Source organism: Vitis riparia, chromosome 4, assembly GCF_004353265.1.
Source record: "Vitis riparia cultivar Riparia Gloire de Montpellier isolate 1030 chromosome 4, EGFV_Vit.rip_1.0, whole genome shotgun sequence".
NCBI classification, from domain to species: Eukaryota; Viridiplantae; Streptophyta; class Magnoliopsida; order Vitales; family Vitaceae; genus Vitis; species Vitis riparia.
Genome location: NC_048434.1, coordinates 5,995,095 through 6,050,396, shown reverse-complemented (window position 1 = coordinate 6,050,396; position 55,302 = coordinate 5,995,095). Strand labels below are relative to the sequence as shown.

At 33.4% G+C, this 55,302-nt stretch overlaps 4 protein-coding genes and 1 long non-coding RNA gene across 7 annotated transcripts; 3 read left to right on the top strand and 2 right to left on the bottom strand.

The window, feature by feature from the left end:
* The first annotated feature begins 2,233 nt into the window (after window positions 1-2,233).
* LOC117912430 (extensin-1-like) lies at window positions 2,234-6,247 on the top strand. 3 transcript variants are annotated; one of them, XM_034827006.1, is made up of 3 exons: window positions 2,234-3,565; window positions 4,528-4,627; window positions 6,058-6,247. In XM_034827006.1, the coding sequence occupies exon 1, from the start codon at window positions 2,285-2,287 to the stop codon at window positions 3,440-3,442; it is 1,158 nt and encodes a 385-aa protein (XP_034682897.1). In that variant the 5' UTR covers window positions 2,234-2,284; the 3' UTR covers window positions 3,443-3,565; window positions 4,528-4,627; window positions 6,058-6,247. The 3 variants fall into 3 exon arrangements, with proteins under 3 accessions (XP_034682897.1, XP_034682896.1, XP_034682898.1); XM_034827005.1 differs by lacking the exon at window positions 6,058-6,247 and having other exon boundaries at window positions 4,528-4,837; XM_034827007.1 differs by lacking the exon at window positions 6,058-6,247 and having other exon boundaries at window positions 2,234-3,569; window positions 4,528-4,837.
* Window positions 5,843-7,457, bottom strand: LOC117912431. Its single transcript, XR_004651011.1, has 2 exons — window positions 6,778-7,457; window positions 5,843-6,064 (listed from the first exon to the last, which is right to left on the bottom strand). It is a non-coding gene; the product is annotated as an uncharacterized LOC117912431 (long non-coding RNA).
* Window positions 7,458-21,180: 13,723 nt separating this feature from the next.
* LOC117912082 (probable receptor-like protein kinase At1g80640) lies at window positions 21,181-25,155 on the top strand. The gene is made up of 10 exons (XM_034826544.1): window positions 21,181-21,612; window positions 21,956-22,123; window positions 22,404-22,654; window positions 22,755-22,887; window positions 22,980-23,043; window positions 23,123-23,219; window positions 23,350-23,452; window positions 23,965-24,083; window positions 24,187-24,276; window positions 24,594-25,155. Exons 1-10 carry the CDS (start codon window positions 21,441-21,443, stop codon window positions 24,762-24,764), a joined length of 1,368 nt encoding a protein of 455 aa, XP_034682435.1. The 5' UTR covers window positions 21,181-21,440; the 3' UTR covers window positions 24,765-25,155.
* A 539-nt stretch (window positions 25,156-25,694) lies between these two features.
* LOC117913594 (aspartate aminotransferase, chloroplastic) lies at window positions 25,695-32,870 on the bottom strand. The gene is made up of 12 exons (XM_034828600.1): window positions 32,751-32,870; window positions 32,529-32,588; window positions 32,009-32,086; window positions 30,955-31,149; window positions 30,776-30,814; window positions 30,601-30,690; window positions 30,376-30,484; window positions 30,192-30,301; window positions 29,160-29,303; window positions 28,760-28,926; window positions 27,339-27,603; window positions 25,695-26,055 (listed from the first exon to the last, which is right to left on the bottom strand). The coding sequence occupies exons 2-12, from the start codon at window positions 32,586-32,588 to the stop codon at window positions 25,924-25,926; spliced, it is 1,389 nt and encodes a 462-aa protein (XP_034684491.1). The 5' UTR covers window positions 32,751-32,870; the 3' UTR covers window positions 25,695-25,923.
* Window positions 32,871-51,361: 18,491 nt separating this feature from the next.
* Window positions 51,362-52,065, top strand: LOC117912277 (60S ribosomal protein L39-like). The gene is made up of 3 exons (XM_034826807.1): window positions 51,362-51,469; window positions 51,549-51,652; window positions 51,743-52,065. The coding sequence occupies exons 1-3, from the start codon at window positions 51,467-51,469 to the stop codon at window positions 51,789-51,791; spliced, it is 156 nt and encodes a 51-aa protein (XP_034682698.1). The 5' UTR covers window positions 51,362-51,466; the 3' UTR covers window positions 51,792-52,065.
* The last annotated feature ends 3,237 nt before the right edge of the window (window positions 52,066-55,302 follow it).

Sequence of the window (55,302 nt, the reverse complement as noted above, 5' to 3'; positions counted from 1 at the left end):
CCCACAAAAAGGTACATAATTTTCCCAAACATCAATCAAGAACCAACACATTACATTAGGTTATAGGGTGTGTTTGGTATAGTGTTCAACTTTTATATCTAATAATAGAAGAGATAAATGTAGAAGAATGTTATGTTATTTTATTTTTGAGAACTATATATTATAAATTTTTCATTAACAATAAGAATATTTTTAATATTTTTTAAATTTTATTTAAATAAAAACATTCTTCAATATTGCTTTTGAAGAAAGCATTTATTTCCTTACGTCTCTTAAACGCAAATAAGTTAGGTTAGGAAGTGAGAGACCCACAATTGACATTTCAACCCAAAGACCCTTCAAAATTGCATTTATTGCCTTTTGGCATTGAATGAGCAAATTAAATATAAACGTGTGCATCCATGTGTATAGCGTTTTTGTCTTTTAAGATTGATTTTACGACAACATTCATTAGTAATATTCTTCGACAAGTTTCTATTGTCACAAAAGGACAAAAATAAAGTTTTAGAAAAAATTATTAGACTATTTGGTAATTGTTTTCAAAAATATTTTTTAAAAATAAAATTTTAAAACAATTATTTAAAATTATTCTATGATTTTTGAAGAATAAAAGTCTTTTTAAAAATCTAAAATATTTTTAAATATATTTTAAAATAATTTTTATATCTAGTATATTATTTTTAATTATTTTATATGTTTGTATGGTTATTTCTTAAAATAACATTAGAAAATAAGTAAAAACAATAAAAAATATTTATCCAAAAAGATTTTATTTTCTATTTTCTATTTTCTATTTTTTTAGTTTTTTATTTCAAAAAAATCTAAATACAAACAATTTCCAAACATGCCCTGGTTTCTATTTTTAAGAAACTATTTTTAAAAAGCAAGATTCAAAAGGAAAAAGAAAAAAATCTAAACATTTTAATATATTAATATATTTATAATGAAATTTTTTTAATGATATTTTACCAAACTAATGATTGTTTAGAACTAAAATGTTTTTAAACCTAATTTTTATATTTTAAATATATTAATATTTTTAAAATAATTTTTATATGTAATACTTTATTTTTAATTATTTTTTCTATTTGTATAATTATTTTTTTTATAAAATAAGTGAAAATAACTAAAAGATGTTTTTTAACAAAAAAAAATATTTTTTATTTCTAATTGTCAAATATGTTCTCTTATTTTTTTTTCTTTTTATTTTGAAGAAAAAAAATATTATTTTTTAAAATAGTTACCAAACAGACTCTATAATTTTAAACAAATCGAGAATAAGGAGAAAATTGAGAAAGAAAATCTTTGCGTGTATGAGTTGCTAAGGTTGTAGTGTTTAGGCATAGCCTTTGGATAAAAAGAATACGAAAGTCTCACAACAACTAAACATAGGAAAGGTATTTGAAAGGGAATCCCTTATGCTGAGAGGAACTTTAAATAGAAAATGATATATGGGAGGGACTTTCAAAGATAAAAAGTCCACATGAAGCAAAATTCAGTCTTTTATGTTTGTCAAAAATGATAAATCATGAACTGTTCTTCGGGTTTGATCCTATTTCAATCGACTTCTCAGTAGTAAAAAACTCCTTTTTTATATCCACCAAATATATAATATCAATATTATTCTTTAAAAATTATGACTCAAATTTAATTTAATTTTCTAGCTAAAATCAAAATTAGGAAGCTATCCCAAATAAGACCTCTATTTGTGAGTAAACCCGGTTCTATTGCTCTGTACTTGGGTTAGTCTCTATTGTTACAACTATGCCACTTCTTTCTGATTTGCTTGTGGATAGGTTGAGGTCTGTTTCAAGTTTGAAAAATGCACTCCACCAACATAATTGATGATACCAAGTATCTCCTCTGAGAAAATTTCAAGATACCCAAGTATTTGATTGAGATCCATTACACTATCATATTGCTAGATGCTCACATAGATAATGGATTCAAGGTAAGCCTACAAAATTGGGCTCTAAGAACTGGATGGTGAGATTTGTGCCCCACAAACCAAAACACACTGCTGCGGATTTAAGGATTAGGGTTGCTTTGGGCTCAGTTGGGCCTCTTCCTTTGAATTTGGCCTTGCCTTCTGTCTGCCTTCAAGGCTACTGCTGCTGCAGCCAGTCAGGCGCGGCTTCTTTTATGTTACAGTCAATAGATCTTCTGAAGATCTGTAAAGAGACTTTACTCCCATCAACTTCTCTTTCTCTCTCTCCCTTTCTCTATCTCTCTCACATAGAATATAACAAATCAAGGCCTATTTCAAGTCACCAATAAACAAACCATGGCAAAGCTCCACCACCTCTTCTATGCAACTCTCCTCTACAACCTCCTCAAAACCACACCAGCACTAACCCAAAATCCTTCAGATCCCAATCAGAGCCCCTTCTGCCACCCCTTCTACTCATTCATCTTCAAAAGCTGCGCCTTCACTGGTATTAGCCGGCCACCCTTTGTGGTCCTCCCACCACCCTCTGCTCCTTACCAATCTTCTGTGAATCCACCAACAGATTCTTCTCCGGCTACCATTGTCTATGTCTACCCTTTTCTCCCATCTCCACTCCCTATTGTTGTCTCCACCACGCCCCCTCCACCATTATTACCAGGCCTCCCTACTGTAATACCATCATCACCTAACGATCCTTATTCTCTCTTGCCACCACCGCCACCACCATCACTGACTTATGTCTTCCCTTACTTACCACCACCGCCGCCACCACCGGTAGCAACGTTTCCTTATGTGTATCCAACTATTGGCCCACCACAGGCCGGAGTGCAACCTACAATTCCTATTACGTATCCAGGTACGCCAGCACCACCACAGCAAGTGACACTACCGCCTTTTTTACCGGTGGTTTATCCTCCACCACCACCACAGCCAACGACTCTCCCTTCTCCTTTCCCTTACTATCCTTACGTTACAGCCCCACCACCACCACTTTTCCCAGGTGGATATCCCTATGTCTATCCACCACCTCCGGCTCTACCAGTGTTTACACCTGGGCTTCCTCAGCAACCACCGATTTTTCCTCTACAGCCACCAGTTATTCCTCAACAACCACCTGTGTTTCCACTACAGCCACCGGTTACTTACCAACAGCCACCAGTCGTTTATCAACAACCTCCCGTGATCCCACAACAGCCGCCGGTAATACCACAGCAACCACCGGTGGTGTTCCCCCAGAACCCACCTTACATCACACAGCAGCCACCAGTCATTCCACAGCAACCACCAGTCGTGTACCCGCAAAATCCACCTTACATCACACAGCAGCCGCCTATCATTCCACAAACACTTCCGCCTCCGGTGGTGTTTCCACAAAACCCACCTTACATCACACAACAACCACCAGTAATTCCACAGATGCTTTCCCCACCGGCTGCAGTTACTTATGTATGGCCACTACTAGCAGCACCACCCCCACCAGTCACCTTTCCTTGATGCAGTTTAATATGGTCACGGTCACAGATGCTTAAAAGAGAGCATGAGGCATAAACTAGCCATCAGATTGGTCCAAAGTGAGATGTGGTAGCTGAAGTGCTTCTCTCTCCGGCACAGCTGGCAGTAAGTAATAATCTATACTTTAAACCAGCTTCTGCTTGTTTATGTTTGAAAATCACCGCAAGTATTTGTAAGTCATTAACCTTTTCTCCAAAATTTAAACCCCAACCCAGTTTGTAACAACATTTTTTAAAAACTACTCTTTAATCTTTTGTACAATAAAAATCAGTTCGGATATTCGAAATATTTTTTAAAATAATTTTTGTGTTTAATACTTTATTTTTAATCATCCTATATATTTATATAATTATTTTTTAAAATAGTTTTTAGAAAACAAGAGAAAAGAATTGAAAACATTTTAAAATAATATTGTTTTAAAAAATAATTGTCACACAGACACTAGACTTCTCTTTTTGCTAAAAGATATTAAAATCCAAATTCTATGAAAGAAAACCATTGTCAAACAATTAAGTTGGCTCTCCTGTTTTTTAAAATAGTTTTTTAAGAATAGTTTTTTAAACTATTTTTTTATATTTTGTAAAATAAAAGTCTATTTAAAAATTTAAAATGTTTTTACCTTATTTTTAAAACAATTTTTATTTTTAATATTTTATTTTTTTAATCATTTTACATGATATAATTATTTTTTAAAACAATCCTAAAAAACAAGTAAAAACAATATAAAATAATTAAAAAAATATTATATGAAAACATTCTATTTTCTGTTCTTAAAAATAAAAAATCAAAAATCGTTAAACCTTGTGTTTTTTTTGTTCTGGAAAACATATTATTAAAAACAGTTACTAAATAAGTTCTAAGTTTTTCTTTTTGGTTAAAGATATTAATATCCAAACTTTATGAGAAGAAACTATTCTCGAAAACAGTTTTCGAACAAGCATTAAACTAAGTTGCTTAAAGATATTAAAATCGAGACTCTGAGGAACATTACCCTCCATTTAAAAGCACTTAGATATAATTAAATTTCAAGACAAATAATGTAGTCTAATTGATTGCTACATTTACAGGAGGAAGACCAGGGCCAAGAAAAGACAGACAGCTACACCCTTATTAATTGCACGGGGGTCTGAACCAGCCAAAGACTGCAAACTGCTTGCATGCAGCACGGTGAGTCAATGGACTGGATGATATTTATTTCAATATTAAAGAGGGAAACTTCACATCCACTCCTTAGGATTTCATTTTTAAGCCATTTTACAGTCTTGAGATATGTGTCCATTAAATAGTCATAAACTGCATTCAAGAAAAATTTTGTACTTGTGTACATACTTTTTTATCTGAATCAATAATCGACATATCTCATGACCCATTTGATGCTTTTCTTCTGAAGTCTTTTAAGATTCAAGAGGTGTGAGTTGTAGAATTTTTCTATCAACCCATCAGCCATTTCATCTCAAAACTTTTCACATAAATGGCAAAATAATTAGATTGCACCTAGTACTACGTATTTCAAATTAATATAAAAAGAACATACCAATTAAATTGATTAGGCTTATAGAAAGATTAATTATTACGATACCTTAGAAGACAAGTGACATACCAAGTATTGACGTTGAGAATTTATATAAATCTTGTTTGGTAACTGTTTTTTAAAACAGTTTTTAAAAACTATTCAATGATATTTTGTAGAATAAAAGATTATTTGAAAACCTGAAATATTTTTAACATATTTTAATATTTTTATATTTAATGCTTTATTTTTAATATTTTTTATATAATTATTTTTTAAAATAACTCTTAAAAAACAATTAAAAGTTGTTCTTTGAAAACACCTTACTTTCTATTTTTAATAATAGAAAACGGAAAACAATTTTTTTTTTTTTTTTATTCTGAAATATGTTTGTTTCTTTTTTAGAGAATAAAAAATTGTTTTTAAAAATAATTTTGTACTTGGTTACATACTTTTCACATAAATGGCAAAATAATTAGATTGCACCTAGTAGGCTAGTACTACGTGTTTCAAATTAATATAAAAAGAACATACCAATTAAATTGATCATGCTTATAGAAAGATTAATTATTACGATATTTTTTAAAAACAGTCCAAGTCCAATCTTTTGTAGAATAAAAGTTTGTTTGAAAACCTGAAATGTTTTTAACATATTTTAATATTTTTAAATATGCTTTCAAAATACTTTTTATATTTAGTGCTTTATTTTTAATATTTTTTTAAATAACTCTTAAAAAACAATTAAAATATGTTCTTTCAAAACACCTTCCTTTCTATTTTTAATAATAGAAAATAGAAAACAATTTTTTGATTCTCAAATAAGTTTTCTTGTTTTTGTGTTTTAGATAATAGAAAAATGTTCTTGAAAATAATTGCCAAATAAACCCATAACCTTATCTTATTACTCAATTAGCTCTATGAAATTGACGATCAACAATATTGGACTAAATAAACTATATCTAACAAGGAATAAATACAGCTTTGTATGCACACCTTGCTTAGCTAAATTCATACCAAACATGGTCTGTGCTTCTTGCTGACATGTAACCAAGGCAAATCAGTAACCTCAGTATTCCGCCCTGCTCAGCTAGCACCTGCAAAGAGAAAGATGCCCCTTAGAGTCATACAAACTGGAAAAATACAAGTGGAAGAGATATACATCCAAGCTTGCTGAAGTACTAATCCCTCTCAATCCTCCATAACCGACCTGGCAAGAAACCCTGGCTCACATGAGTACCCAATCCTTTGGACTAGAATGGCCAACAGAGAGTCTGCAATGTGAATCTTATTTCATCCCCTCATAAGGAAGGAAGCAGCCTTCTGTTGGGGGCATCTGCAAGACTGCAACTGCCCCAGAAATAATGCAATTCACTAGGGGGCATCAAGCTAGAGCCTGAGTGTTGAAGAAAAAAACATCTGCCCAGAACCCAACTAGCTCACCCTACATTCAACTCATTGTTTCCTCAAGTAACAATACTTCAAATTTATATACTTCACTATATGCTACCTATTCTGCCAATTGGAAATATCAAAGGCCCTGCAAATCTCAAACAACATATGGGTAATGTCTTCTTAAGGGCTAGCTCTCTGTCTGCTTATGCACATGAGATTCAATGAGAGACATTTCAAGTCAAGTTACTAAAGGCAGAAGCCACCAAACACAACTAAATTTTGGTAATTGTATGCCAGGATTATGTAGATTATAAAAATCTATCAATTTTCATTAAGACTAAAAATACAACTGACATATATTAATAAAAATTAAGAACCAGTACAATTGCATAATGGCAACCACATCTTCGCTTACTTGTATGGTTGCAGTCTGAACTAAGCTTCAAGATTCGGTTTTTCCCCATGAAAAAACGAGGAGAAGTACCAAATCAGAGAAACCGAACTTCAATTCAAATCAACACTCCCTTTCTCAATCCATCTGCAAATCCGGCGGCAGCCTTAGTTTTATTTTACTCGTGGCACCAAGAAATTCGGCAAAGGAACTGAACTTGGATGCGGTGAATCAACAACAGTCAATCCAGAAAAAAATTCACTAAAATTTGAATTCGAATATCGAATCTGCTCGGACGAACGATCCGTTTGGTGGTACACCTTCTTCTCACTCTCATTAAAATCAACTCCAGTCCTTTCGTCGAGCACCTCGCCCCGTTTTAGAATCCTAATCGGAGCCAAAACCATGGTTTGCCTTTGTTTTCCATGGTAAGTTTTGTTATCATACTTAGCGTTCCGTTGAAACCTTCTGGTGCTTCGTTTTCTGCGAGGAGAACGATCGGGGTTAGGGTTTTGGTGGCGTTCCATAGAGGAAAGAATAAGGGTTCCGAAATCTTAAGTACTGAGAATTCCTACTGCGATTAACGAAAGAGAATCCAACAGAGGAAAATCTGATGATGTTATGCAGAAAACAGGCACTGAGAAGAATTTATAGAGAAATCGATGATTGAGAGAGAGGAGTCGGAAAGTGTAAGAGGGAACTACTCTCGTTGCATTCGCTCTTGGGCGTTTTAACCACGTCAAAAATACTATCTTTTTGGAACTTGACTTTAACTACACAATCTAGTTTTATTCAAATTCTTGCTTATACGCTCGAGTCAGTCACCTCACCAAGACAGGCGATCCGAACTATTGAAATATCGGTAAATACGGAATATATTATGGATATATAAAAAATATTGGACAAATATTGATAAATATTTTGATAAAAATATCAATGAGATGAAAATTATTCAAAATTTACAAGCTCAAAAAAATCTCAAAAAAAAAAAAATGATAAAATAAGTAAATAATGCTAATTTTTTATAAAAAGAACTAATGAATATTATCTTTAATAGTATATATAATATTTATCAATTTTTTATTATAAAAAATTAGCATAAATTCCTTTAATATATTTACATTCATTTATTTTAAAAATTAAAATAATTTTATTAAAACATATTTTATTATATTTTAAATAAAAAATTAAATTAATTTATATAAAATATTTTATTTGAGATTTGATTTCTAAAAATTTATTACAAGTAACAATTTTTCTATTAATATTAATTTATTTAAATAATTAAAATTATTACTAATTTATCTTATCAAATTAATTTTAATTTATAGAATATTAGGACTTCATTAATTTTTTATATGTAACAATTAGTAAAATTATATTTTTAATATTTTAAAATAAAATATTTAAAATTGAATAAAATTAAATGGATAAAAAAAAAAGAATGAAGTGATAGTAATTTTTTAAAATAGCATTAATGAGATAAATATAAAAAGTAGTTAAAAATAAAATGATAATATAGATTTAAAATAAAAAATAAATTAAAAATGAATAATTAAAAAATAAAAAATGATAAATATTTAAGAAAAAAAACTTTCAAAAAAATCTCAGATATATCCAATATATTCGCCCATATATCCAATATATTCGGGTGTCGGATATATTCAGGGATATATTCGATATATTCGCTATCCCATATATTACCATATGCTTCGCACTTCACACTTTATTTTTTTGTCGATTTATCGTTCTAAACCGATCGATCACCGATATTTTGATAATTTTCCCCATATTCCTCCCGTTGGATAATTGGTGCTCAATATCCTTTTAAGGTTGTCCGATATCCGATATATCAGTGAAATATCGCCACTAAAAACCGATTTTTCAATCCATGAATGGAAGTACAATTATAATGGGAATATGGATTCCTATTACTTCAATTGCAATCTCATTTCGAATCCAACTCTTATAAATGCTCGTCTTCCTTGGGCTGGCCCATTGTCAAGACGAGTTATTGTTTACATGATTGAAACCCACTACATTGGGAAATATTTTACTACTCAATTTTGTTTATGGATTATTTTTTTGTGAAGTTTGCAACCAAAGTTGTTGATTACGAATAAATATTGTATTACTCTTGAAAAAAAGGTTAAATACAACCTTTCTAGCTCTATTTCCCCTCTTCTTTTATTGTTATTATTTTTAAAAATTTTTTTAACCTTTCCTTTCTATTTTTTATCTTTTATTTTTTTAATATCCAAATAATAAAAAAGAATTTTAATTAAAATGACATTTTTAATCGAATAAAACATATGAGAATTTAAAAAGAAAAATCTTTCCAAATAATAGAATTAATTTGGAAAAGAATTTAAATTTTAAAAGAAATATCTTTCCAAATATTTGTGAATTTAAAATATAAAATCTTTCATTTTTTTTTTTTTTAAATTCTTAGGTTTCCAAATTATTATTTTGGTAAAATATTATTTCTAAATTCATTCCAAATCCATTAGATTTTTTCTTATATATATGTATCGGAAGTGTTTTTCATGTTTAACCCAAAACTCTTAAAAAGTTCATGATTCTTAGATTGCGTTTGATAGTAATTTTAAAAAGTGTTCTTATCTTTCCAATATTTGAAAAATAAAAAATTTCAAGTATTAGAAATAGTATAAACACTTCCTAAAATCATTGTCAAACACAGTCTTATTATTAGATTCGTGAAAGAGATTCACATCCCCTCAAGGGATTAAGGAGTCCACTAAGGAGCACAATGGTGCTACATTATAGATGTGAGATTAGATATAAATTCTAGGGTTTAAGTCTTTCGAAATAGCAACCTTCAAATAAAGTTGTATTACTATTCTTCATATTTAATGGATTATAACTTTGCAATACTCTATGTTCTTTTGGTTTTTTTATCTCCATACAATTAATTTATCTTCCATGCCTTGATATTTCATTGATCATCTTTAATATACCAGGATTCAATTGATTAAAAAGGAATAGATCTTTCTCATAGGTTTAACTGAATTAAAATCTTTGAAATACACCCATTTACCCTTTTCATGTTACTTAGAGCATAAACTGAAACATTCTGGAACTACAAATATAGTTATTAAATCGTTAGCACCGCATAAAAACATTCCTCCTAGAGTAGCTGTTAATACGAATAAGAGAAACTCTGTTATAGCCATTTCTGTACATTCAATGTACTCTACGGATAGAGGAATACATAGAGTTGAACATAGTAAAATAAGAAATTGAAAGATTTCGTTGAAATTGTTCGTTTGGAAATTTCCCGAAAAGCTAATCATAGGTTTTTCTCTCCATAGAAAAATAGGATTGTTATGCTCATTACTAAACTTGTTGAAGAGATGAAATATAACCAAGGTATATCTTTTTGATCAGAGGTTGAATCGATCATCAGAAGAAGAATTAGGCCAAAAATTAGGATACATTCTGGGAAAATAAAACTTCCATCGAAGAGAAGCAAATGAAAGGCTTTCATAAAAATTCTCGTAGAATCGAGAATGAAGTTTTCATTCTGTATATGCCAGATCATGAATTAGTAACTGCATCCAATCTCCAAAAAAATCCCAATTGTTTCTATTTTTGGAATGGAATATTTACGGAATCGCCATGAATAGGATCAAACCTTATTCCATGGTATTTACATGAGATTCCTCTTTCTTATTCTTAAGCAAGTCCCCGAGAGGACTTAGTGGATCCATGATTTATGTTTCATCTTTCGTTTCCTTTTCGTTTGTTTCGAGAAATATATCGATCAATTCCGATTCTTTCTTTTTCTATTGATTCTTTTCCGATCGAGATGTATGGATTGGATCCATGGATCTATGTGTCTATATAGATCTTATTCATGGATTAACGAAAATGTGCAAAAGCTCAATTTGCCTCCGCCATGTCAAATGACAGTTTTGCTGTCCACACTTCTTTCCTTATTTTAGCCCAGAATTGTTTCCTTATTTATCCATTTATTATTCTATACAATTATCATACATTGTTTGACAGATTATAGTTTCCATGTATAAGGCTAGAATCATGCAGGAATTTATTTGTTTTCCATGTATAACATCCTTGTAAAGTCTATATATAATATACAAAACTCAAGGCAAAGGTATTCGATCATTCACACAATATTTTGACATGGTATCAGAGCAAGGTTGCTAATTTTTCTTCCCTCAAATTCTTTTCTATCTTCTTGGTTTCAGAGGTGCCTCTTGTGTCTTTCGGTCAAGTTTGTGTTGATCTGTGTTGTACCCAACCACAACCATTTTTCTTTGTATTTCTGTGGCTGTCGTGGGTCGGTTTTCTTCTGGGATTTTTTTTTGGTCCATCATTTTGTCTTAGGTTCTATTTATTTTCTATGGATTCTGCACCTGTGTGTGTTAAGTTTACAGGCACAAATTATTCTACCTGGGCCTTTTAGTTTGAACTTTTTCTCAAGAGAAAAAACTTTTGGGGTCATATTGATGGCACGGATGTTGAAAAACCATCCACTTTTGACAAATCTCAGGATATTGGGTCTTCTCCTTCATGGGTTGTGCTTGATGCACGCATCATGTCTTGGTTTCTTAGTTCAGTGGAGCCTCATATTGTCACCCACTTGCGACCCCATCGCTCCGCTCAATCTATGTGGGGTTACTTCAAGAAAGTTTATCATCAGGATAACGATGCTCGTCGCTTTCAGTTAAAAGATGCGATTGCCATGTTTCAACATGGTAGTCTTTCCATCCAAGACTACTACTCGGCATTTCTGACTCTTTGGCATGAATATGCTGATTTGGTTACAACGGATGTTCCTATTGCCGTTCTCTCAACTATTCAGATTTTTCACGCGACTACCCGGCGTGATCAATTTCTTATGAAACTACGTCCGAAATATGAATTTGTCCGCTCCTATTTACTGAACAGATCTCATGTTCCCTCTCTTGATATTTGTTTTGGTGAGTTACTTCGCGAAGAACAACACCTTAGTACTCAAGCTATTCTGGAGCAATCTCATGGCAATTCCGGGATGACAACTGTAGCTTATGTTGCCCAAGGACGTGGACCACCTATGGATTCTAAAAACTTGCAGTGTTTCTGCTGCAAGAAATATGGGCATATTGCTGGCACTTGTTCTAAGAAGTTTTGTTCTTATTGCAAGAAAAAGGGTCACATTATCAAAGAATGTCATATTGACCCCCAGAATCGTCAGACCCAAGCATTTCAGATTTCGGTTATTGTCCCTCCTATAGCAACTTTTACAGCACACAACTTTCCTTCAGTTGCGTGCTCTATTCCTGTACCTCCTACACCAGATTACTGCACCCTAGAAATAGTGCAACAGATGTTAATTTCAGCATTATCAGCAATAAGATTCCGAGGTAACAATTCTACTAAACTCTGATACGTGGACTCGGGGACCTCTAATCACATGATTAATAATCCCATCGCTTTATGTCATGTTCGGCCCTACGCTGGTCAATCTTCCATTCAGACTGCCAATAGCAACTATTTGCCCATAGCTACTATCAGCGATGCCTCTTCTAAGTTCATTGATGTGTTTCTTGCTCCTCAGCTTTCCATAAATCTTATTTATGTTGGCCAATTAGTTGATAACAATTATGGTATTAATTTTTATGAGAATGGTTGTGTTGTGCAGGACCAGGTAACGAGGGAGTCGATCGCGAAGGGACTTAAAGTGGGGCGCTTGTTTCCACTATTTTTACCTGTTCCAGATTTTTCTCCACTTTCTTCTATTAAGTCTTTTGCTTGTAATGATGTTTCAGATCTTAGTATGGTGTGGCATCGTTGTTTAGGCCATCCCAATACTCAGATCTTATCTCATGTATTGAACTCTGATTTACCTGGTAATAAGGATCGTTCTTCTTTATCTCTTGAGTGTGATTCTTGCAAACTTGGTAAAAGTAAAACTCTTCCCTTCCCTTTACATGCAAGCAGAGCATCTCATTGCTTTGATCTTATCCATAGTGATGTTTGGGGACCTTCCCCGGTTAGTTCACATGAGAAATTTAAATATTATGTGACTTTCATTGATGAACATAGCAGATTTACTTGGGTCTACTTTCTTCACTCTAAATTTGAGGTTTTTCTTACTTTCATTGAGTTTTTAGCGTATGTTGACAATCAATTTTCTACTTCTATTAAGACATTAGGCACAGATTCCGGTGGTGAGTATTTGTCTACTGAGTTTCAAGAATTCTTGGCTTCTAAGGGTATTATTCATCAACGTTCATGTCCCTTTACTCCTCAACAAAATGGAATTGTCGAACGCAAAAATCGTCATCTCCTAGATGTGGTACGTACTCTCTTGTTAGAATCTTCTGTTCCATCCATGTTCTGGGTAGAAGCTCTGAAAACTACTACTCACTTGATTAATTGTTTACCTTCTCAAGTCCTACATATGGAGTCTCCCTATTTCTGCTTATTTGCTAAGCAACCTAGTTATGATCACCTTCGTATTTTTTGTTGTGTATTTGTTCATTTAACTCCTCATGAGTGACATATATTATCTGCTCAATCTGTTCGATGTGCTTTCTTGGGATATAATATGTGTCAAAAGGGATTTGTTTGCTATGATCTTACATTACATCGTACACGTATTTCTATGAATGTTATTTTCTTTGAAAATCAACATTTCTTTCATGTATCCTCTTCTATTGTGTCATCCTTTTCTACTGTGGTCCTCCTCTCCTTTGAGCAGTAGTTCTCAGATCTTCATCCAGTCAGTTCTCGCTTTCAACCAGGTATTGTGTATACAAGACGCTCCCGTCCACAGTCTCTTTCGATGGCTCTCCCGATATCTGATCCTACCACACTCCAGATTCAGTCAGTTGCAGCACCTCCAGCACATTTAGTACGTCGCTCTCCTCGAGTGTCTATACCTCCGAATAGGTATGGATTTCCCTCTTCTAGTTCTGGTAATTCTATTTCAGCCCTTATTGCTACATTGTCCAATTTTGATATTCCCACATGCTACTCATGTGCTGCCAAGCATGATTGTTGGTGACAAACTATGCAGGAAGAAATTGCCGCTCTAGAGGCCAATCACACTTGGGACATTGAGCCCTGTCCTCCCACTATTGTTCCTCTGGGTTTCAAATGGGTTTACTCAGTCAAGGTCCGATCTGATGGAAGTTTGGATTGTTACAAAGCTCGGCTTGTTGCACTTGGGAATAATCAAGAATATGGTGTCAATTATGAAGAGACCTTTGCCCCTGTGGCTAAAATGACTACTGTTCGTGCGATTCTAGCTCTTGCTGCTTCTAGTGATTGGCCACTACATCAGATGGATGTAAAAAATGATTTTCTTCATAGGGATCTTAAAGAGTGTATTTATATGAAGCCACCATCGGGATTGTTTCCTTCTCCGACTTCACATGTGTGTAAGCTTCATCGTTTTCTTTATGGTCTCAAATAGGCTTCGAGGGCTTGGTTTGATAAATTCTGCACCATTTTATTACAATTTTCATTTAGGCAGAGCAAGTATGACACTTCCTTGTTTCTTCGGAAATCAGACATGTGTATTGTTGTTCTTTTGGTTTATGTTGATGATATTGTGATGACTGGTTCCGATTCTACTTTACTTGGTCAGCTCAAAACTCATCTCTCTGAGTCCTTTCATATGAAAGATCTTGGGTCTCTCACATATTTTCTTAGTCTTAAGGTGCATCATAGTCCCTCTGGTATTTCCCTCAATCCATAAGTATGCGAGTGACTTGGTGGCTACAGCTGGTCTACAAGGGGCTACTTCTGTTGATACTCCCATGGAATTAAGTGTCAAGCTTCACAAAGAGGAGGGTGACTTACTTGTTAAGCCTAGTTTATACAGGAAATTGGTGGGTAGCCTTGTTTATCTCACCATTACTAGACCGGACATTTCTTTGCTGTACAGCAAGTTAGCCAGTTCCTTTAGATTCCTCATCATCTTCATTTGGCTGTTGTCTGTAGGATCATACACTATGTTCAAGGCACTTCTACTCGTGGCTTGTTTTTCCCTACAGGCAATTCTACTCGCCTTGCTGCTTATAGTGATGCTGATTGGGCTGGTTGTGCGGATACCCATTGCTCCATCACTGGTTGGTGTGTGTTCTTAGGTGATGCATTGATCTCTTGGAAAAGTAAGAAGCAAGACAGAGTCTCTAAGTCATCTACAAAATCTGAGTACCGGGCGATGTCTCTTGCTTGTTCTGAAATCATTTGGCTTTGAGGTTTGTTTGCGGAGTTAAATTTTTCTGAGACCGATCCTACACCTCTACATGCTGATAATACAAGTGCTATTCAAATCATGGTCAATCATGTCTATCATGAGCGCACAGAGCATATTGAAGTGGACTGTCACTCTATCCGTGAAGCATTTGAAGCTCATGTTATCACTCTTCCACATATTTCCACTAACTTATAAATTGTCGATATCTTCACCAAGGCTTTCCCTCGTCATCGACATTACTTGCTAAGTAGCAAATTGATGCTTGTTGATCAACCTGCATCAATTTGAGGGGGGCTGTCAAAGGACAGTTTTGCTGTCCACACTTCTTTCCTTATTTTAGCCCACACTTATTTCCTTATTTTATCCCACAATTGTTTCCTTATTTCTCCATTTATTATTTTGTACGGTTAGCATACATTATTTGACATATTATAGTTTATATGTATAGGGCTAGAATCATGCGGGAATTTATTTGCTTTCCATGTAAAGTTTATATATAATATACAAAACTCAAGGCCAAGGTATTCGGTCATTCACACAATATTTTGACACGCCATTCTATAAGTCTCTTCCTTTTTGCGTATGGCATCGCCACTCTCTTTGGCAACATCCACTAATTCGAAACTTAATTTGAAAGCCATATTTCGACTCGGACGTTTTTGGGATGCCCTTAATAACCAACGAATAACAAGTGTTTTTCCTTGTGTGGATCCTATTTCAATGGGAACTTGATGAGTTGATCCGCCTACACGTTTTTCTTTTACTGCTACATCGGGAGTTACTCCATGTATTGCTTGACATAAAACATATAGTGGATTTGGTTCTGTCTTTTGCTGAATCTTTTTCACGGATCGATAGATAATTTGATAAGCCAATGATTTTTTTCCGTGTTTCAGAATACGGTTAACCAACATGTTAACTAATCCATTACGTTAAATTGGATCGGATTTTGCAGTTTTTTCTTCTGCAATACCTCGATGTGACATGAGTGTGAAAGGGGTTCAAAAATCAGTTTTCTTTTTATAAGGTCTAAAATAATTTATTTTGGCTTTTTAACCCCATATTGTAGGGTGGATCTTAAAAGATATGAAAGATATCCCTCCAAGCCGTACATACGACTTTCATCGAATACGACTTTCCACAAAATTCTATATGTATCCATGAGATCGAGTATGGAATTTTGTTTACTCATTTTACATTGAGTATCCGTTTCCCTCATTTTCCTGCTAGGATTGGAAATCATGTATTTTACATACCCATACGATTGAGTCCTTGGGTTTCTGAAATATTGTAAAAAGAAGTGCTTCGAATAATTGGATTATAATTTAGAATTAAGATAATTAAATAAATAAAAATATTTATTTATTGGTTAAAAGATTCAAACACCTTTTCATCATCATAAAATCTTAATTTTAAGATACAATTTTTAACAAGATATATAACAAAAAATAATTATTTTGAACACTCTAAAAGTCACCCAAACTCAACAAAAAATAAAAGAGAAGGATGAGTCGATCCCTTAACCAATGACAATATATACGACAATAATTATCAATGGCTACTACACTTTTAGGTTAAAAAACAAAAAGTTGAAAAGCATATTTATCAACTATTTATCAACCAGAAAAGATAGGACATTCTATTCTCAAAAACAAATATATATATATATATATATATATATATATATATATATATATATATATATATATATATATATATATTCAACAAAAAAAAAAACAAAGTGTTTTTGAAAATCAATTATTTTCATACAATGTTTTTTTTTTAACTCATTTTTTAATTTTTTTAAAAAAAATTAAGTATGTAAATATAAAGAATGATTAAAAATAAAAGTATTATACATAAAAGTTATTTTTAAAATATATTTAAAAATAAAAAATATTTCAAATTTCTAATAAAAAAGCTTTTATTTTCACAAAACATCCAAAAATAATTTTCAAAACATAGCTTTTAGAATTACTTTAAGAAGCATTTCATAAACATGGTCTTAACAGTTTCTTTTATCTTTTTCATATTTGAATTTTATTTTTAAAAATAAATTAATAGAGTTTCAATCTATTTTTTATTTTCCTTTTATTTTTTCTTTGCATTTTTTTTACTTATATTTTCTTTCAAAATTTTCAAGAATCAAACATAATATAGTATTTTTGGAATCAAACATAATCTAAAAGACGCATTTATGTTTAGAATATATTTGCGTGTGAATAAAGGGTTTTTAGACCACTGTAAATATGATGGCTTGTGACGTATAGCCGTATAGGCTATTGCATGAAGTTGGGCCTAAGCGTGCAGCCCAACTAGCCAGGCCTGTAGATGAACCGTAGGTAGCACAGGACCGAATTGGGGCCAGGCATAGGTGAGCTCCAACCCAATTCATAAGCAGGCCCAGTTTGAACATGGGCCTCTGCAACTAAATTTTAAAAGCAGGTCTATTACTCAAGAATATCAATCGGTCAAATTCCAAATTTAACTACACTTACAAATAGTTGTAAATTGATCTTCAATTTAATAATAACAACATATCATATTTTTTTTTCAATGCAACAGCTTGAGCGTTTCTATAACCAGGAAAAAAACCATGGTCCATGTCGGTCGAAAATGACACTTTATGGGAAAGTTATTTTACAAATGAAACTTCAATTTCTTCCACAATAATTTCCAAAGGAATACATATGACGAAAATGATGGTCCCAATGTCGGTGGGACATTGACATCCACAACCCCACTAACACAATTAGTTTTCCTTTTCTTTTTCTTTTTTTTTTTTCTCAAGAAAAGAAAAAGGAAAATAATTTTAATTTTAAAATTAAAATTAAAAAGAATAAACGTCCACCATGAATATATTTTATAACAAAAATGAAATAAAATAAAATAGACAGAGACTTGTCCACCACTCATATCCACGTGACGCACGTGCTGAGTGGTTAATGGGCCTGTACATGTTCCCCAATGGAAGGATGGCCATGCAATAATGGAAGCGGGCATGCATGCATGCACTCACGCCCTACCATTAATTATAATTATGAGATTGGGCCTACTACTTGATCCGTTATGGTTTCATTATTAAGACCCATTAAGCATCTTTTGCTGACAGCCTATTTATAAGAATCATCCTATGATTTTAGTTTTCATTAATTAATTTGAATCAGTAAATAAAACATGAAAGATAAGAAAATGAAGTGGGGACACGAGAATAATACGAAAATGTTAACATATGTAGAGTCTAATTATCTCTATATAAAGATTGCACGTGGATTGATCTTCATGGTAAAGTTGATGTGAGGGTTGAAAAGGGGTGGTGAACCCGGAATTAAAGGGGCGAAATCTTTTGTACGAAATTTTGTAAGAATATTTTAAATTGGGGTATTTTGAATATTTTATTTATATAATTTGGTTATTTTAATTTTGTTATATTTAGGATAGTCAATTAGGAGAGATTGGTGCGATCCAGAGTTAAAAATACAAAGAGAAAAAGTTAGAGGGTGATGCATTTGTGATTTTTTTATCATTTTTATTTTATTTTAAAAATTAAAAATTTGAAAACATATCTCAATATCACCTAACTAAGTACTTTAAGAGATTATTCAACATTCCATATTCAAAAAGTTGGATGAAAAAAACCAAAAGTAAATTATTGGTCTTAGAATCAATGATTTAAAACATCATACTAATGGAATTGAGACTCCCAAAATCAATAATTAATATATCTCTTCAAAATCAATGGCGTCATCATGTCTCTCACCTGCTTTAATATAATAATTTAGTGATTATTTATTTATTTATTTGTTTATTTTTCTCTCTTAGTCTCCATTATAGACCATAGTTAAGGCACAACTCGACTAACATTTGACAGCAAAAATAAAATAAATTGAAATGTAATACTGAAAAGTGGCATGTGCTGCCTTTTAATTTATTTAATTATCTTATATTTTATAAAAAAATAATTAATAGAAAATGACAAAAGGGAAGAAAAAAAAAAAGCAGTTGGCGGCCGCAGCTGCAGATTCTGTGATGGAGTGCGAAGCAATCGTTTTGTCTTTTACCGAAAGTCAGTTATTGCGTGTGAACGGTTCAGATAAGGATTTGAGGGGTACAGATTAACCACCGTAGGATCTTTGACTTTTGTGTGGATTAAAGGGCCACCGCGATCCACGTCAGCGAGATGTGTGGTTACGCGGGTCCTGGGTGTTCGGGGTCTAAGTTCTAACAGCTGTAAGCTACCGACGTGGCTCCTTTTTCAAAGCTTTCATTTACCTACCACGTGAGACCCTCTACTTTATCCTTCATCCTCTTTTAATAATAAATAAAAATAAAAATAAAAATATTCTTAGGATAGAAGATAAAATTTGAGTTATTAGAAAACTGAAATATTACAAATAAATATTCCGAATGTTTTTTCATAATTTTCAAAATTCTCTTTACTTCAACTGAGATGTATCTGCAACTATCATAATAGATACAATTAAATTAACATTTCTGACGTGTCACATGCCACACCATCCAGAAGAAATGGAGGGAGGCTGCCAGTAGGGTCACTGGAAACCAATGAAACATTTCTCTTTTTTAAAAAATAAAGAAAGGAATAATAATACTTTTGTTTTGGTCAGTGTCGTGAGGTGGACTGAGGTGGTCAACGTCACCTGGGCCTTTTTGCAAGAATGCAAGATCCACCATTGTATTTATTTCAAATGCTTTCGAGAAAATAATAATAATTTAAAAATATATATACATATACGCAACCAAGACAACTTTCATTGAGGCACGTCTTTCCCGGAAAAGGAGAATTTTCCTTTTGGTAAACTTTTGAAGATAGACTCATTTTTGCTACTATTATTTTTCACGTGGGTCTGTCGTAATCTTTTTAGAATTTGATTTATTAATTAGGATAAATAGTAAATTTTAAACTTATTCTAAATTCTTATATAATTATTTTTTTCTTTATATTCATTTTTATATCTTTAAGTCACTTGAATTATCAATACTTTTAGACTATATTTGGTTCTCGAAAAATTTAAAGAAAAATAATAAAGAGAAAAGACAGAAGAAAAGAAAAAGTAACAAAAAATAATAATAAAATATTTAAAATCAATATATTCTTTTTATTTGTTTAAATAATTTAAAAATATATAAATTTTAATTAATTTAAATTATATTTAATTGTTATATTTTTGGTAGAATAATAATAAATAAATAAATAATTTTTTCTTAATTTTTTTGTTTTCTTAATACGGAACATAAAAAAATAATTTAATTTCTTTTTATTACTTTTTCAAACCAAACATGACTTTAGGGTATGGTATGCAGAATTAATTCAAAATTTTCAAAATAAATCTCACAATTTTTATTTATTTAAATCCAAACTTGTATCAAGAGAGTAGGGTGGACAGGAAAATTTTGGAGAAAAAAATGTTAGAAAGAGCATAAAAATAATGGAGTGAGGGCAATGGGTCAGAGGGTGAACACCAAAAATGGTAGGTTAGTTTTGGTGAAAGGTGGGTGCGGATGATGTTTTGACCAAAAATACTTGTAGAAATTTGAAGGGTAGATTGATTTGAAGGGGAAAGTCTGATACCCTTTGTCCTAATTTTTGGGTATTTGATTGTAAGGAAATAATCTCATATATTTATTTATTTATATTTTTTTAAGTCTAAAATATAAAATTAATTAAAATTTTAAATCACATTTATATCATAAACGAGTTATTTTTTAAGTTAAAAAATACCTTTGCAAGGTTTTGACTCATCTTCTTTCCCATAAATGCATTGGATGTCTTAAGCACTCAATTTAAATAAATAAATATAAAATTATTTATTTAAATAAATTTTATTTATATTTTGTGGTTATTTTCTTTCTGTTACATATCTTCGGCTTTTTTTTCTTAACAAACCAATTATCTCTGATTGATAAAAAAGATTATTCAAATAAATTGGACATTTTATAAAAGACATTAGATTTTTGGATATTAAAATAATTAAATTATCAGAATTTTCACTTGAGAATCCAATTTTTTTGTTTTTTTCCAGAAAAAAAGGGAAATTCAGGGAAGCCATTTTCAAGTGGGGAAGCAAAGTGGAATTCCCTTTTCACTTTATCTGTGAATGGGCAATTTATAGGAGCTTTTTGAGCAGACAACTTTTTTAACTTTATTAATGACTGCCCACATGATTGCTGTGTTCTCTCTCTCATTCACTGTTGGATAAATACCTTTCCTCTGTCTTCTTCACTCCTCTTTTGGTTTTTGCAGGCAGTCCACAGAGAGAGAGAGGGGATTCAAACAAGGAAAAAAAGCATAGAAGATTCAAACATCAAACACCTTCTTAGCCTTCAAATATCTCCCTCTCTTTCTCTGTTCCTTCCTCCAATCCCCATACACTTCCTTCTATGTCTTCTTCTTCTGCTTCAGCTTAGAACAAGAAAGGAAAAATAAATAAATAAAATGAAGTTCTTTCTTCTGATTCTGCCTCTTCTTCAGTCCATTTGGAGTTTTCACTTCTCTATTGTTGAGGGCATCTCAGACCCTCCTCTTTCCTCTATATCTGCTCCTCTTTCTTCACCACCAATTGGGGCCACTTCACCAATCTCTTCATCAATGGCTGCCTTCTCTCCAGGTATTCATGCTTCCCTTTATCACGCCCATTGATGTTTTTTTATATGCCTGGTAACATACATTTGGTTTCTGGGAAGTGTAATGGGTTCATCATTTCAAAATTCAAATTTCATCAAAATTCAAATTTCAAAATTTCAAGAACCCAAGTCATTAAATTCAATGCATTAAATATAAAAAACAAAAATTTCCCGGTCACAAGATTAATATTTTTTTCCTTTCGTCTTTCTGTATCCCTGTTTTAATCTTCAATTTAGTTCTAAATTTGGTTTGTGGTTTCATTAATGGAATTGTTGCAAATTTGCTTAATCTATCTTCTGAATCTATGTACTTACATGTATGATCAGCTATTCAAGAGGGAAGTGAAGAAAATCAGATGGATTCTCACAAGAAAACGTTTATAGCACTCATTGTTGCTTCTGCTGCACTGGGTGTAACCATATTGATTCTGTTGTCTCTGTGGATTCATAAGAAGTGCTCCCAAAAATCCCACAAGAGCAATGCTCAGAGCTCAGGTATCTTCTTTTCCAGTAATATCCTTTTCATTTCTTAATTTGGATTTCTGGGTATTGATGAATTTCCATCAATTATGCTTTGATCGTGTTTGGTTGCCAAGAATTGGGTTGTCCAGATTAAGCAATTGGGTTGCTTGGAATATGAAAAAAAAAAAGAAGAAGTTATTTCTCAGTGAATTGAAGTTCTGGATATTAATTATACACAACCAAACACAGCTTTAATGCATTGATCTATGATCTTGTCTGAGATTGTCTTGTTTTGTGAAATTTCAACTTGAAGATGCAGAGAAAGCCCTCACTTTAGGTCCATTGTTGGCTAAATTCAACACCATGAAAGTGATTGGGAGAAAGGGTTCTGTCTCTTGTATTGATTATAAGGTACTAGAAACTGCAACAAACAATTTTCAGGAAAGTAATATCCTGGGTGAGGGCGGGTTTGGTTGTGTCTACAAGGCGCGGTTGGATGATAACTCCCATGTGGCTGTGAAGAAGATAGATGGTAGAGGCCAGGATGCTGAGAGAGAATTTGAGGTATATATCATTTGTTAAGTAAAAAAAATGAATTGGCTTCCATTTTGGGGGTTTGGCATATTACCTCTCATCATGTTCTTGATCACATTTGAAAATGCAGAATGAGGTGGGTTTGTTGACTAAAATTCAGCACCCAAATATAATTTCTCTCCTGGGTTATAGCAGTCATGAGGAGTCAAAGTTTCTTGTCTATGAGCTGATGCAGAATGGATCTCTGGAAACTCAATTGCACGGTAAGAGTACGAGGATTTTCCCATTAGTTAAAAAGACAAAAACAAGGAGAATACTGATGTTTTCTTTTTCTGTCATCTGACTGATGTTTCAGGACCTTCTCATGGATCATCTCTAACTTGGCATATTCGAATGAAAATCGCTCTGGATGCAGCAAGGTGAATTTGCAGACCCCAATGCTAATCTTTTTCTTACTATTTGATATTCTGTATAAACAAAGTTGCTTGTGTTGACCAGAGGATTAGAGTATCTACATGAGCACTGCAACCCACCAGTCATCCATAGAGATCTTAAATCATCTAATATTCTTCTGGATTCAAACTTCAATGCCAAGGTAAAAACATACAAAAGTTGTGGAATCTTTTAGGTCTTTGTCTATATAATTTATGACATTGCACCAGAACATTGCTGATATATATTGTTTTTTTTTTTTTTGTGTTCTCTGGCTCTCTCTTGTGGATTAGCTTTCGGATTTTGGTCTAGCTGTAATTGATGGGCCTCAAAACAAGAACAACTTGAAGCTTTCAGGCACCCTGGGTTATCTAGCTCCTGAGTATCTTTTAGATGGTACAGAATCTAAACTTCTTATAGTTTTTTTTTTTTTTTTTTTTTTTTCACATCCACATATTTCATAAATATGACTATTGAAAGCTTCAAACATGCTGTAAAATAGCTCGGATCTTGATAAACATATTAAATCATTAACACTTTAGATTAAGTTATCTTGAGCTCCTCGCTGCACATGTACTGCCGCTCAAGGGCATTTGGGCTGATATCGGTATGAGTTTCACTTAGAAAAAATCATTTATGCCTGAATTTGGCTTGATTTGTATGTAATGATCTCCTTTACACTGCCTTATTCTTAACAATCTAGAATTGAATTATGCCGATTCAGAGCAGATTAGTTTGAAAATTTGAGGTCCATTGAAGGTGTCTTGGTAGGTTTAGGGCAAATTTCTGATGATTCATGGTGGTTGATGGATCAGGGAAATGAAAACATTGTTCTTCGCATTTATGAGTAAACATATTAATGAATTCTCAAGAGAATGTCTTTCGTTTTGTCTTTTTTTCAATTTCAGGTAAACTGACTGATAAGAGTGATGTGTATGCATTTGGAGTGGTGCTTCTAGAGCTACTACTGGGAAGAAAGCCTGTGGAAAAACTGGCACCATCTCAATGCCAGTCCATCGTCACATGGGTATATGCCCTACTTTTTAAACCCTTGCTTGGTGAAATCTATGTGGCCTGCCTCCTTTTGTTGAATTTTGAAGCTGAATGTTCTGCCTATTTATGAAATGTAGGCCATGCCACAGTTGACTGACAGATCAAAGCTCCCAGGCATCGTTGACCCTGTGATTAGAGACACAATGGATCTAAAGCATTTATACCAAGTTCGTAAACTTTAAACACAAACATTTACTTCCCTAATTATGCTCATAATTCTTGAGGGTGCAACTAGGATCGATCCAAATCCAGAACAAACAAAGCCAACTTTGAATGGGTTTTCGGGTTATGGGTTGATAGAGTGACAACTATCTAGAGTTGGTTCTGGATTTAGGTTGATACTTAAGATTGCCCCCCACCCAAACTGGTTTTAGAAACATGGCTCTCTTATGGGTCAGGGACTCAGGCCATGTCTCGGGTGGTTTAGGTGTGATCTCAGGCTGATGTTTTTGTGTACTAAGAGAATTGGGATATGGTTGATTAGGTTGCTGCTGTAGCTGTGCTATGTGTGCAACCAGAACCAAGTTACCGGCCATTGATAACAGATGTTCTGCACTCCCTCATCCCACTCGTTCCAGTTGAGTTGGGAGGGATGCTAAAAGTTACCCAGCAAGCGCCGCCTATCAACACCATTGCACCTTCTGCTGGAGGTTGAAGAACACATTTTTCAAGCTGCTGCACCATTTCAGGACCTTCATTTCTTTGATCACAGTTTCAAAATTCCACGCCCTGTCCATATTTCTCATTGTTTCTTCAGATTATTAATTCCTTGATTATTTGGATGAAGAAGAGTGGGGCTGCTTGGAGTGAATTATTGACTTTTATCACATATGTAAATTGAGGTAATCTAGATGAGTTGTTCTATAGAATTCTGGAAATAATTTTGTGCATACAGGTTTCATCTTGGTTCCTCTGGTTACATTTCAGATTTTATCTTGTTAGTAAAGGGCACCTCTAAAGTTTTCCCTTTCTCTCTTTCCTTCATATCTTCATGTATGTAAAATTGTCCATCTTTTGAGATATGAAGTTTGCATCTTTTCATCTTTTGACACAGAAATATAAGAGCATTCCAATTATACTTTCCACGATGTTTTTAGTTATAATATATTAATTTTTAAATTTTATTAAATGAAATATGTATAATATTTAAATATGAATATATTCAAAATGAAAGAAAATTTAGTTATTTAATTTTAACTAATTTTATAATTTTAGAAAATATTATATTAGTTTTATTTAAAATTATAAATCTTTTTAGAAATTTCCTATACTAAGCAACAAAGTGCATGTGGCCAAGTGGTGGCCACGTACTTTCCTCAGCTTGAGGTCAGGGTTCAAATCCAGCTATTTGGGCTCTTTGAATGAAAAAAGAGAGGAGGGCAGGGCTCTCTTTTGGGCCTCTTTGATGAAAGAAGGGGGATTGAACTGGTCGATTCACACGGAATCGCCAAGTTCAGGCCACCAGTCAATGGTTGGACTGACTGATCAGTTCGGTTTTCAAAACACTGGTTTTCCACCAAGTTGAAGTAAGGTTTTTTGTTTTTGTTTTAAAAAACAAATAGAAGCATCTGATTAGACACCTAAGTAAAAAATCACAAAACTCTGCCTCAGGTGTGCTTCATCAATTACTAGAATGTAACAAAATTGCCTCAATTATGAACTTCAAATGCAGGAATTCAGAGAGTCAGATATCATAAATTATTACAAGATTTTGCAAAAAGTCTGCATGGAATAATTGCTAGGGAATTCAGGACTCACCCAGTATGATCAATTGTGTGGTTGTAAAATGCATATTTATCATCCATCCACCGATATCAACTGACACAGTGAAATGAATCAATGATGGCATCTGCAAGATATTCGCATTTGGCCAAAGACAATCCAGCCAATGAGATCCTCCCGTCCTTGGTCATGTACACATGCCACTTATTTGTCATATTTTCACTCTGATTGGACAAAGAGAAAAGCCAAAGTATAAGTCCAGGAAACAGAATGATATACTAGTATAAACAGCCACCAAAACTACAGTCACTTGTTAGGAAGCTAGCTGTGACAACAACAAAACCTTTTTTTTTTTTTGATAGGTAGCTGTAACAACAAAACATAGATCCAGTTTTGGGAGTAATTTGGAAACTCAGGAAGGAATCTGGATGTGTGGTGGGGGGGTTGGGAATAAACATTTGCACACAATAAGCATATATATTCATTCTCAAAGTATTCCATATGATTCAAGAATGACAATACCCATCTATCAAAGAATGGAAGGGAAAAGGGAAAATAAGGACTGGTTGCTTTTCTTACAAACTTTTACAAAAATCAAAGTACATTTGGCAATAATACACATTTTTTCATTCTCAAAATTATTTGCAATGAATAAGGACAATGCATTTCTTACAAACAGCATCTACAAAAGTTCCACACAAATTGTTTTGAAAATAACAGTGTTTGAAGTTAATGGCTGCTGGTGTTTTTGCTTTTGGGTTAAAGGGAAATGGGCTGGAAGATTATTTCCCTGCAAGTTTGAACGGTCAAATGCCAGGTTGAAAATTCTTATAGCATTGCTCGTTCAGGAATTATTCAATGCTTAAGGGGGTTAGCAACTAATCCTGAATTATTGCACCACATGCAAACAAATTGAACTTATAGAAGCTTAAGAAAGAAGTAAATGATAAAAAACATTTCACCAGATTCTTTTTGTGTGTGTTTGTTGGGTGGGGGGACAAGATGATAGACTCAAGATATTAATATCAAATCAAGGTATGCATCCCTACAAGGATGACAAGGCTGGAAAAGAAATTCTAAAATCAAATATAAGCATAAAGTGCATAGCTATAATTTGGGTTGTGTGGCGGGAAAGAAACGCGAGGATTTTTTAGGATAAAACAAGGAATTCAGAGAATCTTTGGGATTCTATTCATTTCCTTGCTTCTCTTTGGGCTTTTTGTTCCAAGGTCTTTAAGGGGACTCCCCTTATTGTGTTACAACTTGATTGGCTAGCGGCGTGTAATTCATTTGAGTTGATCTAGTCTAGAGTGTTTGTTCGTTATTACATTGTATTTCTTTGTTTTCGTATTCTTGTAGTTTAGTTTTCTTTGGTGGGAGGATTCCTCATCCTTCTCTTGTACTTTATTTTTCTATCAATATTTTCCTTTGTCGTTTCCTATAAAATAAAAAATAAAAATATAAGCATAAAGTTCAATGCTGATAAGAAAAGTTGAGAGAGCATTACCTGAACTTTGCTCAGCCCTGTGAATGAGAACATGCCAATCTGCTTTAGTATAAATGACCAATCCTTTCCACACTTATCTTTTGCAGAGAGGCTGTCAAATAGTTTCTGTCTCACATTCTTTATCCTTCCAGCCATCAATTCCATCTCCTCTTTCCATTCATTGAAGAGAGCTGGATCACCAACAACATTGGCAACAATCCTAGCTCCATGAATAGGAGGATTTGAGTACATTGGTCGAGCAATCCTTTTCAACTGACTCTTTACCCTGAAAAGAATAAAAATATGCAAATTAGCAGGTTATCCACCCAAAGTTGCCACTCAGGAATCACCTGGATCAACTTTAGATAAACCATTCATCGTGATATTCAAGATGGATTGATATATTTCATATGTATATACAAAATGCATCTCACAAAAAGGAGGCATGATCCAAGTACACAAGAAGTAGACAAGGCACACATGACCAACAGAATAATAAGAAAAGCATGAACCATATGATTCAAAAGTACCCTAAACCATCTACAAAATCAACAATGGAGACTGTCTACATCCATCATCCAACTTCTATACTACACAGACGGAGTTTTAAGGAACTCCCTCTTTACAGCTAAAATTGACTGCTTTAATCCATCAAAAGATCTCTTAATTCCTCTTTCTCATATTATTCAAAACAAAGGCAAACAAGCCATTTTCCATACTGCCTTGCATCTCTTTCCCTTGAAATTGCCATGCCTACTCAATAAAATGTCTCCAGCTGCCACGGGCAGAGCCAAAGGCACCTCGCACAAGGAGAATACCAAAGACCACAAATTAGAAGCCCATCCACAATGAATAAGAATATGGCTAGCCAATTCCTCCTTTTGTTTTGTAACTTAAATGCTGGAAGAAATCCATGCCCAACTGTGTCCAAGACCAGATTGGAAATTTACAAAAGATTACCTCTACTTACTTCAAATTATGAAGAATGGGTGTGCACACCATTATTGTTGCAAAACCAACGGCGATGCACTTTCTTTCACATTTTACTGTACACAGTTCTTCCACATTAACAGAAACTCATCTAACAGTCACAAAGCGCATATCTAAACTTGATCCTGTGCCTATATACTGGAAAGCAGCTGTTTGACACTAATATGCCCATATTGGATGGTGACACTTATCATAGGTACCCCAAATAACTAGGACATCTCTAACAAGTACTCTGCATTGGTATTGCTGTCCAGTGGATGGGAGGTATCCAAAAGGGGACCAGAAAATAAATCAAACTACAATGCAGATGATGCAGCATGAAACAAGCCAGGCTTCATACACATTGACATATATGTTTTCAGGTAGCACATGGCATTTTTTGCTTTTAGAACATATCCCGAGGGAATAATAACTGAACCAAAGATCAGAAGAGCATATTTGCTTTGTTGTACCTTGCCGCTGCATCTGCTGATGAGCAGACCACATTGATTGCCCCAATCCTTTCTGCATAAAGACCCAGATTTTTACTGTATGATTGGGCAACCAGAAGCTCCATACCACGTGCAGCAAACAATCTCACGGATGACGCATCTGCATCAAGGCTTCCACTTGCAAATCCCTACAAAGTGTTAGGAGTTCAGGTATGGAATCTTCCAATGGAAGGCCAACATGATATTGTGATATTGAATTATGTTAACTCAAACCTATTCGGACCTTATGCAAATGGTTTGAAGTTTCTTTCTCAGAATTTTATTGTCTTCATTTCCATTTCAACAGAACAGAAATCAACTCCAAAACTGAAACTTAAATCTTAAACTCCAACAACTGATATATAAATCTAAACAGCAATACCTGGTATGCAACATCAAAGAAAGGAATGTGATTCTTCTCTTGAATGACATCAGCAATCTTTTCCCACTGTTCAGGAGTTGGATCAATACCAGTTGGGTTGTGAGCACAGCCATGAAGCAACACAAAAGATCCTTCTGGGGCTGCCTGGAAACAAAAATAAATAAACTCTCTTGAATTAAAGAAGTGAATTTAGCCTGGAAATGAAAATTATATTGAAACAATACCAAGCAAGAACAAACTTTTGTAGACCTTATATAACAACTAGAAGTCATGCCTATGACATGCATATTTAACTCTGGGGAGACAGAAGTTGGAAAGAGGAAGGCAGGGAAAGGTATCTAAGAAGAGACAATTGATAGGGAAGAGAGCAATAACATAAGTTTATTTACTGATGATTCTTAAAATTTTTATAAGAGACCAAGGCAAGACCAGAACTGGGACTTCCTTAATTTGTTGATATACCCCAAATGTGAAAATTTGCATCAGACTCTTCGACATTATTTCAGGACCAATTTTTATTTCTTTCACAAATTGCTAGATAATGGCTAAATTTCAGGTGACAGCTGCAAGGAGTCCACATTGTGATAAACATGAATGTTAAGAAAGAAAGCGGCTACCAGCTCACCAAAAGAGAAAACTAAAAGAGCAACCCCTCACTGAAACCACCCAAAAAAATATAAATAAAAATAAAAGGAAAAAAATGGGCCATATGTCTCTGCAAAAATCAATAGACTCCATCAGCTTTTCCATGTTGAACAACATTTCATCAACTTACCTCACATCAAAATAAAAGAGAAAGTAGCAAGGAGCAAGAAGGGTAAGGTAAAGCCAGTAAACAGAAAACAGGGGTGGGAAGAATATTTAAAGATCTAGTGGTATGGCGATTTTCTTAGTATAGCAATCCATTAGCCCAACATATAATAATGGGCTTAGTTAATGATACCCTTAACCATTGACAAAATTATTCAACTTTAAAATTTATTATTTGAAAAAAAAGAAAAAAAAGAAATGGTGATGTCAGTTACTCCTTACCTTTATATCGGATATCATCCCATCAAAATCCAAGCCAACTGTTTTTGGGTCATAGTATCGGTATTCAGACCAGGGAACTCTAGCATCATTGAAAATATTCTTGTGATTACCTACAAAGATGATTCTTCAACCATGAGAAATCAGTACTCTTGACACAAATCTCCCAAACAAGGGGAATACTCACCCCATGTTGGCGATGATATCAAAACTTTTGCCCCAGGAAAATATCGTTCTATAAGGGCCGCAGCAAGTCGAAGAGATCCAGTTCCAGAAAGACCTTGAACGGTTGCAACCTGTAAAGAAGGGAGAAAATAAATTACTCAGAAAAAACAAAGAACCCATAGATCAGATGCATGAAGATAATATGATTTTATTTTGTATAATGAAGAAGTCCTAATATCTTATGTACCCTTTGTTGCTCAATTACTGGATTGCCAGCTCCAAATAATAACTCTGCTGTAACTTTATTAAATGCAGCCAAACCTTCGATCGGAAGATACTACAAATTCAATTCAAATAAAGTGAGTAATCTAAGTGAGAAAAAGGCACCAGGTCATCCCATTCAATTCAGCCCTTTGAAATACCTCTTTATTTTCTCCTCTCTCCAGCATAAGATTTTCTGCCTAGAAAATGAAACCAACAATCTATTATATCAGTAAGAAGTAGAAGTAAAAGCATTTAGATTATATTCATAAAAGGCTTAAAAAATAATCCTATTTATGGATCAGTTAGTGATGATTAAGTTCTAAAAAAGAAAACTGACCTTCTTGACAACATTAAGCACATAAGGTTGGAGTTCTTCTGTTCGGTAGGCCCCGACTCCAAGGTTGAGCTTCATCTCACTATTGTCTGCTCTGAAAGCCTCAGAAACTCCAAGAATTGGATCAGGAGGGGCCATTGTTACACCTTCAAAACGAGAGGTATTGACTGCAATAGCCATATTTATCCGGCCAAAAGACTGCAAACCAAAAAATAAATAAAACTTAGATCAGAAGACAAAAATACTACATACAAATTTCATCCTCCCCAAATTTATTTAAATCCTATAAAAGACCATCTAGGACAATACATGGCATATATCCTAATGCTTTTGAGTTTGGTTTGCATTGACCAGCTTTAGGTATCTCCCAAGGAGAGGAAAACCGTTCACTAAAGCAACCAATGCCAAATTTTAAGTCAAAGCTAATTCTATGCAACGAAAGGTATTAATAACATATATATGAGACCAATAAACAATAAAAACAATGGTTAAAATCTCAACACCACCATGTGTAAGGATTATATAGGAATTAAAATACCTTGAAGGAACTAACCCAATTCTTATATCATGTTTTAAGGTGATATAACCAACCAACAACTTGACCATGCCTCCTCATGGTGAAGAGGTTTGATTTAGGCCTCCTTCAATTTAACACTGTTGGTCAACATGCTTAAACTCCTAACAAGCAATCTCAAAATGTTTCCATGGGAGCCAGAAAAGCACAGAACTTGGATCGATTTTGGTTTCACAGTAACTATACATCAATATGCTAAAATTCATTAATTAGGCAACTCAAAGTTCGGTTTGGTGCCAGAAGTAAAAGATGAATTTGAACTCCATTCAGAAATGGCATGTTGATAACAGGATTTCAATTTATCCAGACCATCCACCACCCCAACATTTATAACTGTATTTCAATTTAATCAGACAATTCAGTACCACATCCAATTGCTAAAAAAATTGTCAATGTATCATACAACTGAAACATAGATTTCATTATGAGAAAACTCCAAGCAGCGGTGGATTAATATTAACTGGAGAAATCCAGAATACATACCTTGGTCTTCATGAAGGGGTTTCTTTTCTCCTTCCTCAAAAAAGAACTACGATCAGAACTGCCAAGATTCATCTTCCCCTGTTCAATTATACAATTTGTTATTTATATACCACAATACTAAGAAAAATGGAAGAAAAGAGAAGAACATAGCTTCTATTACTAGTTTGTTCACTATAAAAAAAAAATGGAGAAATCAGTTGTATCACCAATAGATGTACTAGCGCTCTTCTGATTAACTACTTCAAAATTTCAAGTTTTTTTTTCCTAATTTCTCGTTATTTTGCATAGAAAAGTTAGGAAAAAAATTCAAAAGCATAAATCAGTCATAATAATTTGTAGTCTACTCTCCCCAACCAACAAAAATACAGTTGCACTATTAAGCTCACTTCACTATCCTATTCGGGAAAATAATCCAAATAATTCAAATTTCCATTTTATTTCCTTATTGTACATTTTCTCATCAACCAAACAAAAACAAAATCACACAAAAATACATAAAAAAATCCGAATCAAGCAGAACCTTGTGATTTTCTTGTAGTGGCAGAGCAGCAGAGACGAGAGAGAGCATTGTTGAAGCCATCTGAATCGGAGTACAAAATGAAAAAATTAAAATCAAAATCTCGTGCGAGTGATTTAATGAAATGACAAATCAAAAGAATGATCCCTGCGTGCTGCGCAGAATTATGATTCCTGTTGTATTATCCAGAATTTTCTGGATCAGATCATGGATAGAGAAACTCACCTAGAGTTTCAAGATAGAGAAAAATGAAGGGGCTCAGCTAGAGAGAGAAAGGTGAAGCGGGCGATGAAATTGAGGGGAGGGAGTTTCTTCAGGTGCCGTTGATTTTGTTCTTTTTGTTTGCAAACAGCACTGTACATGCTCTGGTTTTTCACCATCTTTGAGGGTATTATGGTCATTGCGAGGAGAAGAGGTATAATTGGATCACAGTGATGCGGATTAGATTCGGTGACAGGCACTCTGATTGAGTACTTGTAGTTGTAGCCTAGATAAAAAATAAAATAAATAAAAAGAAAAAACCAACCCAAAATTTTAAGATTATTAATAAACAAACATTCGTTATTATTTATTAGAAAATATTTTTTAAAACAATTTCAAGAAATAAAAAAATTATTAATTTTGATTAAATAAAATTTATTAGAAATAATATCTCTTAATTTTTAAAAAACTAAAATAATAATCCTATTCAGACTATTTTTTTTAACTCTATTTAATTACAACATACCTAAACATGATATAATTAAAAAATAAGTAAAATATTAAATTGAAAAATAAAAAATTTAAATTTAAATTAAAATAATGATTTGAATTTGAAATCAGTCTATCTTTATCTATAATTTTATATTAATAAAAAAATTATTTATAAAAAGAAAAAAAAAGGATTATATAGAATTTTCGTAATTTTGTCATACTTGTGTAGGAATCGAAATAAGAAAATTCCATATATTCTTTGTTCTAAAAAAATGTCTTCAAAGATTACGTCTATATTTTTTTTTCTCTTTTAGATATAGATTTGTTTATATATTTTTTATTATTTAATTTCATAAATCAAATCAAAATTTGTGTTTACAAAATTTATCATATCACTTGATTTTTTTAAAATAAAAATAAATTTAGAAAAAAATTATATCACAATCTTATTATTAGCCCAAGAGTTCTCCTAATCAGATTTTGATGATAACAAACCATGGTTAAGTGACTAATTGGTTTGAATTGTAAATAATTTAAGGTATAAATTTGGAAATCCATCAAATGACCAAATTGATACAAGATCGAGACATTTGAAAGACTTTTAATCATAGGAAACAAATGTAAGATGAATTTATGGTTGCACTTAGGTTTTACATATTTTTTTCATGCATCTTTGAAAAACTCGGTTTATTCTTTAAAGTTATAATTTCATTAAAACCCGAGTTTTATCAAATGTACCTCAGACAAAACGTTTCAAAATTGACATATTAATTTACCTAAAGACCTTGCCTAAGTGTTAGAAAAGAAAATAACTGAAAAAAGATAGGTTTTTAGGGTCAAAAGGCCGAATTGGTTGAGACACTGGCCAATCAGCTTAACTGGCCAGGAAACTGGTCGACCGGTTACCCTTGTTCGATCGAGGTCTGGTCGAGGAGTGTTAAAAACACTCTCTCTCATCCAATAACTTTCCTTTCCCGGTAGACCTCCGATTGAGGTCCAGTCAAGGTAACGGTAACCTGTCAAAGCATTAAATGCTCCAATGGCTAGTGAACAGGTCGACCCCCAGCTCGACCGGTTGAGGTTGCTTTTTGTTTTTCTTGGCTCCCGAGGTTAGAAACCTATAAATTGAGAGCTCCACTTCATTTATGACACAGAGAACACTTGCATTCAATTGTCTACACACTTGTTCTTGCCTTAAAAGCTCTCGTTTCTTTCTTAGTGTATTAAATCTTCACTTACATATTTTTTAGTGCACCCTTATGAATCATCCTAACTTTGATTTGTATTTGAGTCATTATTGAGCTAGGTTGAGAGAAGATCATTCTTGTAAATTGAGTGTTAGAGCCTTCAAGTGAGTTGAATCTTGAAGAGATTGTGTAAAAGCCCATTGGAGCCGAAATCCAAGTGTAAAAAGGATTAGAAGCTTGGTTGAAGCTTTAAGTTAGTGGAACCCTTACTCGGTTAGGAGCTTGAGGAGAGTGGACGTAAGTAAGGAAGTGTTGAACCACTATAAAATCTGAGTTTGAATCCTCTAACTCTATCTCATTATATTTGCTTATATTGTGCTTAAATTTGTTGTGTAGAAAAAGTTTTTGAAAATCCCAATTCACCCCTCTCTTGGGTGTTTTTCTTATTAGCCTTTATTTTCTCAATAGGTATCAGAGCAAGGCCTCTTGTTTAAGACTTAATCGTCTAAGAGGAAATGACTATTCCATCAAGTTCATCTCAAATTAAAAATTTTACAAAACATAGAACTTCATTTTTTTTCGGGATCTGACTATCCCTATTGGAAAACTAGAATGACTTGGTATTTACAATCAACCGATTTAGACGTATGGGACGTCATTGAAGATGACCCAACTTTTCCTACAAAACTAGTTGATGGAGTCATGGTTCCAAAACCTAAGCAAGAATGGAATGAGCTTGATAGAAGAAATTTTCAATTAAATGCTAAGGTTGTTTTTACTTTGCAATGTGCTATGGATAGAAATGAATATAATAGAATATGTCAATGCAAATTGGCTAAAGAAATTTGGAGATTGCTTGAAATAATTCATGAAGGAACAAATTAAGTGAAAGAATAAAAAATAAATTTACTTGTTCATAACCATGAATTGTTTTTTATGAAAGAAAATGAGATTATTGTTGAAATAATCACTAGGTTCACCGACATTATCAATGGTCTTGAAGCATTTGGGAAAGACCTACAAGGAATTCGAAAAGGTGATGAAGATATTGAGGTCACTTCCATCAAAGTAGCATACAAAGGTCACCACAATTCAAGAAGCAAAAGACTTTACCAAGCTACCTATGAAGGAGCTCATAGGGTCATTAATGACATATGAGATCAATTTGACAAAGAAGCTACAAGAAGGTGAAGACAAAAAGAAGAAGAGCATAACTCTCAAAGTTATAACTAAGGAAGAAGAAGAAGTTGAAGAAGAAAAACAAAGTGAAGAGGATGATGATCTAGCCCTAGTAACAAGAAAGCTTAACAAATACATGAAAGGTGAAAGATTTAGAAAAAGAAGGTTCACCTCTAGAAGAGACCTCTTTAAAAAGGAATCTTCATCTCATGGTGACAAGGAGAAATGGGAAGAGAAAAAAGATTTGGTGTGCTTCAAATGCAAAAAACTAGGACACATTAAATATGATTGTCCTCTTTACAAAAGTGAAGCCAAGAGAAGAATGAAAAAGACAATAATGGCCACTTGGAGTGAAAGTGAAGAATCCTCCGAAGAAGAAAATGAGAAAGAAGTGACAAACATGTGCTTCATGGCAATAGATGAACTTAATAAGGTAAACTCTAACTTTAGTGATGAAGATATGCATGATGTTTTTGAAGAATTGTATGAGGATTTTGAAAAACTTAGTTTGAAAAATATTTCTCTTAAAAAGAAAATTCAACAACTTGAAGAAGTAAAAGAAAAATTTTCAATTGTTGAAATTTCTAAAACTCAACTTGAAAAAGAAAATGAGATTTTGAGAAAAAAAAAAAATAAATGGTTGACCTTCTCTTTTTCAATATATATATATATATATTTTGTGGAAAAAATATTTTGAAATGATTTTAGCTAGCCAAAAATGTGTTTTTGACAAACAAGGACTATGATTCAAATCTTCAAAAAATCAAAAGTATTTTAAAAACTATTTTGTAAAAGAATCCTCAAGTGCAAGTCCTTTTACTACTTGCAACTTTTGTAGAAGAGAAGGGCACATTAGTAGTACATGTCCCTTAAGAAATGGTTCTCAAAAGAATTCAAATGCAAAAACTAAAAAAGTTCGGATTGAAAAATCCAAGGTCACTAATCCTCAAAGACCCAAAAAGATATGGGTACCTAAATCAACTTGAGTTTTATTTTGTAGGGTTCAAAGAAGGATAAGTGGTTCTTGGATAGTGGATGCTCAAGACACATGATTAGGGATGAATCCAAGTTTGCTTTCCTTACAAAGAAAAATGGAGGATATGTTATCTTTGGAGACAATGCAAAAAGAAGAATCATTGATCAAGACAACATTGGTAATGACACATCCTCTCTTATTGAAAGTGTTTTATTTGTAGATGGTTTAAAACATAACCTTTTAATCATTAGTCAACTTTGTGACAAAGGTTTTAAAGTAATTTTTAAAACATCTCATTGCATCATCAAGGATATTCAAAATGATAAAACCATCTTTATGGGTCATAGATGTGATAATGTTTACACTATAAATATTTCAAAATATGATGGTCATGATAGATGTTTTTCAAGCATGCATGATCAAAGTTGGATGTGGCATAGGAGGTTGGGACATGCTAATATGGACCTCATTTCCCAACTCAACAAAGATGAACTTGTTAGAAGCCTTCCCAAAATAAATTTTCAAAAAGACAAAGTTTGTGAAGCTTGTCAAGTGGGAAAGCAAATAAAAAACTTTTTCAAAAACAAAAATTTCATTTCGACATCTAGGCTTCTTGAGTTGTTGCATATGGATTTATTTGGTTCCTCTAGGACACCAAGTCTTGGAGGAAAATCTTATGCATTTGTTATTGTGGGTGACTTCTCTAGATACACATGATGAAGTCTTTTATGAGTTTTCAAAGTTTTGCAATAAGATTCAAAATGAAAAAGGTTTTACAATTACTTATATAAGAAGTGATCATGGGAGAGAATTTGAAAATATTGATTTTGAAGAATATTGCATTGAGCATGGTATCAACCATAATTTTTTGGCTCTTAGAACTCCTCAATAAAATGAAGTAGTTGAAAGAAAAAATAGAACTCTTCAAGAAATGGCTAGAACCATGCTAAATGAAAACAATTTACCAAAATATTTTTGGGCCGAAGCGGTTAACACTTATTTTTATGTCTTAAATAGAATTTTATTGAGGTCCGTTCTTAAGAAAACTCCCTATGAGCTTTGGAAAAACAAGAAACCCAACATTAGCTATTTCAAAGTCTTTGGATGCAGATGTTTTATATTAAACACCAAAGACAATCTTGGAAAATTTGATGTAAAATTGGATGTTGGAATTTTTCTTGATTACTCAACTTCAAGTAAAGCTTTTAGACTTTTTAACAAAAAAAAACCATGGTTGTAGAGGAGTCCATCCATGTTATTTTTTATGAATCTAACAATTCTCTCCCAGAAAAAGAGAGTTTTGATGATGATTTAGGTTTGAAGACCTCCATGGGAAAATTGCAAATTGAAGATAGAAGACAATAAGAAGAAATTAGAGAAGATCCCAAGAAAGAAGAATCACCATTGGCACTACCCCTTTCTCAATAAGTGTAAGGTGAATCAAGTCAAGGCCTTCCTAAAGATTGGAAGTTTGTCATCAACCACCCACAAGATCAAATTATAGGTAATCCATCTAGTGGGGTAAGAACTAAATCACATCTTTGAAATATTTACAATAATCTTGCTTTTATCTCTCAAATTGAGCCTAAAAATATAAATGATGTTTTAGTTGATGAAAATTGGATGATTGCTATGCAAGAAGAGTTCAATCAATTTAAAAGAAGTGAAGTATGGGAATTAGTGCCAAGACCTTCAAATCAAAGTGTTATTGGAACTAGATAGGTCTCTATAAATAAAATGGATGAAAATGATATAATTGTTAGAAATAAAGCAAGATTGGTAGCCCAAGGTTTTAATCAAGAAGAAGGGATAGATTATGAAGAAACCTTTGCCCCCATAGCTAGGTTGGAAGTCATTAGGATGTTACTTGCCTTTACATATTTTAAAGACTTTGTTTTATATCAAATGGATGTGAAAAGTGCTTTTTAAAATGGCTTTATAAATGAAGAAGTATATGTTGAACAACCACCAGGTTTTCAAAGTTTTAACTTTTCCAACCATGTTTTTAAACTTAAAAATACACTTTATGGTTTGAAACAAGCACCTAGAGCATGGTATGAAAGATTAAGTAAATTTCTTTTGAAAAAAGGTTTTAAAATGGGAAAAATTGACACAACTCTTTTCATAAAGACCAAAAGAAAAGGATATGCTCTTAGTTTAAATATATGTTGATGATATCATTTTTGGTGCTACTAATGTTTCTCTTTGTAAAGAATTTTCTAAGTGCATGTATAGTGAGTTTGAAATGAGCATGATGGAAGAACTCAACTTTTTCCTTGGACTTCAAATCAAGAAACTAAAGGAAGGAACCTTCATCAATCAAGCAAAGTATGTAAGAAATCTTCTCAAAAAGTTTAACATGGAAGAATCCAAAACAATGAAGACTCTAATGAGCTCATCCATCAAGCTTGATAAGGATGAGAAAGGTAAATCCATTAACTCAACTATGTATAGAAGCATGATAGGTTCTTTGCTATATTTGACCGCTAGTAGACTCGACATTATGTATAGTGTATGCTTGTGTGCTAGATTTCAATCTTATCCTAAAGAATCTCACTTAAGTGCCGTAAAACAAATTCTTAGATATTTGAAAGGGACAATGAACATAGGCTTATGGTATCCTAAAAGTGATAACTTTGAATTAATTGGATTTTCATATGCTGATTTTGTCGATTGTAAGGTTGAAAAAAAGAGCACTAGTGATACTTGTCATTTCCTAGGACATTCACTTGTTTCATGGCATAGTAAGAAGCAAAATTCGGTAGCCTTGTCAATGGCGGAAGCCGAATACATAGCAGCCAGTTTATGTTGTGCACAAATTCTTTGGATGAAACAAACACTTAGTGATTTTAGGTTATCTTTTGAGCATGTTCCTATTAAATGTGATAATACTAGTGCCATAAATATTTCAAAAAATCTCGTGCAACACTCTAGGACTATGCATATAGAGATTAGACATCATTGTCTTATAGACCATGCACAAAATGGTGACATTACACTTGAATTTATAAGCACAAAAGATCAACTTGCCAATATTTTTACAAAACCTCTAAATGAAGAACAATTTGTTGATATTAAAAGACAACTAGGGATGATTTCTTTATGATCTAATGATTGCTTAATGAATTCTTGATGAATATGCCTTTTGATTGCATGAATTTCATGTCATATGCATCATATAGACATATATTTAGATAAATGGTCAAATTTTGACCAAAAATAAAAATTCTATTGACATTGGGCATAAAAAATTGGGGATTTCAACTGAAAATGGCAGGGGGAGGATCACAAGATGAGAAATTATACAAAAGTTGAAAAGTTGATTGCGTTAACCGCATTGACCAGGCGGTCGACTGAACCAGGACTGGTCGACCTGTTCGTCGGGGCTAGCGATTTAAATACCCTCACACACTTCATTTTCTCACCCATTTCCTCTGGTTCTTCAAGGGTTGTGTCGATTTAGCTGCCAATGAGTGATTTTTAAGGCCATTGCAACATATTGAGGGCTTCATGTTGATTTTTTAGAGGCTAGGGTTTTGGATTTGGGACGGTTTTTTCTTCTTCAGCGCGTCATAGTCAGTTTCAACTCCATTCCTACACACCTAGGGTTTCGAGTGTGTGTGCTTCTCTCTCTACCAGCCTCGTCTCCTTTGTTTCTGCATTTCTCATGGCTCCTAGGAGAGAGTCGGCTGTCTTTAGGGCATAGGGCAAACGCCCAATCGAGCCGTCTCAGGCTGTTTAGACGGAGGCTCATTGAAAGACGAGGTTTGACACGACCATTTTCAGTACCGTGGATTATTATCAGAGGTACAAGCAAAAGTTCGCTAAGAAGAAAGTAGTTTCAGGGAGAAGTATCAATTTCTCCCAACTACAGCATTTCGGGTTTGAGGGTCTCTTCAGCTGGATGTGTTTGTTTCTAGTAGTGACGATTTCGGAGCCGATTTTCCCTACTCTAGTGCATACATTCTATTCAAGGGCTGCATATGGACTTGGTGGCTCGATTATTTCCACCGTTAGAGGTGTTGAGTTTAGCTGGACTCGAAAAACATCTGTCGTATTTTAGATATTGCTCCAGTTGGACTCAAGGTGTATGAGTCCAAGGTTTGACCCACAGTGCCGGGTTTCGAGCCTAGAGAGGTCATTCAAAGGATGTGTGGACTTGCAGACGCCCAAGGGATGGGCAAACCATCAACCCATAGCTTGACCGTGAGCAGCAAAGTGCTACACCACATGATCTGCTCCATCCTACTGCCACGAGGCAGACACCTAGATGAAGTCTCTTACCTTGAGGTATTCCTCGTGGGCTCCATTCTGACAGAGAGATGGATTCACGTGGGATTTTTGATGATGATGCACATGATCTCATGCTGCGGAGCACGACCCACGTACTCCCCTATGGTCATTTCCTCACTAGAGTGTTCAAGGATGTCAATGTTGATTTGAGCAGAGAGACAAATTTTGAGGCCCCTGGCACTTACGATACATATGATAAGCAGTCTTTGGGGTGGATGAAATTTGAGAAGGCCCCCGATGGTTCCTGGATTGGGAGAGTAGAGAGACCACCATCACAAGCCCGGGGACAGGGACAGGTGCATCCTAGAGTAGAGGAGGAGGTAGTGCCAAAGGTGATTCTTCTTTCTTGGGATCCTCTCCACTTTCTTCTTGTTGTCTTTTGTCTTCAATTTGCAATTTTCCCATGGAGGTCTCCAATCCTAAATCATCATCAAAACTTTCTCTTTCTTGAAGAGAATTGTTAGATTCTTAAAAAATGACATGGATGAACTCTTCTACAACCATGGTTCTTTTGTTGAAAACTCTAAAAGCTTTACTTGAAGTTGAGTAGCCAAGAAAAATTCCAACATCGGATTTTGCATCAAATTTTCCAAGATTATCTTTGGTGTTTAATATAAAACATTTGCACCCAAAGACTTTGAAATAGCTAATGTTGGGTTTCTTGTTTTTCTAAAGCTCATTAGGAGTTTTCTTAAGAATGGGCCTCAACAATATTCTATTTAAAACATAGCAAGAAGTGTTTACCGCTTCGGCCCAAAAATACTTTGGCAAATTATTTTCATTTAGCATGGTTCTAGCCATTTCTTGAAGAGTTTTATTTTTCCTTTCAACTACCCCATTTTGTTGAGGAGTTCTAGGAGTCGAAAAATTGTGATTGATACCATGCTTATTACAATATTCCTCAAAGTTAAAATTCTCTCCCATGATCACTTCTAATGCAAGTGATTGTAAACCTTTTTCATTTTGAACCTTGTTACAAAATTTTGAAAACTCATAAAAAGTTTCACTCTTTTGACTTAAAAACAAGACCCATGTGTATCTAGAGAAATCATCCACAATGACATAAGTATAAGATTTTCCTCCTAAACTAGGTCTCCTAGAAGGACCAAATAAATCCATGTGTAGCAATTCAAGAGGTTTAGATGTTGAAAATGAAATTTTTGTTTTTAAAAGAGTTTTTGATTTGCTTTCCCATTTGACAAGCTTCACAAATTTTGTCTTTTTGAAAATTAATTTTGGGAAGGCCTCTAACGAGTTTATCTTTGTTGAGTTGGGAAATGAGGTCCATGTTAGCATGTCCCAACCTCCTATGCCACAACCAACTTTGATCATGCATACTTGAAAAACATCTATCATGACCATCATATTTTGAAATATTTATAGCATATACATTTTCACATCTATGGCCCATGAAGATGGTTTTGTTATTTTGAATATCCTTGATGATACAACGAGATGCTTAAAAAATTACTTTAAAACATTTGTCACAAAGTTGACTAATGCTCAAAAGATTGTGTTTTAAACCATCTACTAATAAAACACTTTCAATAAGGGAGGATGTACCATTACCTATGTTACCTTGACCAATGATTCTTCCTTTTGCATTGTCTCCAAAGGTGACATATCCTCATTTTCTCTTTGTAAGGAAGGCAAACTTGGATTCATCCCCGGTCATGCGTCTTGAGCACCCACTATCCAAGAACCACTTATCCTCCTTTGAGCCCTACAAAATAGAATTCAAGTTGGTTTAGGTACCCATGTCTTTTTAGGTCCTTGAGGGTTAGTGACTTTGGATTTTTCAATTCAAACCTTTTTAACCTTAGCATTTGAATTCTTTTTAGCACCATTTCTTAAGGGACGTGTACTAGTGCCCTCCTCTTCCACAAAAGTTACGAATAGTAGAAGGACATTCACTTGAGGATTCTTTTACAAAATAGTTTTTAAAATACTTTTGGTTCTTTGAAGATTTGAATCCTAGTCCTTGTTTGTCAAAAACACATTTTTGGCTTGCTAAGATCATTTCAAAGGACTTTTGTCCACAAGAGAAAATTGAAAGAGAGGAGGTCAACCATTCATTTTTCTTTTTCAAAATTTCATTTTCATTTCTTAAAATCTCATTCTCTTTTTCAAGATGAGTTTTAGAGATTTTATTAATTGAAAACTTTTCTTTCACTTCCTCAAGTTCTTTTTCAAGTTCTTGAATTCTTTTTTTAAGAGAATTATTTTTCAAACTAAGTTTTTCAAAATCCTCATATAGTTCTTCAAAAATAACATGCATATCTTCATCACTATAGTTAGAGTTTACCTCATCAAGATCATCTATTGCCATGAAGCACATGTTTGCCACTTCTTTCTCATTTTCTTCCTTGGAAGATTCTTCACTCTCACTCCAAGTGGCCATCATTGCCTTCTTGATTCTTCTCTTGGCTTCAAATTTGTAGAGAGGACAATCATATTTAATGTGTCCCGGCTTTTTGCATTTGAAGCATATCAAATCTCCTTTCTCTTCCCATTTTTCCTTGTCAACATGTGATGAGGATTCCCTTCTTGAGGGATTCCCTTCTAGAGGTAAACTTTTTCCCTCTAAACCTTTCACCTCTCATGTACTTATTGAGTTTTCTTGTGATGAGAGCTAAATCATCATCTTCTTCACTTGGTTTTTCTTCTTCAACATCTTCTTCTTCCTTGGTTGTAGCTTTGAGAGCTATGCTTTTCTTCTTTTTGTCTTTACTCTCTTGTAGTTGCTTTGTCAAACTGATTTCATAAGTCATTAATGACCCTAAGAGTTCTTCCATAGGTAGCTTGATCAAATCTTTAGCTTCTTGAATAGCGGTGACCTTTGTATGCCACTTTGAGGGGAGATACCTCAATATCTTCATCACCTTTTCGAATTCATTTATGACCCTTCCCAATGCTTCAAGGCCATTGACAATTTCAGTGAACCTAGTGATCATCTCAACAATAGATTCAGTTTCTTTCATTGAAAACAATTCATAATTATAGACAAGTATATTAATTTTGGACTCTTTCACTTGATTAGTTCCTTCATGAGTTATTTCAAGCAATCTCCAAATTTCCTTAGCAGATTTACATTGGCATATTCTATTATATTCATTCCTATCCATAGCACATTGCAAAGTAAAAACGGCTTTAGCATTTAATTGAAAATTTCTTCTATCAAGCTCATTCCATTCTTGCTTGGGTTTTGGAACCAAAACTCCATCAACTAATTTAGTGGGAAAAGTTGGGCCATCTTCAATAGGGATAGTCGGTTCCCGTAAAGAATGGAGCTCTATGTTTTGAACAATTTTCAGTTTGAGATGAGCTTGATGGAACAACCATTTTCCTCTTAGACGATTAAGTCTTAAGCAAGAGGTCTAACTCTGATACCAATTGATAAAACAAAGGATATGAATAATTAAGGAAAATACCCAAAGGGGGGGGGGGGGGGGGGGGGAATTGGGTTTTTCAAAATCTTTTTCCACATAATAATATATGCACAAAATAAATAAAGGAAAGAGATAAAGTTAGAGAATTCAAACTCGGGTTTATAGTGGTTCGACACTCCCTTGCCTACGTCCACTCTCCTCAATCTCCTAACCGAGTGAGGGTTCCATTAACTTGAAGCTTCAATCAAGCTTTCAATCTTCTTACACTTGGATTCCGGCTCCAATGGGCTCTTACACAATCTCTTCAAGATTTGAACCACTTGAAGGCTTTCACACTCAGTTTACACAAAGATGAAACTCTCAACCTAGCTTAAGGATGACTCAAGTACAAGAGAAAGCTAGGATGATTTACAAGAGTGCACTAAGAATATGCAAGTGATGGTTTAATGCACTAAGAAAGAAATGAGAGCTTTTTGATCAAAAACAGGTAGGAAGACAATTGATTATAAAGGTTCTCTTTTTCATAAATGAAGTGGAGCTCTCAATTTATAGGTTTCTAAGCTTGGGAGACAAAAACAGCAGAAAGTAGCCTCGACCGGACGAGCAAAGGGTCGACCGGATCACTAGCCGTTGGAGCATTTAATGCATGACAGGTTACCGTTGCCTCGACCGGACCTCGACCGGGAAGAGAAAGCTACTAGGAGAGAGAGAAGGTTTTTGTGCCTCTCTCGACCTGACCTTGACCGGACAAGGGAAACCGGTCGATCGGTTCCCAAACCGGTTGAGCCGGTTGGCCATAGCCTCAATCGATTGAGCCTTTTGACCCCGAAAACCTATCTTTTTTTTATTTATTTATTTTCCAATACTTAGGCAAGGTCTTTAGGTGAGTTAATATGCCAATTTTGAATCAATTTGCCTAAGGTATATTTGATAAAACTCGGGTTTTAAAGAAAATCAAGTTTTAAAGAATAAATCGAGTTTTCTAAGATGCATGAAAAGGTATGAACATCCTAAGTACACTCATGCTATCATCTTACATTCATTTCCTATGATCACAAGTCTTCCAAATGATCTCAATCCCGTATTCGTTTGGTCCTTGATGAATTTTTGAGATTATGTCTAAGATTCTTAACAATTTAAAACAATTAGTCACTTAACCATGGTTTGTTATCGTCAAAACCTGATTAGGAGAACCCTTGGGCTAACAGATTGATCCATGATTGGTTTGAGGGGGAGATTTTTTTCTTCTCCTAGATAACCAAGGTTTGTCATCATAAAAAAAAAGAGATTGTTAGCCCAATGATTCTCCTAATCAGATTTTAATGATAACAAACCATGGTTAAGTGACTAATTGGTTTGAATTGTAAAGAATCTCAGGTATAAATTTGAAAATTCATCAAAGGACTAAATGGATAGAAGATCGAGACATTTGGAAGACTTTTAATCATAGGAAACAAATGTAAGATGAATGCATGGGTGCACTTAGGTTTTACATATTTTTTCATGCATATTTGGAAAACTCGGTTTATTCTTTAAAGTTACAATTTCATTAAAACCCAAGTTTTATCAAATGTACCTTAGGCAAAACGTTTCAAAATTGGTATATTAATTTACCTATAGACCTTGCCTAAGTGTTAAAAAAGAAAATAACTTAAAAAGATAGGTTTTCGAGGCCAAAAAGCTAAATTGGTCGAGGCACTAGCCAACCAGTTCAACCGGTCAAGGAACTAGTCGACCGATTGCCCTTGTCCGGTCGAGGTCCAGTTGAGGAGTGTTAAAAACACTCTCTATCATCTAGTAGCTTTCCTTTCCCGGTCAAGGTATCCTTCTTCTCGGTCGACCTCCGGTCGAGGCAATGGTAACCTACCAAAACATTAAATACTCCAACGGCTAGTGAACTGGTCGACTCCCAACTTGACCGATTGAGGCTGCTTTTTGTTTTTCTTGGCTCCCGAGGTTAGAAACCTATAAATTGAGAGCTTCATTTCATTTATGACACAGAGAACACTTGCATTCAATTGTCTACCCACTTGTTCTTACCTTAAAAACTCTCATTTCTTTCTTGGTGCATTAAATCTTCACTTGCATATTTTTTAGTGCACCATTGTGAGTCATCCTATCTTTGATTTGTATTTGAGTCATTGTTGAGCTAGGTTGAGAGAATATCATTCTTGTAAATTAAGTGTTAGAGCCTTCAAGTGAGTTGAATCTTGAAGAGATTGTATAAGAGCTCATTGGAGCCGAAATCCAAGTATAAAGAAGATTAGAAGTTTGGTTGAACATCAAGTTAATGGAACCCTCACTTTGTTACGAGTTTGAGGAGAGTGGATGTAGGCAAGGAAGTGTCGAACCACTATAAAATCTGAGTTTGAATTCTCTAACTTTATCTCATTATATTTGCTTATATTGTGCTTAAATTTGTTGTGTAGAAAAAGTTTTTGAAAAACTCAATTCACCCATCTCTTGGGTGTTTTTCTTATTAACCTTTATTTTCTCACTTATATATTTGATAAATATTGATTTGCATTAAATAAAATTTTAAAAATAAAATTTAATCATAATATATCTCATAAAATTTGAAATTAAAAAAAAAATGTCTAACAATACCAAATGTAATGCACAAATCATTCGTCAAAATCCTAAGCAACATTTGGGTGGATGGAATTTGTTGTTTGGCTTTGGTGAAATTCAAAATTATCATGCTTACTACAAAAATGAAATTTAAATAACTTGAACTTCCTCTACAAACTTCAATCCTTATTTTGTAGAAAATGCAAGAAAAAGGGAAAATATAAACTAAAAATAAAAAATAAAAAAATTGACCAAATCCAACTCTTCTTCCTCCACTCAACCACTTAATTTAATTTTTTTTTTCATGTCAAAATTTTATTTGCTTTTCGTTTGGATTCTCAACAACCAAACAAACCCCAAACAATAAAAAAAAGAAAATTTACAAATAATACGAATTGGTAATCAATGGGGAGTAACCCTTGAGAACAAAAACTTTTAAAAGTAATTGAGAGAAAAGATTTGAAATTGTTCTTGGTAAGATTAGAAAGTAGATTGTTTTTGGTAAGATCAAAAGGTCTAGATGCTTCTAGAAATAGAGATGACCTAACAATTAAAGAAGAAGAAGAAAGAAAACTTTCTCGAAAGCCTTCTCAGATAAAGCAACTATGAAGATTAAGTACAAATACGCCAATGAGGTGGACACTAGGCAAAGTGTTTATTCTTGGCGTTTGGAGAGGGGGTTGGAGTTGAGTGTAATTACCATAATGTAATTCTCTGTGTTAAAGAAGATAAAACAGTAAAAAAAGTTATAATAAAACCTGCATTCCGACTTTTATAATATAAAGATATTATAACATAATACATATTATAATTTTTTGAGATGTATAATATGTTTCCATACACATATTTAAATAAAAAATAAAAAATATAAAACTAAATTTAGAAAATCTAAATTTAATATATTTATAAAAAAAAATAATTAGAATTTTATGCATGGTCAACATACTACCTTCACCAATCAGTTCTACTTTGACTTTAAAGTATATTAAATTTAAATTATTTTTTAAAAGTTCATATTTTAATAAACTTTTTTTTATATCTATACATGAAAACAAACTTTTTCCTATTTTATATCTATTTTATGGGATTTTATTATTATATTGCATTTATTTATTTTTATATTATATTTTGAATTATCTTTTTATTTTAAAATGATTTAATAAAATATTCTAATATATTTATAATTAATCAAATAAATTATTTTATTCATATATATATATATATATATATATATTTCTTTTATATTTTTAATATTGTCGACACCTTTTATGTGATTTTATTCCTCATTCATTTTCATTTTTTTTTAAAAATATTCTAATTTGGATGGGATATAAATGAACAAATAATGTGGCGGAGAAAGTAGGGGTCTCCAACGGGCGGGCCAGCTATGGGCCCGTTGATTGGTCAACGGGCCGGGTCGGGCCCATGGCCCGCGGCCTGACCTATGAGCCCGCGGGCTGGTGGGCGGGCCGGGCCGACGAGCTTTTTGAATTAAGCCAAAATGGCTTTCAAAAAAGCCAAGGGAAGGGAACCCCTCCCTTCATGTTTAAACTTTAAGCTTCTAATCAGCTAAACTACATTCTTTTTATGTTTATTAATTGAGTTAGTTATATATATATATATATATATAAAAATAAAGTATATTATTTTTTAAAAAAAAATTAAAGGCTCCAACCCATATGACCGTTGGAGCTAAGCCTCCAACGGTCACATGGCCAATTATTTTGAATTTTGAATTTTTTTTTAACCTTCCTATAAATACATTTTCTTCATTTTCATTTTTTCATCAAATTCTCTCTATTTCTCTCACATTCTACAATATTTCAAATTCTTTTATTTTTCCCTCAAATTATACAATATTGTTGGTGGTGCAAAACAAGCATTGGTGGCTCCAAGAGTTCAAATTTGCTAGGAATTTCTACATCGGTTCTCTAATTGAGTAACATACTTCACCCCTACTACTTTATTTTTTTGTTACATTTTTTTTTATATTTATTACTTTATTATTTTTGGCATAATATTTTATCAATAATTATATTATGACAAGTGCTTCTTCATCTAGTCCATGTGATGAAATATCATCAAACAAAAAATTTACTTCAAATATATGAAAATTTTTTGATAGAATAGAAATAATTTTAGAAAATAATAAAAAAGAAATAAAAGCAAAATGTAAAATTTGTAATAAATTTCTTACTGGTGGCTCAAATGCAGACACAAGTCATTTTAAAAGACATCATGAAAATTGTAAAACTAAAAATAATGTAGATATTAGAAATTATATGCAATTAGGTAAAAATGAAAGTGGAAATTTAAAAACATTTTCTTATGATGAATCTAACTGTCGTGAAGAAATGATTGATTATATAATAAGATCAGAACAACTTTTCAACATGATAGAAACTCATGATTTTGCAGGAACAATTCAACGAGGTATTAATCTTCAATTTAAAGATTGGTCTGGAAATACAATTAAAAGAGATATTATGAAAAAATTTTATACACAAAAAGAAATTTAAATTTTTTTTTTTGCAAATTTTGAAGGAAATATTTGTTTAACATCTGATATTTGGACATCTTTAACTCACACTAGTTTTTTATGTATAACTGCTCACTACATTGATAATGAATGAAAATTAAATAAAAGAATAATTTCATTTAAATTAATAAATGCTCCACATAGTGGTAAAAATATAACATCTTAATAAATGATGAAATTATAGATTTAGGCATTCGTGATAGAATATTGACAATAACATTAGATAATGCTGCTAATAATGATGCAGCAATACATAGACTAAAATGATATTGGCAAGTAAAAGAAGATCATGCTAAAATATTTCATGTGCGTTGTTGTGCACATATTTTAAATTTTATTGTAAAGGATGGATTAAAAAATGTTGATAGTACATTGGAAAAAATTAGAGGCATTGCATATAGTATTAATAGTTCTCAAGCAAAACATGAATTATTTTTTTATTGTTGCAAAATGTTAAATATGAAAAGAAAAAATATAAATTTGGATATGGCCATTAGATGGAATTCCACATATAAACTTTTACAAAATATTACAAAATATAGAAAAGTAGTCGAATTATATGAAATACAATTAATTAACAATGATTGTGAAGCAGATATTTATGCATTAAATAATTATGATTGGCATATTGCGGATCTTTTAAGAGATCTTTTTGAAATTTTTGATACTTCAACAAACATTTTTTGTGGTGTATATTATCCAACTTCAAATCGAGTTATTATGTAAATAACTAATATTTTTATTGTACTTCAAAAATATTTAAGTTTTGAAATATTTAATGATACAATATTTGCAATGATAGAAAAATTTAGAATATTGGGGAGAAATACCTTTAATTTTTTATATTGCTTTAATTGTGGACCCTAGATTGAAATTTGAAGCTTTGGATGAATGGTTAACAATTATTTATTTTAAAGACCAAATAAAAATTGAAGAAATTAAAAGTGAAATAAATTCATTATTATATAATTTATATAACTATTATAAAGAAAAATATGGTAATGATATTAATACTATTAAATTATCACCTACATCTACAAACTCCTCATCTTTTTATAAAGGAGCTCTAGAAATGTTGAAAAGTCGAAAAAAGACAACAAATAGTTCTCCACATAATACATCTGATTTAGATAAATATCTTAATACTGATATAATTTCATTTGAAGATCAAGAAGATTTTGATATTTTAATATGGTGGAAATCACATCAACACAAATATCTTGTGCTTTCTATAATTGTTCGTGATGTACTAACAGTTCCTGTGAGTACAGTTGCATCAGAAGCTGCTTTTAGTGCAGGTGAAAGAGTAGTTAGTAAAAAACAATGCAACTTAGCGTCAGATGTTATTGAAACAAGGATATGTGTGAAAGATTGGGAAATAGCAGATAAAAGGATGTACGATTCCATTTGAGAAACAGAGATGCTTGCCGATATGGAATCTTTAAAATTATCAAGATCTTCATGGATGCATGATAGTTCGCCATCACCGCCAGAAAATAATGACTAAATGTATATTATATTTTTATTTTTATTTTTTGTGGTTGAAAAATACAGATGATTGACAAATAAATAGGTGCCAATCTAGTTGGGATGTATTTATTTTGTAGTGATGTAAACTTTTCCCACATTTTCAAATGTAATTATACATTCAATGAATAAAATTTTGAAATGAATATTTTTCTTAATACTTTTTATTTTTATAGTTTTTTTTTAAAGGGGCGGGCCTACGGGCCGGGCCTAAAATTAGGCCCGCGACCCGGCCAGCCCAAAAAGGGGCTCGGGCCCGGCGGGCTTGGGCCGGGCCGGGCCTAAAGCTGGCTGCAGGCCGTGGGCTTTTTGGAGACCCTTGGGGGAAAGCATGATTTTCTAACAACACGAAAGTGGGCTGGGTTCTCAGAGCTTGGGCCTCTTAGGTCTTTACAGTGAGGTCCATCACCGTCAAAACAATTTCCACTCCTCATCACTGTCCAATCAAATCGCACCGTCATAACCTTGTGGGTAACTCGATCATTACCCCATCCTATAAGGATTCCTAGGGTTTCTCTCATTTCTAGGGTTTTCACCAACTTCGCTTTCTTCCCCGGACCCAAGCTGCCGATCTCTCGACCGCCAAAATGGTACCTCTCTCTACTCTCTGTCTCCGATTCTGGTTCGCTCTATGGGTATTGTTCTGATTTTGTGAATTGGATTTTGCAGCCGTCACACAAGACCTTCATCATCAAGAAGAAACTGGCGAAGAAGATGAGGCAGAATCGTCCCATCCCTCACTGGATCCGTATGAGGACCGACAACACCATCAGGTCTGTCTCTCCCTCTCTCTTGTAATCTCATGTTTCTTGCGATGCCCTAAGTCCTAATCTGAGATTACTGTGTTATCGAATGTGTTTCAGGTACAACGCAAAGCGCAGGCACTGGCGTCGCACCAAGCTAGGGTTCTAAGGTGGTGGCTTCAAATCTCGCGTTGATTTATTAGCTTATTTTGATGAAAATTTAGGGGTTAATTTGTTTTTGCAAAGACAATGATACAGAGCTTGGTGGTTTTGTATTTTTGCGTAAGGAGAAGGCCATTTGTACGGAACCATTTGGAATTTTTGTGATTGATCAGTCTTGTTTTTCGATATTTCTAAGCTTTTTATACTGATTTTGAATCATGAGTAAGCCTTATTCTCTCCGAATTGTGAGGGAATGCATCTATCAATTATTGTTTCCACTATGACATCTGTATTGTGCTTTCCTCCTTGCCCGTAGACCACATTGTTTAAGTGTATGGTATGAAATGACCATGAATTGTTGGCAAACTTTGCTTTAATTTTTTTCTGGTAGATGGTTCAGTTGGGGCTCTGCTTCATCATGTTGCCATTATTTATGGCTGATTGGATATATGATTAATTTGCTAAGAGTTTAAATACTATGCTTCTTGACATTCAGTCTTGGTCTTATGGGAAATTAAACTTGTGGCTTGGTCTACTGCTTGATATTCTGTGTTTGTTGATCTAAAATACTTTGGTTGCTATGAACCTATATGCTCCTTTTGGTATAGATTTTGATAGGCTATTCTTGTTGCATGATGGTTCATAATCTGTCTCATGGGTCTGTGTATGGGTATGGGTGTATAGTTCTAGATGTTTGAACCTTGACACTTACAAATCTTAGGCCAAGGGAGACTCGGAAAGATCTTAATGGCATATGTGGACTCTTAATTAAACTCAATTAGAAAACAAGGGACCCCAATGGCCACCGGTTCGAGTGGCCAATGGGGGTTTACCTGGTCTTTAACTTCAAAGACCCGTGGGATTAGTCGAGGTGCGAGTAAGCTGGCCCGGACATCCATGGTTATAAAGAAAAAAAAAATTAGAAAACAAGGGTCCAACCAGGGTCCTGCAGTAGTACCCGATACATATATCCTGAAAACGGGATCAATCACAATATGTCACATTTGCAATTAGGTCTTATCGCCTTGTACCAAGTTAGTCCTATTCTTTTGTAAATTGGTCCCATTGCTTTGTATCCTATCACCGGTCTTTTATAGATTGGTCTCATTGTTTTTAACCTTATTCACCAGCCTAAATTTCACCATGTACTCTTGACAGTTGAGATGACAAGTTAGTAGGTATCGATTCGGTGCTCTAGTATTTTTCTAGAAAACAATCAAAAGCAAATATCTTTTCTTGGTCTTCTCCATCCATAAGTAAATCAATCAAATGGTCATACCCTAAGAAAATTCCCACACCCCACACCTATAATGGACATGGGAGACGGTTTGCGAAGTTGGGGAGTCTGGGATTATAGATGATAATGCATAATAGTTGTTAAAAAGGCTTGAGTTGGAGGTTGTATCACATGGGCTTTATAGTTTTCAAGCCCATTTCTCAATGGTCACCATTCTTTTCCATATGCATGAGGCACCGTTTATTAGTGATGGTATAATTTCAGAATTTTCAGTATACCGACTATTTTCTTGAGCTTTTTCGTCAATATTATCGCAAAGAGAGTCTTGGATTGTTTGGTGTTTGAGGCAGTGTTTTTGTATTGTTCTTCGGCCACTCTTAACTTGGCACTGAAATTTCCTCAACTTTTGTCAGAACTTTATAATTATTTTGTGAATGACCAAATCCTGGGTTTGTAATGTTCATGTGTATGGCTTCGGCACTTTCAAACAGAAGCCAATCCTCACATATTTGCCTCCCCGGATTTCTCTTCTGACGTTCAGTTGAGTTCCTGGGCTCGGTTAGAGATTGTGGTAGGACTGGAATAGTGTTTTATGTTTAATTTTCACAAACCTCTGATCTCGATTGTCGACCAGAAAGGAAAACTGGGAATATGGGTGTGGAATACAATTTTACCTTTTTGGGAACCGACTCCTTATGTTGGTGAAATCCTTTCATTCCGTTTGGTTGACTGAAAGTGACTAGAACCAGAGAGAATGGGAGTGATGCTTATAAATTCATACTCTGTCCTATTACTATGAGAGTGGGAGTGAGCTTTGCCATTTCCATTGACAGATGCATAACTCCCTTGACACTCTAGTTTCCTACTCCCGTGGAGTCACGTACCATTTCCATTCGAGAAAAGATTTACATATTTTCCTTAGTATCTTAGCAGCATTTCCTCTACTTATCATTGACAAAAACCATAAACCTCCACCTATTGCTAAAAGATAAGATTTATTATGCTTGTGTTCATTTTATATTGATGGTCTATGGGTTATAGGAACTGATGTTTTTAGTTTCAATCATTTTATGTATGATCAGAAAACGGAAGACGGTAATGTCTTACAAATAAAAAACAAAAAATAATTTTCTACTTTTAAAAATAAGAAATTATGTTTTCTAAAAACATTTTTTGGAGAGATGTTTTAAAAAATAATTATATAAATATGAACCTAAATATTTCCATTTTGGGATGTTCCTTGGGAAAAGAAGAGAAACATCTAACCGTTTTGAGCCTAAAAAATTCAAAAAAAAAAAAAAAATAGCACAAAACATATGTACAAATTTTTCCCCATGATGCCAAAAAAAAATAAAAAATAAAAAAATTTGCTCATAGTTTCAACTTATATTTCAAAAGTTATGACAATTTGAAGCAATAATTATTAGTGATGGTATAATTTCAGAATTTTCGGCATACCGACTATTTTCTTGAGCTTTTTCGTCAACAAGACTTATTAGAGTATTATCGCAAAGAGAGTCCTGGATTGTTTGGTGTTTGAGGCACTGTTTTTGTATTGTTCTTCGGCCACTCTTAACTTGACACTGAAATTTCCTCAACTCTTGTCAGAACTTTCTAATTATTTTGTGAATGACCAAATCCTGGGTTTGTAATTTCCTTGTGTATGCGTTGGCACTTTCAATAATTTTATGTATGATCAAAAAACGGAAGACGGTAATGATTTTTTGTTCTTAAAAATAAAAAACAAAAATTAATTTTCTACTTTTAAAAATAAGAAATTATGTTTTCAAAAAATATATTTTGAAAAGATGTTTTAAAAAATAATTATATAAATATGAAGAATGATTAAAAATATTTTAAAATGATTATATAAATATAAAGAATAATTAAAAATAAGACATTGTACTTAAAAGTTGTTTTTGAAACATATTTAGAAATATAAAAAATATTTTAAGTTTTTAATTATTTTTTTATTTTACAAAACATTTCAAAAAGAATTTTTATTTATATACTAACAAAAGTTCAAGGGATATTCTAAAATTCAATTCCATCAACTAATTTCATCAACTAAGCCTGTCCAAAAATATTAAATATATTAAATTTTCTTTCTATAATTTTCTCAATTTAACATATTCAAATATTTCATCTAGAATTCATATTCCAATTCTGCCAATGGCTGACGTGGAAAGAATCAAACTTTACCTTGACTTAATTTCAATCTTTTAACATCTTTGACTGCCCATTTTGGGTCCTTGGCAAAAGAAGAGAAACATCTAACCAT

What these genes read in the sequence shown, in the direction of transcription:
- LOC117912430 (XM_034827006.1), top strand. Translation starts at nt 2,285, where the DNA reads ATGGCAAAGCTCCACCACCTCTTCTATGCAACTCTCCTCTACAACCTC.
- LOC117912082 (XM_034826544.1), top strand. Translation starts at nt 21,441, where the DNA reads ATGAAGTTCTTTCTTCTGATTCTGCCTCTTCTTCAGTCCATTTGGAGT. An exon ending in GAGCAATGCTCAGAGCTCAG is followed by an intron (nt 22,124 to 22,403) that starts GTATCTTCTTTT and finishes TTCAACTTGAAG; the next exon opens with ATGCAGAGAAAGCCCTCACT. An exon ending in ATTCAAACTTCAATGCCAAG is followed by an intron (nt 23,220 to 23,349) that starts GTAAAAACATAC and finishes CTTGTGGATTAG; the next exon opens with CTTTCGGATTTTGGTCTAGC.
- LOC117913594 (XM_034828600.1), bottom strand. Translation starts at nt 32,588, where the DNA reads ATGGCTTCAACAATGCTCTCTCTCGTCTCTGCTGCTCTGCCACTACAA. An exon ending in CAGTAATTGAGCAACAAAGG is followed by an intron (nt 30,485 to 30,600) that starts GTACATAAGATA and finishes CCTTCTTTACAG; the next exon opens with GTTGCAACCGTTCAAGGTCT. An exon ending in GATATCATCGCCAACATGGG is followed by an intron (nt 30,302 to 30,375) that starts GTGAGTATTCCC and finishes TCATCTTTGTAG; the next exon opens with GTAATCACAAGAATATTTTC.
- LOC117912277 (XM_034826807.1), top strand. An exon ending in AGGACCGACAACACCATCAG is followed by an intron (nt 51,653 to 51,742) that starts GTCTGTCTCTCC and finishes AATGTGTTTCAG; the next exon opens with GTACAACGCAAAGCGCAGGC.